The 72,089-nt window shown below is 38.5% G+C and overlaps 1 protein-coding gene and 1 long non-coding RNA gene across 4 annotated transcripts; one reads left to right on the forward strand and one right to left on the reverse strand.

The window, feature by feature from the left end:
* Window positions 1-22,127: 22,127 nt before the first annotated feature.
* Window positions 22,128-47,421, reverse strand: LOC148659294 (uncharacterized). Of its 2 annotated transcripts, XR_015940406.1 has the most exons (5): window positions 47,025-47,421; window positions 37,813-37,868; window positions 36,171-36,233; window positions 22,998-23,108; window positions 22,128-22,747 (listed from the first exon to the last, which is right to left on the reverse strand). It is a non-coding gene; the product is annotated as an uncharacterized LOC148659294 (long non-coding RNA). The 2 variants fall into 2 exon arrangements; XR_015940405.1 differs by lacking the exons at window positions 36,171-36,233; window positions 37,813-37,868 and having other exon boundaries at window positions 47,025-47,419.
* Window positions 47,422-49,904: 2,483 nt separating this feature from the next.
* On the forward strand, window positions 49,905-58,313 carry nr2f2 (nuclear receptor subfamily 2, group F, member 2). 2 transcript variants are annotated; one of them, XM_088641366.1, is made up of 3 exons: window positions 49,905-51,242; window positions 52,451-52,996; window positions 55,683-58,313. In XM_088641366.1, exons 1-3 carry the CDS (start codon window positions 50,774-50,776, stop codon window positions 55,955-55,957), a joined length of 1,290 nt encoding a protein of 429 aa, XP_088497492.1. In that variant the 5' UTR covers window positions 49,905-50,773; the 3' UTR covers window positions 55,958-58,313. The 2 variants fall into 2 exon arrangements, with proteins under 2 accessions (XP_088497492.1, XP_088497493.1); XM_088641367.1 differs by having other exon boundaries at window positions 49,907-51,242; window positions 52,469-52,996.
* Window positions 58,314-72,089: the final 13,776 nt, after the last annotated feature.

Raw genomic sequence — 72,089 nt, forward strand, 5'->3', positions numbered from 1 at the left:
CAACTTGCTCTGTATGAGACATAGACAGGGAGAGAAGCTTGGGGTCAGAGTGCAGGGTCAGCCATTTATGCAGTGCCCTTGGAACAGTTGGGGTTAATGGCCTTGCTCAGGGGCCCAACGGAGTAGGATTCCTCTGCAAGCCACAGGATACGAACCGGCAACCTTCCAGCCACAGGCACAGATCCTTAGCCACAGAGTCACTGCACCACCCTTCAGGTACACTATTAGGTACACTATGAAATTTACCATAAGGTAGTCCTGTTTCCCAACTAAAAACACTAAAACCTTGGCAATTGTTAAATGAGGTGAGCTGCTTTTCTCTTGACATTGCATTCACTGAGTGTCTTGTCTCATTAGTCCCTCACGCAGAGTTTACAGATGATACTAACCACTGATCCTATAATTCTGAAGCTTTGTAAGTTAGCCTAGAGTGGATTGTTTATGGATGCAGGTTTATTTTTTCCAGTGATTAGAAGAGACATTGAGACAAATATTCTTTTTGGCAGAATGGAAATGTACGTAGTACAATAATCATATGTACAATATTTAAAATCATTATTGTTAATAGCCATAAATCATTCTAAACTCACAGGGCAATTCAATTGGGATATTGCCAAGACGCAATAACTGCTAATCATTTAAAGGTAATCTGACAGTTGGAAAATAAATATTATAAATGAAAGAGGCCCAGTATAGACTAGTGGTGACACAAACTGTGGCATTTGCTTCCAAGAGGTTAAATCTGGAGGTGGTTTCATCCCATGGAATGTTTTACCCAGCCGTGTAAAATCCTGAATGTCTAGTGTAGAAATAGCAAAGCAAAAATGTAGATGATTCTTTTTGAAAAAATAATAAGCTAATTGGTTGTTGTGATGGACAAAACAGCTGAAAGATTGTGTTGTGACATGTTGGACAATAGTGTGTTATCAGCATTTGATGGAAGTTAAGTCAGAGACCACTGCTGTGTTTCAATGCTGGGAATGTGAGTTTTTTTAATATGAATCATGGTGAAAGCATCTCATGGCCTGCTTGGATTCCTGACCTCAATATCTTCAAGGCCTCAAAAATGAAAAGCAAGTGCAATTGTAGAAAAATTTGTAGGAGAATTTGGCACTCAGTGCATTGTAGCTCCATCAGGGCAGGCCTGGTGAGTACTGGGATGAGAGGTCTCGAAGTAGATCCAGAGTGCTGCTGTGGGTGGTGTTGCTGGGGCTGTAGGTATACTTTTTCGCTCTGGACCAGGATTTCCAAAGCTCTAATCCAGTACCTCTGTGATGACCCCCTAAGTACGCTGTACTATCGGAGGTGTTGTCCTTTGGGTGAGATGTCAAAGGGAGATCCAGACTACCTGGTCATTATATGTCCCATGGATCTGTTATTACGAGAAGGGCTGTTAAACCTGGTTTCTTGGCTAGGTTCCATTCTGACCTGCCACAATTTGGCATCCCCAGTGTCCCCCCTTAACTCTGTTGGTGAAGCAATTTCTTACTGATCTGCTGTGCAGTGTTGCTACTGGCCACAAATGTCTGTCACATGGATATCTCAGTTGCTAAAGTCTAGCATTGGCTCACACTGGGTTAATCACATTGAGAACAGTTCACTTTTGTTGTGCTGTCTGTTGTCCCAGTATGTTTGGAAATTCAGTTTACATATCTATCCCTCCTTTTACAGGGTGAGATTCATTTTTTACCTCTATTCAGCCCATGTGAGATGTACCAGCAGATATATTTTTGTTGATTCACTGTTGCCTTTTACAGGATGAATAAAAAACTTTTGTTTAACATCTGAGTATAATAAACAAATTTTTCCAAGCTGGAAAACCCCACAGTCTCAAAAGGAAAATGTTCATACTGCTCTGTGACTCAGAATTGTAAAAAAAACAAGTGATAAACTTTGGCAACAGGAATGGTGCAACTTATTTGTTTCTCAAATACTGCATTTTTTAATATAATTAATTCTATTTTTAATATAAAAATACATGTCTGCAAGAAAATGTTTCCTATAAATATAAGGTTATGTTATAACATGTTCTAGAGAGAAGTAAAGAACACAGACATGATAATCAACAAGTAGAGGTTCATTCCACACTGAAAAATAAAAAGTAAGGGTGAAATACACAATGTTTCAGCTTTGCAGACATCTTCAGGTGTGTGTGACATGTTTTCTAATCCTGGTGGCGTTTCCACTCTAATTAAGACAAGGAGATCTGGGAATATCACCACTTGTTTCCACCAGGGAATTTGTAATCCCTGTGGAAGAGCCTGCCTTTGGAATTGACATTGAAGCTGTCCAGGACACTGGTATCATACATCACAGCCCTGGTTATGTACACCATATATGTTTTCTTATTCTTTTTCCTAACATTGCAGGTACAGTATAGTATCAGTAAAATGTAACTGAAAGCATAATACCAATCTTTTACCAGGCGCATGCAAATCTGAACAGAAATATGCCTTCAGAATTACGTGTGGTTTTTAAGATGAACATCATATTCCAAAGATGAGAAGATGGAAGTCTGGTGTTGCTTTCCAAAACCAAGTGTGACCTTGTCATTAATTTTACCTGGGAACTATTTACAAATGTGTAGAATAATATTGAAATAAATCTGAGAGAAGGGAGAGACACTCCGTGTTAAAACTGCATATTTTCTCAGATGTGAAAAAAGGCTGTGAAAAAAACAGTACAGGCATTGTTTCCTCTTAATGTTCACCCAGATTTGCCAAATAGGTCCTACTGTTTGTATAAGAAAGTTAAACTAGTGATAACACTGAAAGCACAGAGACTTCATGTGGTATGTTTACTGAGTCAATTAGTGAATGATAACCTCCCATTGTGCAATCATCAATAAATCAATTGCATTAATGCTATCTTGGAATGTTCTTCCCTGTTTGCTTAAATTTTGTGTACAGTAGTAACCTGCTTGGGAAGGTCACCCTTGAGCCAGATGCTGATAAGTTTTTAATATGATCCTAGCAGGGGCTCTGCAAGTAAGCAACCCAAAAAATAAATCAGTAACAAAAAAGACGGAGATAATCTTGCAAAATGGCAGTGGCAATTCTGGCGTAAAACCTCCAAACCAATAATCAATTCGCCTTTCACTAGACGCTGTTAAGGGCAAGCTGTAGTGGCCAATGCCAGAAACATACATTTTAACATGACAGAGAATGCCGTTTTGCAAAACTGGATATATTCAAAAAGTAATTACTTTTAAAATATTTTTGTCAAGGTGAGCACAGAGACACACACAAAGAATAACAGTTTAAATGGGAATAAATGCATCTCAGGCTTTCTGAGCGACTTTTTACACAAAACTTGTTGTTATTATAAATCAATACTTTCTGGTTTAGGTTCATGCATACATTGAACGCTGTATAAAAATGCAATTCTATCAGAGGATTCAAGTTGTTTACTCAAAACTAAGTTGCCTTGGATAAGGGCATCTGCTCAACAAAACAAATAATAGTTGAATCAGTTGCAGAGCTTTTGAAATATGGCTCATTAAAAACCTAGGCTTGTTGGAGTTTACTTGTCAAACTTCAAAAAATCTCAAATTATTAGAAAATGTTACCATCATTAAAAGTGTACCAAGTATTATGGAACCAGTGAAGATTAACACAATGTTTTGGCTGTTTTTAGCTTTCTTTAGGTGACCTCTAACTCAGCATTGTGTTTCTCCTTTCTCTTTTTCCATGTGGAATTAACCTTTACTTGTTCAACTGCAGCCAGAGACCCCACTCCAGCAGTTATTATTACATTGTTACAAAACATATTACAAAGTTATTTCTAATAGTAATATACCAAGGTTGATATTATCCATTCTCCATTCATTACCTGAAAGCCACAAGGACACTGGGAGCTAACATTAGTATAGATAATAGTAACATTAAATAAATGAGCATGTAACCATGTATAAACAAGGTGTATTTTCACGTATGCATGTGAGGGGTGTTTTGAGAGGTCTTTGCGCATAGTGTGATTTGCATTTCCTATACCTTTGCTGTGAGATATACTGTATTAGAGGCTTTGTCCGAGTCTGGTATTTCATCTATTCACGTATCCTTGCACATATCATAGTGTCTCCTTCTCTCTGCCCGTTGATCGTTTGTGCCTCCTCTGAGTGTGTGCCTCCCACGAGGCCCGTCTCTCCCACATGGGCTGCAAAGACTCTGCTCTCTCTTTCTGCTTCCCAGCTGAAAGCACACAGCTACAGCTCATACTAGGACACCGCCCACCAGCCCCGGAGTATCTCCGTCTACTGGAGGGGGTCAAAGAGTTCACGCGAGGAGGAAAGGGCTTTGGTCTCTGAGGACACGGTGTCTGAACCATCAATCCCCTAACTCAAATACCTCCGGAGCATAAGAGTGTGCGTTGTAAACTGGTTCAATACCACTGGTTGTCCTCTGTCAACATGTGTTATTTTCAAGAGAATAGCGCGTGATCTCTGGAGTTACCTCCTACCTATCCTAACCCTCCCCTAGCAGACTATAGCCATTTGGCCAAGTAGAGTGGATGCCTTATAAATCAATCTTAGTATTTCTGCCCTGCCAGACTGTCAATAAAGGTTAAGAATAAAGCAAATTCTAAGAATCACTGCACTCTCAGCACACAAGTCGAAACATTGTCGAGTACAGATCCTAACAAGAATCAATCATCAGAAGAAGATAGATTAGATCTCTGCACCAGAAATAAAGACAGGGAACCATACTTGAAAATACCAAAATTCACTTACACTTTCCCCATTCTTATCTTCAGTGTTTTCTGCGCAAAGGGTCAGAAAGAGAGTGGGAGAGATGTACTGTAGAAATGTGAAATGTGTCCTGTAGTTGAGTACATAGAAAGAAACAAAATGATTATTGTTAGTTTGATTATCATCATTATGCCTCAAGATGGAAAACATACTTTTTTTGCATATGTGCAATATTCCACTCTTTCTTTCTGCGTCTAAAGCTGCACACAAGCTGGAACAAGCCAACTCATCTCAATGCTTCCAAAAAGCATAGCAATCCTTGCATTACTCTTACTGCCAGGTATGACTTATAAAAAGCCTGCAATCACTTCGAATTTTTAATTCATCTGAGCATTTTCTAAAATCCAAAGTCATTTTCTTTCCACCATTTAGCATGACACAATCAAATTTACAGCGGCTCAATTAAAAACAGTCACAGTCTCCTATGTGGTGTTGTCATGACCCCCAGAGTACAGTACAATAAATCAATGAGGATAATCAGTAAAGGTTTACCATTTTTTGCGCTTGTCATTTCAAATTCAGAAGGGCGATGGCATAAATTTATTCTGTGTAACGAATCAAGAATTACACATTCTACTTGCTTCTCTTCCGTTGTCCCCACCCTCCTTGTGTCTAACCCCCCTCTTCGCTGTTCCCCACCCCCAGCTTCAGCTTCTCATTTACTAGTCCATACGTCTGTATGGGTCTGCTGAAGAATTGCAGCCTGGTGTGAGGTCAGGTGTTATTTATCATGCACGTCTGTGCTAAATTTGACATTCTTAAGGTGCTCCACTGCCATTGTAATTGAGTCTCCTTGTCTTTTCTAGGACACCAGTACATCTAACTATGTCAGGGCACCACACAGCTATATATTACCAACCTCAGTGAGGAAGACAAGGGTGAGTTATCATTCTGCGTCAGCTTAAATGGAAAGAAGGAGATACATCTGGAAAGACAGGGCCTCTCTATAAACATAGAAGGGTGTTACAAAGGCGTCCGTCTGGCACCACAACAAAGGCCAAAGGAACTTCACACATTGTGTAAAACTGCAATTTGAAGAGCATCGTGTTAGTTTTGGATTAAGCAGTTTGTCACAAGGTAGAGCAAATACCTTTTTTTAATATTGCATGACAGAGCATTTCAGATGGGAAAGAGACAGGAATAATGGAAAGGTATACCTTACTTCTTTGAGCTGTGATAAGTTAGATGCATGTTTAAAAATGGATGGGCAGATCGTTTTCTTTTCAATCTAAAGTGTAAGAGACACAGTACATACACTATGCCATTTAAAGAAACAGCAGTTTCTTTCGGAGCTGTTTTACACACTGTCACGTGACATGGTTGAATTCTGCAATGAGACATGCACAGTTTTTGCTTGGCTGTACACAGGACCGATTAGGAGTTGATTAGATTTCCTTTCCCTTGGCTGTGTTGTGACTTAATCAGTGCAAATTTAAATTTTATAGGTCAAGATCACAGCTGGGTCACAGAAGATCAGCCCCACCCCTCGCACATGGTTGACATTTATAGACCAAAAGCCTGGTACGCATTTGCAGAGGTCATCAGAGAGTAAACACCTATTAATGGTTACCTGGATAACTAGCAGATAAACAGGTCATGGCAATGATTAACCCAAGCAGGCAGGGTTCAGGCAACTGTAGACCTGAACACAAAATGTGGAGGGAAGCATTTTTGTGCTGGTGCAAAAGGGGGCATGCATAATTGTTTTTGGACTGTGACCTCTGACTTGTGATGTGTGACGGTGGTAACACCAGAAGGTGCAGCACACCTCTCCAGCACATCTGAGATCCCAGAGCCATGTAGACACTCCAGTGGCGGAGAGGCAATAAAACAGGCCTGATGACAGGGATTAGAAAAGGCATGCAGGTACAGAGTGTGTCGAAAAATACCTGCCTGTTTGTCTTGGGTTCACAAGGTCATTTCCAGCCTAAGGAAAAAGGAGCCTGTGTGCAAACACAGGCTGTGGCTTAGCAGAGAGTTTACAATCCTGAATTTTACCCACAGGAGCTAGATAGAAAAGGAAGGATTAAAAAGAAATGAACAAGTATTCAAAAACTTTAAAAATATATGTGTCGGTACATGGACCTTTCCAGTTAGAAAACGTGCATGTGCTGCTCCTGCTTCAAGTTGACAATGCAATCTACAGCTAGCAGAAGGTTAATTAATTATCCTGTATATGTATGCATGCAGTTATGCACTTATATACGTAGCTTCATTTAGTGTATGTTACTCTGTTTTATTAATTAAGAGGTGTGTACCCAGGTTGCAATCGGGAAGCAGTAAAACCAGACAATTGAAAAATAATCTTCTAAAAACCCACACACATATTTTCATTTTCATGTTTATTAATTTGTTATTTTTTCTTTAAACCAATTTTCATGTCAGAAAATTCTGAAGTCTTGGGATTATCATGGTCAGTAAAGTGTTGTATTTTATCTTAGGTGAAAGGTAAACACTGCCCCTGCCCCTGATGTACAGTATAATTTCTGTAGGAGAGCTCAGGTTAACCTATACTGTATATGTCCTCTCCATACACCACACACATTTGTCTGTCCTTTGGTGGTCTCTGAGCAACATGGGGGAATCATAAGCATTAACAGAATCTGACATCTTTGCTCTCATGAAAACCTGCATTTGATTTTGCCAAAATATGAAGCCTTTTCTCACTCTTCACCCTTATGATACTGACACTTGAGTAATACTTCAGGGCTTTTGCAAGCTGATTTCATCATGAACCATTTCAACAGGTGATCATCCATAACCTCCTGCGTTTAATCCTGACATCTGCAGCATGCTAAAAGAAGCTTTGAGTGGTAACAGAAGCTCATGGTTCCTCTTCAGTGGAAGTTTCTGGAGGCTACAGGTAAGAAAGTCTGCCTCACACTATCATGTGAAAGCCTTTGAGGAACATTCTGAGTCCTGCCACATTGAACAAAACATTACAAGTAGGAGTGCTCTGCTTTCCCACCACGTTTCTGCACACACACAGAAAATATTAGGCCCTCTGCAGCAGGTCCATCTGCAAACCCCTGCTCAATCCACAAGGCCTAGGGACCCGGTACCACCATCTTTCTGTCTGCTCAAATCTGCACTTTCTATGGTGTGCCATCGGCACCAAGGCTGTTCTTAAATGGAATTTCCATTGAATCAATTGCAGAACAGGGGAGATCTGGCACTCTGTGCTCCAAAATCTACACTTGTGACAGACATCCAGCATCATTCACAATGCACGCCCCACAGTGGCTGTATGCAAAGTGTCCTTAATTGGATTAGTGATACATCTCTCACTGACAACACTGTAAGCTCTAGAGGACCCAGTGGGTTTCAGGGGTCACTTGTACAGGACACATTGAAGGGGTTGAGGCCACCTTAACAGCCCCCCCAGACTCTGGCAGTACACTGGGGTAATAGTCAACTAATACTCAGATTCACAGTGCCAGGACTATACAGTTCATTTTGCTCTCTGAAACCCTGTTTTCACTGATTGAGCAACTAGGATGCCCCAAAGGCTCATTTGAGAACTGGAACTGCAGGATCCTGAATGTAACCTCCATCACTTCCATACCGCATTTTGGTTATGAACAGATTTGTAGAACGCAGAATCTCAGTGCGATCTGGCACTATTAACTGTAGGTGGGGTATTATAACAAACAGTATCCTGAGGAGCTGCTCGGTTCTTCAACATATATTCAGTTAATAACTGAGCCTTCATTCAGTTATACTCTCCCTGGAGGTCTTACAGCCCAGCACCTCAGTATAAGTCTCACACGTCAGCCGAGATGCCTTCCAGTGCTACTCAGATACGACACATGGAGAGCACAAAAAATTGTTTTATATTGTAAATCAATGGCAGAATGACTAATAGGACATAATCCACAGAACAAAAAAGCAGCATTCATGAAAAGATACTTTCAAAGCATGCAATGTCATAGCTCAAAGACAACTGAAAGTGCTTGATGACAGAGTACTGTAACATGTAAATATGTAAACATGTTTTGCTTTGCCTATAAAGCAACATTTTGAAAGATGTTTCTTTTAAAGTGGGGTTAATTTTCAACAGAAGTACATAAAAGCTGATTTAACACTTACAAAATGTAAGTACTCTGAAATAATGTTAAAACACATTATCCTGTGGAAGTGGCATAACCAATATTCTCACACTGCTGACTTTGATTTGCTTATTTTAAAAGGGAATTTTTTTTTCTTTGTGGCACAAGTGCACTTCCAGTATGTGTTCAAGCTTTGTTTCTGTTCAGGACCTCGGCATTTAACCTTTGACACTCTACGCCCCCGTTCCATTCATTTCTGAGTTCTGGGTGTGAGCACAAAACATCTGGAAATTCCAGCAAAAGCCAACTGCAGTGTGAAGCTGGTGTTGCTTTATGACTTATGCAGCACGTACGAGGTGAGGTTTATTTCACTGAAAAGACTGTACATAGTTAAAAACCTATCTATGAATTTATCACGAGAAATATGCCCCTGTGGCCTTTCTTTTTAATACTAATTTTAATTTTAATACTACTAATAATATAAATAGGTGTGCTCTCCATATGGTATATACATTGCTCCACCCATACAGAAATCATACATCCTGAAGTCTTCTTGGGTTTTAATTTTTCACCAATTACAATGAATCCATTGCTTCTGATATCCAATTTGGGGCCCCAATAAAACTTAGTGATGCAATATAAATTTAACTTAAACATCATCATTCTTATTCATCTCACTTAAGCCTGTTTATCTTTGGCATTGAAGAGCAGGGATCAAACAGATGTAGGATATTGTTCAAATCAGGTTGTGGTATGTTCATTCCAAGGGTCAAAATAAACTTGAGTTACTCATGGTGGCATGAATTAAAGCTTTGCTGTTTTCCCCTTTCTCACAATGTTGAGTTTGGGATAAAATCTCATCCACAATGCAAAGGAAATGTTTTCCAGGTACTGGGAAATAAATCCTGCACAGCAGTGGTATAAATAATAGGTGGGAGACATGTATAGCTCTGTAGGATTCTTTTTTTTTTCCAGCAAAATGGTTACATTAAAAAAGAGAGAAGGAGGGTCATCTGGTTTCCATTAAGAAGATAAAATGGTTCACTTGAAACCTTTTACTAGCCTCTTTGTTACTGGGAGGTGTCCACACTACTCACTCCATCATCAGCCATTTGACACAACATTAAAGGCTTCAAAGAGCCGCACCAGGCCTCTTAATCAAAAACTAATTGTAATAGATATTGGGGGAGTGCTAACACTGTGACCGCTCAGGCTGGTATCAGCGGTCTAAAGCAGGAGACAACATTAAACACAGCACTGGATTGATAGATAGGGCTTATCCGAGCAACTGGGTAGAAGTGCTAAGTACTGCATGTGGCTGGAGAGGCACATGGGCTCTTTGTACAGCACTCCTATAGATAAGTTTACTGTATCCTGTCAAACCGTATTTGGTAGCAACAAGAGGAATTCCAAAGCAAAACATGAAAGTGCTCCCATCATGGAGCAGGGACCTTGCAGAGAAAAGAAACTAAAACAGTTGGAGTGACATAAACTCCACACTCATAGCTGTGGTTTGGTATCATCGCGGTGAGCTATGGATCTCGTATTCTTCAGGATGGATCACGTGTCATCCCTAAGAGAGGACTGCCCAGAGATTCGTCTTTTCAAAAAAATGCTCACACGTGTTTAGAGCAATTAAAAATTAAAGCAACAAACAGAAACCAGTTTCTGGTGTGACGCACTGCTTTTTGTTGTATTCAGAATCCTAAAAGCTGCGCCTTAGACTGGTAAGGAGACCTTGATTGTGGATGAGATTGTTTTCAAATGACTTTCCTTATATATTCCCTTGCAAAGCAGAAAGTAAATGCACAAAACAACAAAACAATACAATACAGCCAAAATGGTAGGTTAGTGGTAAGCGAGCAGCTTTGTTTTCAGTAAACATAAGGTATACTGTCAGAAGTCGTTGAAGACTTGACTGAATTACAGTAAGCTGACATTTTTCCTTCAATAATATTAAAGTGATATTTGAATAACTGTATTCTCCAGAGTTAAAAATAAAATGCAATAATCTTACACGTAATCTTTAAGGCAGTCACTTCCTGAAAGAGGTTAAGCAAGCTTTGGTGAAATTGATGGATCATTGACCAAAGAAGGTTCAACAACTAGGACTAGGACAATTAAGAGTCAAGTATGTACAATAATTAACTACATTCCTAGATCTCTATTGTTTGTCAGTAACTTCCAGATTTTAAATGGTCTGGTGTGTCCCCTCAGGGACTATGTCATTATGTACAAAAAAAAAAAGTATTGACTATGCTTGTCAGCTTCTAACCACTCTAGCCCTAATTCCAAATTAAAGCACAGGCCACAGCTACATCAATTATCTAAATTATTATTATTTTTATAGACAGACATGGTTATGTATACATTTGACCACAAATACTGTTGTGGTTATTAGTCAGTAATAAATGTTATGAATAGCTTAGAATAGTGTGCATTATGGCCAAGTTCATGTAAATTTATTGAGCACTGGGGGAAAGGCTGTCATGAGTGGGTGGTTTAGACTTCATAACAGCTTAAGAACCCCTAGTGCTCTCCTGTCACAATACAGCTATCACTTTCACACTGAAATCTTGTGCCCTATTAAATAATGATGAATTCTCTTTCTACAGGAATGCCTGACTGCCTGTTGCTCACCTGTTCACCCAGGATTGAGCTGGGCAGTCAGTTCTGTTGGACCACGGTGAACACTGCATGCTTATTCTGCTCTGTCTGGGTTCCAAACTCTGTGTCATGTGCAGGTTAATGCAGTGTGTATATACAGTAGTGCATGTATGTACACGCACAGGCTAATCAGGGTTAAGCTGCTGATGAATGGAGGTCAGTGGCGTTGGCCACAGCCAGCTATTGTGTGGTTCAGTGGGCAGCCACTCTGTAATGAGAGCAGCAAATTGAATCATTCACAGAAATGTGCTACTGAGACAATTAAAACCAATTACCCTGCAATCAGTACATGTGCAGAAGAAAACTGATTTTTACTGCAGATGCAATATACAGTATTTAGAATTAAGAGAAAATATCAAGTCTATATGTCAGCTTTTGATTTTTTTTGTTCTTTTGACTGTCATTCTTCTTTACTTTTAAACAGAATAATAACAGTAAATAAACCGTGAAGCACAAACCAGAGACAAAGGGAAAGGTAGGTGGCAGAGGAATGGAAACCGAGAACAGAAAACATTTCTTTACCCAAAGCATTGTGGTTTTCTGAAACAGGCTACCCAGTCACATTGTTGAAGATGATATCCTGGTTTCTTTAAAAAACAGATGATTGACATCCTTAGATCAGTTAACTACTAACTACCAGAAGACCTAGTATGGGCTGAATGGGTTCCTCTCATTTGTGGCTGTTCTCATATTTTTACATGTACTTTTCTTTTACCCCCAGCATTTACTGTCATTACCACTTAACCTCCCTGCCCTTCACATACTCTTGTGGTGGAAGAAAAAGCTATGGACTGATGTCTGGATGTCAGGTGGTCAGAGGAAATGCCCATGGGATGCCCGTTTTGATTTCTGGGAGCTAAAATGCCCCAGGAGTTTTGCACCATTACACTTTAATATCAGTACAGAAAAGAAGAAGTCAGAGCAGGAGGGATGTAACAGAACATGTTGATATTGGCAAAACACAAAGGCAGTGTCAGTACTACTAAGGTATTATTAGGTATGGGAGCTTCTGAACTAAGGACTTTGGGATCAAAGGATACTAAATCCCCTTTGCACTTTAGTCTAAGACTAAGTATGTCTACAGCTGCAAGAAGTGTTTTAACCTGGAAGCAGATAAGTGTGATAAAATGGTGTGGAAAAATCACTCTCCTCGTGCCAGTTTGGAGTCATGACGAGGACTGTTCAGTGTCCTTAGCCCAATATCCTACTCTTATAAATTAGAAGGCATTAAATATCACAGGATTTAATTAAACTAATTGATTCCTTTGCATTTTTATTAGTTATTGTCATTGGCAAAGTGAGACCCCTGACCACCAAGACAGATTAGAACTTTAAGGAGGTATTTCTTGTGCATATTAACCTTTCTGACACCTCCCTGCTTTGCATATCGGTATCCCTGTCTGCTCTGTGCAAGGCTGGGGCGGGCTGCCCTGTCAGAAATGATCCATAATGCAATTCCCATTTCCATGAGATGATTGAGTTAGGAATTAGGACTTGCAGATACACCTGTCTTCTTCATGATGTCTCTTAGCAGTTCCTATTCATTTGCAGTTAGTCAAGCAGCTCCCTTCTATGAATTTATGCCAAAGTGAAATGTAACTGTCTGGATAAAGACAATGTGACAGATATATGATGAGTTTAGTGTGGTGTGATGTTTTGAGGTGGTAAGTATATAAATTAAAGGACCAATTTGATAAGGTTACAGACTTAGAAAGGAATTATTACATAAGGTCCACTGATATTTTGGAAGAAGCTATATTCTGTGGCACTGGCAATCCCTGTGATAAATACCAAATTCTTTGTAAATGGCCCATGCACTTTACATGTAAGTAAATGCTACTTATTTCTTCCATTTCGAAAGAAAGAATGAGGAGTACTCTGGGACAGAGTGTCCAGCTCCTGACAGCATCTTGCATCACTGTCTTGAAGGAAGAATCCACAGCTTCATCCCTCACTCACTCTTTACCACCGCTGTTACAGGTGTGGGTGTTGATAACATAGGGACATTCTCTTGAGGTGCATTTCAGTTGTTAAATGTTTTATTGCTAGTAAAACCTGAAACACACTCTAGCAAACATCACAATGAAATTAATACTAAGATGCTTTCCCATTTTCTGCTTGAACCCTGTTTTAAGTACAATCCTATTGTCTTTCTGGCTCACTTCTGACCACCAGAAGTACCTTAACTTAATTAATAAAGAAACTTTATGACACAGACACCCCTGCATCATAACCCAAAAGAAAGTTCCTATTCTTACACTAAACCTTATTAATATGTTTCTTCAGCAGATTGGAAATTAAGAATCGTACTAATTTAAGCATGTGTTAAATGGCTTCATCTCATTTCTAACTATTCTAATGTATTCTTGCTAAGCATTTACCCCCATTTCTACTCTGTGTTCCTCTACGTTATAAATGTATTAAAACTCACCAGGTAAATGATATATTGTGCATCTCTTTCTTTGCATTGTAAATATATTTTCATAACCAAGTATAAAATGCTGCAGTCGTTTATGTACATTTTTCTGTCTTAAAAACATGGTAGAGAGCTGTGAAAAATGAAACTATTGTACATAAATGTCCTTTCTCCTGCCATTCTGCTTTAAAATAGTTTAAATTAAAAGGACCCCTCCTCCAATACCACCTTTCCATGCTAAACTCCTTCCTGGGCAACGAAAGGGGCTGTTCTCTGGGAATTAAGGCTAAATTATGGTTTCACTTAAAGAGAAAAGTGACCGTCCATCTTCATAACAGGGGTTTTCCATCAAAGAGCAATGAATCCATTCTACCCGACTGGCTCTGATTAAGGCTGGGCCATGGATATCCCCTCTGTGAAACTAACCTGTAAAATGTGCCTGGTGTCAGCCTCGCACCTGCAACTCTTAGCTTCTTCTTCTCAGTAATAAAAAACCCACATCTGGTTTGGGGAATTAGGGCTCCTCTGTCTGAGCCTTGCACAACATTCGTTTGAAAATGACCACATGCCACCTCACCAGCATTTGATTTGAATTACCAAAACCATTTTTTATTGGTAAAGTCATCTGGAAAAACCCAGAGGTCAGGGAGTTCAATAACTCTGGGCATTTGGCTTCTTTTTTCCCCCCTTTTCCTATTTCACTTTGAACTGGGTTGTGGGTTTTATGTTTTAGTGCTGCATTCTTGAAGAATGCTGCATTTCTGGGCATTTGGGGGCATCACCAGTTTCAAAAAACAGATTTTGGTGTGCTTCACTGTTTTCAGTTGTGTGCATTTCTTTTGGGGACATGCTGTAGCTCACTACAACTGTAGTTCACAGTTCAGCAAACTTTTTAAATTGAACATTATTCCCCAAGTGGCAAATGGAATTGAAAACCAGTTAGCACTGTAAAACTGTTGTTCAGCTTCACAAAAAAGTGACTTAATCCCTTTTAACTTTGGAACAACAGCCAATTCTGAAATATACTCCATGATGCACTTTCAAAACATCATGTCATCGAGGCCCCAGTTTGAACTTGCCAGTGTTGAACTGCAGACATCACATGCACATGTTTTTATGCAATGAATCAGAAGAGTGTTTCATAAGAAAAAAAATCAATTTATAGGCCACCAAGTAATATAAAGTAAGTGTGAAAATTGAAAATATTTAGGAATCTCAGTAGAAGGGCAAAAATAACAAAAGCTGGAGGTGAGATAATACGTTCTCAAGAAACTACAGGCCACACCAAGAAGGTGTAATTAAAATTTAATGGTTGTTGCCGAAGTTTCAAACACCAACAGGAAGAGAAACCTTTAGACACAGAGAATTGTGTTGAGAACGCAGAGTGTCTGTGTTTGTGGAAGTGGTTGTCCAACCAGGACAGTAATGGTTAGAAAGTAGGAAAAGCTGTTTGCAGTTGGTGTTCACATACCACACATTCCTCCACCCCGAAACAAAGTACACAAAACACAACTCAAGAGCAGCCAGGAATCCTGTCAAGCTTGTCCTTGCTGGAGCAAAACTGAAAAAGAATCGTACTACTAATGTTAAGTGTGACATAGTAACATCACAGTGTGAGGTTTTCAGCAACATGATCTAGCACAAGTGTATCGACATCTAGTCAATAATGCTTCATACAGAGCACCTGAATCTGTGTTTTAGCAGTAGGTTAAAAGATTGTTTAAAGTGTAATGGATTTTAAAGTTTTGGAGATTCATTTTTCACCTACAACATATTAATTCTGAGCAACCATTTGTAATAGATATGAAAAGCATTCTGACAAAATGTTGTCCACCAAGAGTCTATGACCTTATATGCAGCCTTTTGCTTTTTTAGTATGCGTGAGAAAGTTTTAAATTCATCCTTTGACAGTACTGACAAAAGATACTTGCAAACCGTATGTTTATTTTTTCTTCTTGCACAACTGTCTAGTCACGCCTTTCTCAGGTAGTGCTCAGAGGTGCAAAAGAAGATGTAATTCTAACGAGGCATATCTATCAAAATTAAGATAAAGAGACACCAGTAACTTCAGTCATGACAATGGCCATGGCAGTAATGGGCACAAAGGCTGGAGGAAGACCTGCAGATTAGTTGTACTTGGTTTTCCTTGCCCTGAAAGTTAGACAAGTACTGAGGAGAGAGCTAGACAGCCTGTCAATCAAAGTGTCTTCATTAGCTGATGTCATTATTGTGTTGCGGAGACGAGACCCAGGTCAGAGCTGCCTAATCTCTTTTTATAGGATCTGCTGTAGCCCAGACTGACCTAATGGATGTAACTGCTGGCACTCTGTCAGGGTCTTACATATCAGCCTGGGAATCCTCTCTCAGCACTGTTTAGACTTTCTACCTCCACCTGCCAGTGCTGAACAAATCTGCTCTTCTCACCTCGACAATAACCAGGCACCCTACCAACTCGTACTGTAATGAGCTATGGATCACCGTGCCTCTGGAAAGGCAGTCCATGTGAATTTAAGTTACAAAATTACAGTTACAAATGAGGGGAAGTCATTTTGCCCATCTAACCAGCTTTGTAGTTCATAGCTAATTGATCCAAGTGTCTCATCTTGCTGCTTCTTGAACAAAGCCGGGGTATTGGCTTCAACATCATGCCTGGGTAGAATGTTCCACACTCCCACACTTTGGGTGAAGACGCGCCTCCTGTTCTCAGCTTTAAAAGCACTTCCACCAGTACGGCTGCTGCTGCCCACTGTCTGTCTTCATGTGCCACTGTTTCAGGTAGCGTTTCCAGCTTGATCTATCCGGATGATGATCTGTCTCTGTGTACTGTATACATATCTGTACGTTGTACCTGTCTGCCTTTTTACTTGTTTAGTTATATTTATTAGTCCCAGGGTATCTCTTGTTGATTTACAGCTCCTAGTGTTTAGCAGGTGTCTGTTGTTGCTGGGTATCACTTTTCACTTTCTAGCAGAGCAAAAAAAAGAGCTCTAAATACCTATAATAGCTAACGGATAATAATGTGTCTTTATCTGTACACCCGTCACTTTATGTACCTCGCACAAAGCCTTCTGAAAAAAACAGGCCTATCTTTTATATTAATTTCTGATGGGTATAAATGTCAGCGTCCTTTGTAAGGATCACAGGCATCCCACATTGCCATTGATTGTTCAGTGTGGAGCTGTGGGAGTAGAATAAAAGCATTTGATTTCAGATAATGTAGAACTAGACAAATACCACTGAACTGGCAGCGCTTTTGTTTCCACCAGGGCAAGTCAGAGACCTGAATCTGAGACTGGCTGTGTCAGGGGGCGGTTCACAGAAGAACGAACAAGGTTCAGGTTTCATAAACTGTTAAACTACAATTTGTCACATTTTATGATGTCGGTGACAGCTGAAATCCATCCCTTGACCAATTAAATCCCACTGTAGCTTTCACGGGATAGCCTCAGCAGCACCTAATCTGTTGCCTCACGGAATAATTCAGCAAAACCCTTCGCAGCAGCAGTCATTCAAGTTGCAGGGCTTTGTATCGGCTGAAATGTAAGCAATTTATTCCATGTTACGTATCAGAGTATACTCATATCATGTATAATTCATGTATTTCCACCAGTTGTCCTTAATCTGAAATGTAATATAATTCAGGATTAACTTTATTGAAAAATTATGTATAGTGGTATAGAATTTGCCCTTCATTCCATCTATTTTCTAATCTGTTTATCCAGTACATGGTCATTGGGAGAGCACGAGGCAGGGTACGCCCTGGATGGGACACCAGTCCAGTGCAAGGCAGACTCACAGATACAAACAGGCACACTCACACATGCCAGGACCATTTTGTTACAGAAGCCAATAAACATACCAGCCTGTCTTTGGACTGAAGGAGGAAGCAGGATCATCCAGAGGAAACCCAGGGCAGAACATACTAACTCAATGCACATATCTTCCCAGGAACTGAATCCAGAGCCCCAGCGCTGTGAGGCAGCGATGCAAACCATTGCACCACTGCGCTGCCCTAGCCCTTTTACATTTCAACTTTTAATATTACATAAGCAAAGCAAATAATTTTCTATCTTGGTTCAGAAAACGCAATAGGCTAAGAAAATAAACTACAACTAAGTAATTCTTGTGATTTCACAGGCTTGGCATGGTGTTTTCACATCTCAGCAGAAATCTGAAAGACTCAACTCTGTAGTAGGCTCAACCCTGGGGCAGTTTGTACAGCGGGCATGCAGTTTGTATGACAAGAATTACTTTACCTTCTGCCTTTCGAGTTGTAACTTAAAGCTCAGCATTTGTGCATCGGTTATACATGATGCACTGGCCAGCTACACAAAAAAGCCTTCTTGACTTGTGTGTTTGTGCACCTAGTCCAATAACTTGTTCAGTAATTGGTATATTGATTGTTAATGTCATCATGTGTTAGTATAGAAGCCCATGGCTCAGTCATGTGGCAGAACAATCCAAGAGCTCATTGTTCATTCATCAGAGCCCTGATTGGGCCCGTGTCTTAAATAGCTGCAGGGCTGCAGATAAAGATCAGAAGATGATTGGGTGCACACATTCTTAACATGGCTGACCCGTGACATCTCGGGGGCAGGCAAGGAGCCTGTCATTATGCGCACAATGCATTTCTTTCTTCCCCTTATCTTCACAGATGACTTTGAGAGTTTTTTTATTAACTCGTTAATGACAAAAGTCATCATTAGAGGCATCAAGGAGGAAAAGGCTGGTGGGATGATGAGGGGGGATCATAGTTAACGCTAAGAGAGATGCAGCTGATTCCACCAATTCACCCTCATGCACACTTTGGTATCAAACAGAGAAGCAGAGGAAAAGGGTCAGTCTGCTCCACTGACTTGACTAGAAAAGGCTATCTTGAAGTTCAAGATTTTATATCAATATCACCGCAGTAGTGACCTTCGCAGACAAACTCACAAGACAAGAATGGGGCCATTTTCTACAATACAAAAGGCTCTGAAAACGTTTGGTCAACATTTAAAGAGTCCAAATCTAGAAATCTAGAGTAATGCTTTCAATGTTGTTATGGAACATTAGTCAACTTTGTAATGAAATTCCAAAATGTGGATTGGAGCAATTTGTTTCTCCATATTGATTATCTGCAGATGTTCCGGGTGTTTTTACATGTGTGTGTGTTTCCCTTCTTTAAGTAAGTTTTAAGTAAGTTAAATTATAAGTTAAATCTGTCATTATAAATTCCTTTAAAAAGTTCCAATTCCAAAAAGCTTTTGGTCACAGCTTATAAATATGAGATTTTAAGCTCATGATGGAGAAGTCCATCACGTCTGTCCAGTAGTCCATAACAAGGTGGGTTTAGGTACAGACATGATTAAACTCTTTGCTTCAAAGTGATGGCAAAGAAATATTACCTTACTGTACCCATCAGTTGATAATATCTTTCTAAAACGAGTCCTATACTTTGTGAGTTCTTAAAATGTTCGCGATACCACACCTTCCACTGATCTGTCAGGGCAACATTTTCTCTCTCTCTCTCCCTGTTGTTTGTTGTAATGTCTCTGCAATTACACTGTAAAAAACAAAGTCCTGTGAAAGATTGATAGCTTTGTTCTGTGGTTCAATTGTAAATTAGAAAGCAAGTCCCCCTGGGATAGACAGGCTCTATTTGTGATTAAGAAAAAAGCTCCATAATAGACTAATGGTGAAAATTTGCTCCCTCTTACTCACAGGCAATTAGCTTGATGAAATGGCCCCTATTTTTTGCATCCCGGATATGTAAACTGATATTATAATGAAGTGTCTGCTTGTTTATGCTATTATTTTCACCTCGATCTGCACAGGAAGTGGGATGACTGAGGATGGGGCTTTGTCCTGTGCTGTGCCATCCGCTTACACAGCCAACACCTTGTCTGAGTCGGAATACAGCACACAATGCAAAATGGAGCACTCTTGCAAGGCACAAAAAAGATGCATTGTGTTATGAAGGTGGAGCTGGATGCAAAGTGGATAAGTATGCCCAACCTGACAATATGATAAAGAATCTTATCTGTCTCGGATAAATAACGCTGGAAATGTGCCTTGAGTCCTGGCACTACTGTCACTTTTCAGTTCAATATTTCACCCACATTCATACAACATTTTATCAGCATTCATGTTACATTTTAAAAACAATAAAAATATAATAATGTCCCAGTGCTATTTTAATTGCACAATTCCTGCTTCAATGGTCTAATTGCTTTTTGAAAAAATTAATGAATTACCAATTATTTTATTTCAAGACAAATTGACTCTACCGATACAATCCTCGTACCACCACGAGGGATAAGGACAGTGAACTCCTTTCATCGTCTGGGCAACCTACTTCAGATTGACTCTACAGGTCTCATAGTGGATGCCTGCAGCAGCGTTAGCATCAGTTGTGGAAAAGATGCAGCTCTCAATACCAACAGTGTACACATTGTGACCATATAGGCACCTGGCAAGTCAGAGGGACTGCTGCTGCACAACACTACGAGGATACCCAGGATGCCCAGGCCACATCACGCCCACACTTCTTGATCAGTGGTGATGATCAGCCTGTTCTGCACCACCTATTGAGTGGCAATAATAGGCCATAGCTTCACCATCTTTCACCCTGATCAGTAGTGCCCCAGTACGGTGACCAATGTGCTGTAGGGGAATAACACAATAAACCAAGCTCCTGAAAGCTTGCTCATTAGAGCTCCTAAGGCACTGGGATGTATCTGTGGTTAAGGAGTTAAAAGAGCAGTAGTCTTAACCTAGTGTCTTGACTAAACTCCACCCTGGGCTTGCTTATTCTGGTCTACCTACAGTAATGCTCTCCCTCCATTCAATTGATGAAGCAGTTTCTCACTTCTCCACCGGATCTGCTATGTAGTGAGGTTATTGGGCCATAATGACGGCCGCACCTCCCACATGTTGGTTCTTCACTTCTGTGGTGAATAAAGTGATTCCCCTCTTATATAATCATTTTAAGATCCCGCAGAAGGAAAACACTACAGAAATTCACAAAAGTCATCTTGTTGTTATTGGGGAATCCCAGCAGCAGTCAGCTCAGAATATATCCTGGATTTCAGCCGGCACTTGTACCTCAGTGCACAATCTGCATTCTAAAGAAACACTTTTCCAGCAGGAGATAGCCGTTAGCCCCTTACACAGCTAGAATTTAAAAGCTGTTCATACAGAATGTCTGCATGATCTCCATCTCTCACTAAGTCAGTACTTCTCGATTTCTCTCAGTTTGGGAAAACATATTTCAGTGCTCTTCAAGGTGTACTTGAGGGATCAGCAGCTACACATGCGTAGAATCAAGTCAGGACACATCAAAGCTGGGTTTTATGTTTAAAGTCAAAGGAACAGGTTGACATCTTCTAACACCTTTTAGTAAATCCAGCAGTGATTATGTTTTGATTCTTTAGAAGCTCTCCATAAACATATAAAAAAAATTGAAACTGTCTTGAGTGACAGTTTGAAATGAAGTCAGTTTAATGATAAAGAATTTAAGAGATATGTTTCCTTTCCCCATCTTTTCTTGAATACTGAATGAGCTGAACCTGTATTTTATTTAGAAAATGGATGGATGTGTTGTCCTTGCTTATGAATTTTATGATGAGACCAAGAGAGGCCAGCAGGACTTTGTTTTACAGAAAGGACCACTGAACCAGAAGACAATGGCAAATTAAAAGTAAAACAAAGCATTTGCTAACTAATGGCTATATTCTTGGGGATGTCAGAACAGATAGGCCTTCAAGAGGACAGAAAACGTCCTGTATGTGGAAGCAATTACAACGAAGCCTGTGACTCATAATGCAGGCATTCTGTATGTTTTTCATTTACAGTTCAATGTCTATAGTTGCATACCGTAAATATGCAGGCAGCATTCTTCTACAAACTCATACACTTTGCATCACTTTACAGCTTTACATGTGAGTGTGCACTTTTTATGCTTGAATACATTTTTTTGTTTTCCTACAGATTTTATAGATTCTTGTAATTAATACCATGTCTTACTATTTTTGTAAAGTAAAACCAAGGCCCAATTTGAAAAAAAAGTGAAAGGAGAAAGTCTTATCTTTCTGTTATAATAGCTTCAACAGCAAGTAACTCCGTTATGGGGCAATGAGATCAAACTCAATTCTGAAACTCACTCTCTCAGACAGTATTACCCTTGTAATACTGTGATGTAAAGGGTAAGAACAGGTGTACTACATTCACAACAATGCTGACAAAAATAAAAATTAGGGAAATTAGATTTATACAGTAACTGAGTTTATTATAACAGGACAGAAAGGAATATAGGCATTTCGGCTGCAGAAGAATCAACATCATACATGCCAGCAGCCATATCACTCTGCAACTCACAACTGGCAACCCACTGAAGCCAAGCAGGTGTGAGCCTGGTCAGTACCTGGATGGGAGACCTCCTGGGAAAAACTAAGGTTGCCGCTGGAAGAGGTGTTAGTGGGGACAGCAGGGGGCGCTCACCCTATGGTCCACATGGGTCCTAATGCCCCAGTATAGTGACGGGAATAATATGCTGCAAACAGGCACCCTCCTTCAGATGAGATGTAAAACCGAGGTCCTGACTTTCTGTGGTCATTAAAAATCCCAGGGCGTTTCTTGAAAAGAGTAGGGGTGTAACCCCGGTATCCTGGTCAAATTTCTCATTGGCCCTTACCAATCAGGGCCTCCTAATAATCCCCATCTCTGAACTGGCTTCATCACTCTGTTCTCCTCCCCACTGATAGCTGGTGTGTGGTGAGCGTTCTGGTGCACTATGGCTGCCGTCGCATCATCCAGGTGGGGCTGCACATCGGCGTTGGTGGAGGGGATTATCTGTAAAGCTCTTTGAGTGGAGTGTCCAGAAAAGTGCTATACAAGTGTAAGCAATTATTATTATTATTATTATTATTATTACCATCTAATAAATATGTTTAATAGATTGTATACATTAATTAATATGGATTAGCTCTATTATTTCTCAACATGAGCAAGCAGAACTGACTTAACAGGCTTCTAATTTCTCTTTTTTGCATATATCTGTATATGTTTTTGCTGTGTTACTTAAGAACCACACACATTTTCTAATGCATTAGACAAAGAAAAAACAAAGGTCTACTACCTGCAAATTCTTCAGAGTTCTGAGACCCTAGGTTATCAGCTGTTGTTCTGACAGTCTTTATGGTCATGTCTAAAGGATTAATTCACTGTATTGTCTGTAACCAGCCGTACACTGGAGAAACAAAAAGAAAATTAGGTGACAACTTTGTGCAACATTTCCAAAGAATTTGAATACCACAGCATTTTGCAGTTGCCTGACACTTCAATAAATCAGTGTTATAGAGCAAATGACAAAACTTTACAAAATAAAATGAGAACTGATATTCAAACTGGCGACTTTGGAACCTTTGGGGAAAAACTATTCTTTCCTGCCATCATCCCAACACCATGCACAGATATTGTGAACAATGACAAGTTTAGTGCGATGTGGCTTTGTTTCTTTCTAAACAGCTAAAGATTGACCTCATCCTTCAGGAAACATCCTGGAACAAATTACTGTTTAATAACTTAAATCTTATTTGTACATTACAGTATGAGTTGTCTTAAAACATTACAGCCCCCAGTACTGCTGTAACATGATGAGAGATAAGACCTCATTAATACGCATACACAAAATTCATAGGCCCTACATGCTCCTAACTACCCTAACATGGAGGGTGTTCCATGTTAGATAGATACAGCTGCAGCCATGTCTTAAATTAATGAATCTGCACTGTCTTCTTAACTTGCACTTACTTAAAAAGTGTTAAAAAGTATCATTAGCAAATATAGTTGAACTAACAGAACATATTACACCCAACATATCTATGAATAACCTTGATTCAGATACTGAGATGCAAAACATTTTTCTGTAGTCGTGCCGGGGTAGTTAGTGTCAAGTTAGTCACATTGAGACTTCACCCAACTTTGTTGAAAAAGCTGAAAGCCACCTGCTGTAATCTAGAGCATGTTTTAACTCAATAAACACATTTGAGCTAGAACTAGATTAGCATCTTAGAAACAGAAAAAATCCATTGTTTCTTCTAAAGTATTTCTCAGTGGCATCAAGTGATTGACTGGGTGTGATTTACACTATGAAGGGAAAAGAGTATGGGAATTAAAACAGGGCAATGTCTGAAATGCCGAGGCCAAGGTGTGCAAACATCCCAAAGGCTTCTCTTCTTTCAGGAGCAATTCCCTTGTCTCCCTTGGAGCTGTCCAGGTCCCTCCCACCTCTGTCACTTTGCCTGTTATAGTGTTTCATTCATAAAAGAAAACTCCTGCTGCGATTATAGAAGTTTGCATGGTTGAGAACATCCTGCAGATTTGCTGTAAAGATAAAAGTTTCAAGTGCATTCTTCTGGGGATTAGTTTTCATACTTTCATAAGAAAGAAGCACTGAAACAAAGGTGTGCAATCTGTTTAACTCTGAAAGGCTCTTCCATTGCTCCTCACACCAATGCTATAAGAAAGATCTTAATTGAGGATTAAGGATTAGTTGCAAATGGACTAATGTTAAACATTGATGTAATGACCTTTGCTGATCAAGTTCAGTCGAGGCCAAGGAAAAGTGTCTAAAGGGATCAATGCCTTAGAGAGGGTGTTAAAGCCTGCATCTGAGGGTGTTCTTTTGTCACTGTAGGAAATCCACCTCTCAAGCAAATGTTTCACACATAAACTGAGCATATTGCCAGGACAAAATATTACAAAGAGCCCTCTCTGTGTGTCATTTTCCATGTTATCCCATCGTCATTTATAATATCTGTTAATGCTAAGGGTTTAAATAAGTAAAAGTAATAGTTTACCATTTGACATAGCAGTTCAAAGTCTATATAGTTAAGTGCTCTGGGATGTCGGCAAAATGCCTTCAAAAAGCCTAATATGTTATTGGTTATTGCTAACACCCTACAAAGACAACAAGGACCAAATCTGTTCATAAAGACTGTGCTATTTGTTTGTTGTTCACCTTGGTTTTGTACCCAGCTGTATTTAAAGCTCTGGAACATCATGTTAAAGTACCAAAAACAATTTTAAAAATCGAAAAAATATCCATTATAAAGATTTTCTTAGTATTCAGACGTTGGGCCCAAGGAAAGTGTAGTTAAAAACAATTAAACTGCTGCACACACAATGAAAGGAGAGGTGGAGTAACCTAAATATGTGCTAATACCATGGTAGCACCTCAAATGCACTGAAAACAGCATAATAAAGGTTCACAACAAACCAAACAATTGCGAGGATCCACTTACACTCAGACCAATTAATTCGTATACTGCCAATCACCTGTTTTGGCTCAGGCAAGCCTACCCTATGAACTCTTCTCAGAATCTTTACCAAGATCAAACTTTGTCTCTTTCTCTCCTAGAAGGTCACACAAATAAAATCCCCAAATTCTTTTGTTTTGTAGCCAAAGCAGCCAAAGAAAAAAATCACACATTCTAGATCCCCAGCCAAGGTCATCACATTAGTTTTATTAGCAATTAAATGAATTATGTGGAAAAAAAAACACATATTTTCCAAAAATAGAAACTATTTATTTTTCTACCAAAATCAAGTCTCTTACGTCCAAGCAACAGAGTTAGCATACTTTGGCAGTTCTTGAAATGAACAAAACAACAGCATAAACAGACAAACGAAACCAGCCCACAATAAAATCTGACTAACGAGGCAGGCGTTCTTGTAAAAATCCAAACACATTTTCCTTCAAAAAGTGGCCTGCGCAGTTTCAAGATAACAGATGGCTGCTTGGAGCATTTTACCAAACTAGTCCCAACAGTGTTCTTCCTAATTGTGCTCCTCTGACATCATGTGGGAAAAAAAGAAAAACTCAAACTTACAGATCCACCCACCCTTTTGTCATTCTGAGGCATGAGAGTGGTGGCAGAACTGTTGATTCAAAGTATTAATAAGCATCTAACTTAATATCACAGCACAATTCAGAAACATAACTTGCATTTTTGCCTCGTTATCATACCTTAGGCAGGAAGACGAAACCAATATCCTGCTGATTCCAAAAGAAAGCACACACTCTTACAATTCTCAAAGCCATGTTGAAGTAATTAACCCCCTCCCTTCACCTCTTTTTTGACACTATTACTGATTTACTTGTTCTGAGAGGAAGGTAACAGAGATCTTTTTGTTTACTGTCAAACAGATGGTAAAGCACACAAATGCACTTATGCTATGACTATTATTTGGGACCTTGTCCAAGAAATGTAAAGACAAAATCATTCTTTATTTGAAGTTCAAAATGAAGCTGAATCATTTGAAATGAAAAAAAAACTATCATCAGTACCAGATATTGTTTAGATCATACAGTATAGATGCAATGTTTACTGTTGTCATTACTTGAAGTGTACAAGGCTGACCTGTGCTCCTGGCAGGTGTACAATCAGAGCTCCTAAACACAGACCGCAGATATCATTAATTCTCTTAGTAGGATAAGGCTGGATTAAGCTGCTTTGGAATAATTGAAGGATCTGCCCCTGAAACATAAGAAACATTAGCTTGTGTCTGAACCACATCAAATCTTTTCTTACTTGGTGCTTCAGAAGTGCTGCCCACATCAAGTATTTGTATGCCAGCAAGAGGAGTTTTCTGATGGGAATATGTAAAGAATTACAATGTTTACATAAAGAATTTTTGCAAAGAATGTAGAAGCTGATGCTGTGCCTTGTAAATGCAAGTACACAAACTGCATCTATGTACTGTAGCTTTTGGTGTTTTACCAGTACAACGATACAGGTCTCAAAACATTAGACAGGTCTCAAAGAATGAGAGAAGAGCATTCAACACACTTTGTAGTTTGTAGATGACTGATCTGAGGGTCTCATCCAGCCTTTTCCCAAAAAAAGAACGATTTTTAGCTTCAGCAACATGGCTGGGTAGCCTGTTCCCAGGCTACCCTCACTGCCAAATGTGTAAAGAAACGTTACTGTTCTCAGATTTAAAAGCAGTCTCACCAGGTTTCACTCATGACCTCTAGTTCGTCTTTCGCTTCTGATACTAAAGAAGTCCAGTGGGTTAACAGGGCCTGTGCCTTTGAGGATTTTAAATACTTGAATCAATCGTAGTCTTCTCCGTTTCTAAACTTCTTCCAAACAGAATGTGCACCCTTACCACATCAATCTCACAAGAAAAAGAAAGTTTTATCATTTCTAACTTTGGGGCCTGCTTTATTTGTAGAATATTCCCCCTAGGACTTGAGGCTTGTACAGTAGCAAATATTGATTAAGCATGAAGGCCCTTGAGTTTTGTTCTTTGACTTTTTGTTTTCCACAAATAGGTCACCCCTTAAAAGCTATTCTTTTCTTTTCTCCCATAAGGATGTTCCTGTTAATGAGATAATTCATCTGAGTGTACCCTTAATAGCTATGCTAAAACGCTGCCAATTTTTTTCTTTTTGTTACAAACGGGTAACTACTTAAAAATTCTAAAATTATCCTGTGCTTTTAATTGCATCCAATGCACAAGTTCATCATACTGTGTCTTTGGTTTGTCAGCCTCTTTTTAGTTGACTTGGCCAACATCAGTATGATTTAAAAACAACAAATGAGGCATCATCCTGGATACTTCCTGGTCAAAGGAATATTTTAATTTAGTTTTATGCTGTAATAGATAACACACTGTTGGCTTTTGTTTTGATTGCTGTGGGATAAAATATAACTTTGCAGGAAACAAATTTGTGCGTAGCTTACCTTACGTTTTCATTTCGGGACAGGGTAACCGAACTTTGCTAAATGTGAAATTAACAACATCACAGTGATAAGGGCAACACTTCAAAGGAGGAAAACAAGACTGTGACAGATGGGAGGACTGGTTAAGAGGAGGTAGGATGTTTTAAAGTTTGCCAGTGCCAGTCCTTGAGTGGGTCTGCTTTGAGAAAGATCATATAAACATTACACTCTGTCTGGGTAATTGATCCCAAATGCTGTTTGACAACGGTTTTCATTGCCGACACTTCACATGCTTACTGAACATAGCTGAGTTTTTTGGCAGCACTGTGAATGCCACAACAACTCAGCACTCATTAAATCTCGTGTAGTGTGAGGTTTTCTCCTCCTCAGATAGCCTGCTATAGAAATTAGAAAAAGGCACCAGCTGAGTGAATTGTTGTCATAGACTGTTCTAAGAATCTCTTCCTGGTTTGAAAAACTTTGGGTTAGGGACTGTAGTTTGAAAAAGGAGCAGATATACCAGTATATAACCACAGAATGCCCCATTTTCCCAGAGAAAACACCAGCCTTTTGAATGCCTCAGAGTAGCAGAAACTGTTGTGTTTTTAGATGCTTTATTTTATGTTGTAAATACATACTTTATTTTCCTGTGTCAAGGCTGATCAATGGAACACAGCTCAATATTCTGTCCCATGCACATTACAACCTAAAGGATTTTCCCACTAACTGGGGCAGAAAAGGGATGCTAAGGAGAGTTTTGGTGTATAGAGAAGGAGGCACGGTTAGGTGAGTTATCTGGACTTAAAAATAAAAACATGGTGAAAAACTGAATGTGTGAACTGCAGCAATTAACTGCCGTATACATAAACAATTGCAGACTCAAATTGATCTATTGTTGCATACATTATATGCAATTTGCATGTTGACAGTAATAAGTTGACTACATGAATCAAATTCTGACACTTAGGTCAAATTTGAAACCCTTATAATTATGCAGCTCCAGAGTCAGCAAGTGCTTGAGCCTCTTGAAGGAGAGAGCAAGCAGCCCCTCTTCTCTCAATGTCGTGACCTTGCAGCTCTCACTGGTGTGCCATAGTGATACAACGGGCATGAGGACGGCAGCCTGATCTGAAGTCCAGCGCTGGTAGAAAAACAAATCTAGGCAGAAAAATGCAACAGTGATATTTGGGGTTCGCCAGCAAATATGTGCACTATGGTAAGAAAGATGTATTTCAGAACAACAATGCCTTTTAAAGCTTGGAACTCTTACCTTGCTTTTCCAGAATAAATAGCCATCTCCTCCTTCGAAAGGCACAGAGAAGCTGGCTCACACTCTGCCGTGACATAGTTTCCTAAGTCTGCTTAAAGTGCAGTAATTATACAACACATACTGTAGGATGGGTATTGCCTGCTCCATTTCATTAATACCCTACTTCTGGCATTTAAATTTGGGACAAAAACAGCACAATCAATCATATTTATATACATACAGCATCTCCAAAGATAAGGCTTAACTGCAATGCAAATGAGCTGTGGTGATCAGTGCTCAACGTCATTAATACATTGTTACTACTTTCATTCAGGGGTGAGCGCATTAACCGCAAGGGTGAGTGAAGAGACCTTTAACACTAGTAAACAGTTTACAGATCCAGCCATTCTAGTCTAGCTGTAAAACTTCTAACAACTTTAATATAGATGCAATACCGGCGCTTCAGAGTTCCAGCAAAAAAAAAAATACCACAGGTTTAAAAATAATAAATAAAGTTGAATAAGCTTGTATAATGAATGTCTTTGGAATTTTATTTTTTCTTCAACGTTAAAGATCCTTACCCAGTGTTTCCTCACACCACCTACTTGAAGGTTTTTAACACCTCACCTGGTCCTTGAAATTAAGCTTCGGAGAAAAAACAGGGGGAGCCTGCATAGTTTCACACTTAAACGTCTAGAGCACTGAGCTGACATCATGTTCTCAGATAAAACACTAACAACCTCCACTGATGGAAAGGAACATTTTATTCACTCAGACTCCGCTCTGAAAATGATCACAGGAACATATGGATAACCTTTCAATATTGTGTTTTTTTTTTTCAAATATTCCACTTGCCAGGATACAGTCTTTTCTTAGAATAGAGATTCATAGGGCAGGAGATTCATAGGGCAGGTTAGCGTGATGACTGATCAAACAACCCAAAACCTGCCTCACCGGGCAACACAGAACTTTTTACTTTTGACACCAGGCACCGCACAGACAGTGGGGCTGAAGTGCCAAGCAGCACTGTTTCCTTATGGTCTGCTAACTAGCTGTTTTCAAAAACCTGGACAGGTAAGCATAATAAGCTTGAAATTTCCAAGTGTTGGCCACAAGCCACTGTTGGCTATTTCTCCCAGTAGTCCTCATTAGAAAAAAGCTGCTTCCAATTAGGTCCAATCCACACGCCGAATCAATCTTCCTCCGCAGGCCCCTGCTCTTTGATTAGTTCTGAAAATATTTATATTTCCTAATAACTCGAATCTTGTCCAGCGGCCCATGATTAAACCCAGACAGAGGCGGCAAATGGAATGAGAGAAGGAAAGAGTGGAAAATAATATCTTTTTTTTTTTCACTGTGGCTCGCTATTAGAGAGAAATGGAAACCTGGCAATTTGAAGCTGTAAAGCTGTCAGCTTGAGTTCTGTAATAAATAAAGATTTAGGGCTTCATGTGAACCAAACTGAACTTTTTTGTGTTAAATTCATTTTTAACACCATTGATCCATATTTTTACAAAAAAAAATACAGCAAGTCTCTTAAAAAATAACAATTGCTTATTGTTCACCACCAGTGCATATTCCCTTGGTGTTAAATCACTTCCAGAAAAAAAATCCAAAATTGCATTATAAATCCAAATAATCATGTTAGTAATTTAAAAAACAGAATTTTGAAAACATACATTTACTTATTTAATATACATGTATAGAAGCTGTAAACAACATACTCAATGTTCAACATTTACAAGTATCATATACTGTATTTAAAAGAGTTCATACAAATCTTATACAAAACAAGTACAAATAATATATGTTGTCTTGGAATAATTTTAGCAAATCCATTACCTGCTTTACAGGGTAACAAACTGTGCTTGCCATTAGATTCAAGAAAACAAAAAAGTACAAACAACACAGTAAAAATAACCTCCGTTCACCATAAATGTTGTGATTGATCACCAGCTAAGGAATAGAGGAGAATCTTACATTCAGACCTTAGACATCCATTCCAGTTAAATGGCAATTTTGTCAATGAAAAGACTAAATTTATAACTAATCAGAGCTGTCCGTAATCATTAATACAAAAGAAGAAAACATTGGGTGAGATGTGAATATTAAACACTGAAACACTGAAAATTCTGTGTTCTACCTGTCCTGTATTTTTCTGAGTTTTAAAATGTTAGTCTAAGCAGGAAATCTAATAATGACGATAATGAAATTTGCGCAGGAAATTTCCATAGAGCAGTACTACAAGGTACTACATAAAACAGAGTAAATTGAAAGGGGAAAGAAATTAAACACATTTTTCGAGGGTATGTTTCAATTAAGAATGAGCAATCTAAAAGCTCTAATCTCATGTAAATCAAAATGTGTTATTTGTTTTCCTTTCTCACCAGGATATTTATTGCCCTCTATATACCACCAAAAAGATTTTGTAAGTTTGTAATGGGGATTTGTGATGGTCCACCTTTCTGTCTGTGTCTTTTAGACCTATTTACTACATTTACCTTGCTACACCTATGTATCTGGGACTGTCCCTGTACGATATTTATAAGTGAACTCCAGAATTGGGTGTCACTGGTTCACCACAGATGATGTGTGACACGGCACCTCCTGGTGCATTAATCTCTGACATCAGGATAATGGGAAAGGAATGTTATAGCTCCTTTCACCGGGGTTTTTGTTAACACACAGTCTCTGCTTCCCAAATAGTTTGGAAGCAAGAATAAACAAAATGTAAAAACTACAAAAGGATTTTTTCCTCCTCCCCATATAAATTAATATTAAGGAAGATGCACACATATATCTTCCCATAAAGTGCGATTTTCCAAAATTTAGTTTTGTTTGATTAAGTGTCTAATGGCCGTGATCGTCTGATAACTAAGCATTTGCCTGTAATTTATCTTGTGTCTGAGGATAAATTTACAGCAAAGCAGTGCTTTCCCAACACTGACAAGTCCTATTAATCTTCTTCAGACACATTTCAATAGGTGGCTACATCTGCACCATGTGACGCCTAATGTCTCCACTGGAGGCATTCAGGAAAGCTGAGACAGTGGATCTATGTCTTGTGTGCTACATCAGGGCACTGCACAATAGTACATGTATTTTTTAAGTAAAGGGGTGTCTTTCAATTGCTTGTCGAAAACTGACACTGGCGTTAGCTCAAGGTAAATAACAATTAAAAATGGGTTTAAAGTTACCTACTTGTCTAGTAATAATATATAGGCATGCAGTCTATGTTTGTATGTTTATTTTCATACATACCGCTACTATACAATCAATAATACATAAATGAGCTCGGGATCTAATCAATATATTTTCTATTGTGATCAGTTTTTGGAACTTTTTAAAAGAAATACATTATAGTTAATTATTTAAATTCAAAATAGAAATAGGCAAGTGTACAGTATACATTCTGGAAAGATGTGAATTTTCCAAAACAGTACAGAATAATTATTAAATACATTTATTTTATATCAGCTGCACTATTTTAGAGCTAGAGTTGTTATGAATACAATTTCTAGTTTGAGACATTGTGAATGTGTTTTCTTTTGAAATGTAAATTGTGAAAATGCCGACTAATTCAAAGTTGTTTTTTATTTTTTTGATCACAATTATTAGAGAAGAGCTCTTTTAATTGCAATTACACATTTATTCAGCTTTATTTCATGTTGTGAAAGCAAATCAAACTCTTATTTTTTTCTGTTTATTTCAGATGCCTAAAAAAATCGTCTTGGTAGAAGGTAAAGTTTAGAAGAGTTTGGAATTCCAATCTTGTTAAGATCAATTTTCTTACATTGTTTTCAGTTATCTTTACATTTCTCCCTTCATGTTTTCTATTATAAGCGGAGGCTTTCTAGCACTAGAAGACGGCGTAGACCTCAAGATGCAATGTAACGTTGCCTCGGTCCCATTTCTTGGTGGCCTGCAGGCAGTGCTGCTTTAAATTCTCCACATCATCATCCTCCCCAGCCAGAGTTCATCCAGAATGATCAGTCCAAAAGCATGCTTAAAAAAAGTCTCTAGCTTTTGCCAAATAATGCAGAAATCAATCTTTTCTTTTTATACAGATTTTTTAAGAATGACTGCTTTCTAGTAATTTTTAGTTTTCATTCTCTCTTTGTGCTGACATCTTAACACTTTATTCTTCATTTAGCTCCTGTATGGTCAAAGCACGTGAATTTTCGGCTGTTACCTAAATTGTTCAATAACATGTACAAAATAATGAAAGAAGAATCAATGTCTATATGTATATAATAATTTGTATATATATATAATTTGTCTAAATACATAGTATACACAAATAAGCCTTTGCTGTGCAACATTCAATATGAATGATTTTATGAAACAATGCTATTTGTAAAAGTATTTTATTTAATTTTCCTACTTTTCAAGACTGTATTTTGTTTATTGTTTTTTTCCTTCTTATTTTCTATCAATCTTTAAAAAAATACTTAAGCTTATTTGAAAATAAAAGGAAACAATTTGTGATTGTTCCCAGCTAGTCTTCAATTTATAGCTTATGATTTAAAAATATGTAGTTTTTTAAAATTCCATTGAATGGTCAGTTTGTCAGAAAAGAAGTCCCCATACTAACAGTTGAACTTGATTTCGTTATATCCTCTTTGTTGTCCCCGAGTGTGCAGAACCTTGTAGCTTATTCCACAGGAGGCAGAACAGAAAAAAACAAAGTAAAACATGTACTTACATTTGAACAAAAACATGAAATGAAAAGAAAATATTCGAAGAAAACAACTTCACACAGACCATGATGTATGTATCTCAGGGGATTTCCTTATTTGTTTCTTAATTGTTTCTGGCCAGAAAAAAAACTACATTTCCTCAATGGTTTTCAGATGTTAACTGAAAGTATTTTATGAAAAGCAGCAGTGTTACTCGTGCATAAACAAAAGGTTGAACAAATCTAACATTCCGCAGAAAGATGCATTTTGCCTTGTTTTACCTTTCTTTCCTATCAGAAGAAATGTATCCCTCCTGCTTGAACTAATAAAGAAGCCTTCGGGTTATAGAAAGAAGTTTAATAGTGCATTAATAAGACAATCATGGCCTTACTCATGAATAACAGTCCAATCATTGATTTATACATACTGTACATATTCTAACAAAATGCAAATGCAATATCTATGAATATTTTAGAAAGTTAAAAAGTAGCAGCTAGAAAACCTTTTAATTCTGCTTGAGTAATAATGAGCAAATATATATTCAACTGTTGCAGACAGAAGTGTGACATGTCTCTGCTGACATTTTTGCTGTGCAAAGAAAGTAAAAAGGGGGCAAAGAAAGAAAAAATATTACGCCTGGTGAAAAACTATGTAGGTGGAGCAGGGTGGTTTAAAAACAGGTGGACCCCACAACATTTTCTTATGAGTTCAGACACTGAGAAATGAGAACATCTCTTTGTAATACAAGTGATGTTTCAGGTGTTTGTTGTGGCTGTCGTGTAAGTGCTCATCGCTGTGGTGTGTGGGTTCAAAATCACACGTGAAATGATTCTAAACAAAATGAAGTGTAATGCCTAGTATTTAAGTCATTGTCACACCTCTTTTTGTGCAAATCTGGTCTCCCAATCCTTTTTTTATTAAAGTCTCATTTTGTAGATAGAGTGGGCGTGTATCCTGTCAGCGGTGGGTCACTTTGCTCTTTTCAGCAAGAAATAAAGGGGTGAGGCTCAACACCTAAAAAAATCATTAATTGCTGATTTTATGATATGACACTTGAAACACAATTTAAAATGCCACCAGTGTAACTGATTGAAGAAATATCCGTGCACTGCAGAAACACAGCTGAAACATTGGGCTGTTACCTGAAAAAAAAAAAATGAACCTGCAGCTCACATTAAAAGCAGACCCCCTTGCACTCAGGAGTCACTTTGTTGTGGGTGGCAGGTTGAAAACTCTGAGTACGAGTTATACAAGACAAATTAAGTCCTTCTGTGTCAGGAGCTCTCTGCTGTGGATAACATTCGTGACAAAACATTATTGAACACACACTAGATCAACTTTCATTTTAATGTTACTTACTTGACCCATCACTCTTAAAAAAAAAAGATAAAACAAAACTTGATGGAATAACTCTAGTGCAACATTACACCCAACCTGTCTCTTTCTATTATCATCCTTTTAAAGTGTATATAACATTTTTTAAAGAAATGTAGACGGTAGAGATAGAAGAAAGGAGTCTGGCATTCAGCCTAAAGAGAAATCATTGAAACAAATTAATCCTTCGCCGTTTAAATTGACACTGTAATCCATCATCGGTGAATCGAACTCTGTAAGCTATCTTGAATCTGCTGCTTTCTTAGATTGGCCCTCAGGGCAAGCAGACACCAAGGGGAAAAGAGTAACCAACACCTTTGAATTTACAACAGAAAAACAGACGTACTATCCTCATTCTCGGATATGGTTTTGGCTCCTTGTTGTTCTCAACATCACAAAAATATCAGAAACTAGAAGCTTTTATTTGTACATTTAACACCTTTCTTTTACATTTCTGTGTACACCGGCATTTGTGAATTATGACCTTCATCATAAGAAAATACAATTTGCACATACAAGAAAATACGTCCCTTTTGCTCGTGTCAGTAGGGTTTTATAAATCGGGAGGTTTGTCGTTTTCAGTTACACAGATTAAGTAGCATTTGTGTGGTTTGGTAAGTATTTTCAAAGAGTAAGCAAACATAAATCATAACATTAATCAAAAACTATCAAATTAGTGAACTCCTTCCCAAAAATTGACCTTTGTTAACTGTTAAGGGTAAATGATATACAGTTGATCTCGGTTTTACAAAAAGGTGGATTATCAAATATGCAGAAGGTAACAAAGATTTGTTAAAAGCTGTCATTAATCTCATAACTGCATGAGATTTATTTCAGTCACTGTACAGGTATTTTATTGAGCAGACTCCAATGTGCTTGGGACCACTTTGGCTCTTTAATATTATATTATTCTGTCATACGCTATTTTATCCAAATAAAAGCATACACAGAGGTTTGTTTTTTCTTCTTTGGTATACTGCCTGGGAGAGGTTATTCTTGTCCTGTTTTCACGTGACATGTTGCTAAATATTTTATTCTTTTTGTTGTGGAAAGGTTCAGACGTACGGTAAGAGAGACTGCAGATATGACAACACGGCCCCTTCTCCCACCCCCACTGGAATAAAATTAATGTGCCTCAGCCATGCCCAGGGGGGACCACCTTCTAATGGGGATGATAGATGAGCCTCCATCTTTTGCTTTAGGTCTATGCAGAATGCTCATACAGTATGCAGCTGTGTTTCTCTTTATATCACTTTTTACCTCCGCCGATATCATACCTATTCATAACGCACCCTGTCGAGACGCCATCTCTGTGCCATATCTGGAGTGCCATTCAGCCCCTGCAGTCAAAATGAAATGGGTGAGCAACCAACTCTAATGTTTGTTTGCTTTTTGTGACATTAGAATGGTGCCCCTTAGAAAAGCTCTGCTTTGGTGTCTCAACACTGCAACCCAGTGCTGAGAGAGTGGCACCTTTTGAGTCTCTCATCCCACCAGTCTGAGTCTGGCACGCGGTTTTCAGGTGTGCAGTACTGGTACACTGCAGGGGAGAGTGAAAAAGGCACATGCATGGCACTGCGCCTTCACGATCAAGCTTAAAGCCACGTGATTTTTTTTTCTAAAAACCTGCCAATTGTTTCTTACATATTGTCTTTCTCTTTCCTTCATTTCTTCATGGAGTGACTGCAGCTTTGTTAGTTTCGCAGCACAAACATTTTTTAAAACCAAAACCTCACACTTACATCAGACTGAAGGAAAGAAATATAGGTGCTTTCTGGGGGCATAGATTATATAAATCATGGGAAGGATTAAAACTACTGATGATATTTCCTCTTTAAAGCTTTACCTGTAAAACACCTTGCTAAATCAGTCATAAGTCATTTTCTTCGTGCTCCTTTGTGCACATGATAGTACGGACAATTGCAGTGTAATATTCATTTCAGGACTGTTAGAAAAAGTGTTGTTTTTCTTCCACTGAAATCAGTCCCCATGCTGCCAACAAACCACATCTACTTCTGATCATTATTAACCTTGGCTGGAATTGAACCGGTGACACAGAGGTGAAAGGCTTCATGTCCTGGTGTCAATTCTCGGAATCACTCAGCTGTGTAAACTTGCACAATGAAGCCATTAAAGGCCACAGGTCTGCAAAACCTCCTTCAGCAGGTGCGACTGTGGCTCTACCTGTGCTTTACAGAACGTCCTATTAGGTTCTGCTCACCTGTTTATCCTTTCCAAGTTATTATTAGTGTCCATGCTTGATGTAAAGGAAAGGAAAACTTAATAGCAATAACAGCTCATCTGTTCACCTCTCAAGCCTAAGTGCTGTTCTGTCTGGTTTCACTGCTTTTTTTCTTTTCTTTGTCATTTTCGAAGACTGAGAACGGTCTTTTAAAAACCTTGCTTCCGAAGGAACCTGTATTTGGCAGGGTCGCTGTCATACAACTTGGTATTATTTCTAAATCTGGAAGCAAAAGTTCTGCCACTGCAGCAAGGTCTAATATTCAAGGCATTGCTTTGCACAAAAACCATGAATGAGACTTAATAAAAAACAAGCAAGAATGGTACTTGAGAAAATATGATTTTAGTGTGAAGCAATGCCTTAAATGGGCTGCAGTCTACAAGTACTATGAAATGGCAATGTAAACACACTTGTACTTTTCGTTTTCACCCAGACAGAACTTATTTAATAGAAGCAAATACAAGATTGCATCTCATTAAACACTGAAATTGAAATGAATATCCAAATATCAACAGTTTACTCGTAGAGGTAAACATCACATAAAGCTCCAGTACACTGTACTAGTCATGTTTAACATAATGTTTTTCTAGATAACTTCTGAGTATAAATATGTGAAGAGGAGTTCATTGAAATTAAACTTGTGGAAACCCTAGTGCAAGGCACACTATCTTATTTACCTTTAATTGTATCTGAAGGTCCAATTCAGCTTTCATTCTGTCCCCAGGCAAATCTGCTGAAGGCGGTGACAGAAACATTAATACTTTATTTGGATTACAAATGTAATGAAATAATACAGATTTCCATCACATTCAGTGGACCTTAACCACGTTTCACTACAGTGATATCCAGTTAACGTATTCTGTGCTATGTTGGTTGACAGACTATTCTGTAATTTCTACCATTCACTAGCTCAGAATTAATTCAGTGTTTCAGACAGGCGCAGAATAACATGACCAAATTCCTGGCATCAGTGTAAGGTTTGCAGCTTTTAATTTTCTTTAATTATGATATTAGTTTTATTGCATCTTTCTTATTAAGATTTCACTGTTCTTCTAGTTTCCCTGCCTGTGTCTCATTTATTATACCACTCGCTAATACTCTGTCTCTTCTAAATGAAGGACTAAGAACAATTCATAGTTTTACACAATAGATGCATTTCAACAGCATTTTGGTAAGGAGCATTCCAGCTGTGCTTAAACAGCTGTGCTTCAGAGCAATTACAGATAGACAGACAGACAATATTTGACTGCTGCACTTATATAGGAGCATTATTCTCCATGTTCATTAGGATAGTTTTATTTAAAGCAAGTGGAAACAATGCAGTAGACAAGCTTTTTCACTGGGTTTTCAATGACTAGCCTCAGCTGCAGTATAAGGGACTTCAGCAACTCGAAGATAATGAGAATAACATACAATCCAGTTTTAAAGCAATCAATTGAAGTGAATGCTAATGTAACAACCATCAGAAAAAAATAAAAGTTTAGTGGCTATGCAGTGCAAAAAAACACATTCATACATATAGTATAAGTTTACATACATATGTATATACTGGGGATACAAGGCTAAACTCTAAGCATTATCAGAATTTTAAAAACTCTGCATTTTTAGTTCTAAATTACATAGTTAAACTTTATCGTTGACAATAAAACTGGATAAGCAAGGACTACACATTACTGTCTCAGCATGTGGATAAAAACATTTTGAAAGATTAAACTAGAAAGAAGAATTTCAGATCTACAAGAGGAAAAATAAATATTTCCCCCCAAAAGAGATAAATAAGTAAATTCTAAATTAAAAAAGAGGGAGGGGCTGGGGGTTTGGGGTTAAAGATATATTATTGTTACACTGACAATTGAGGAAACCTCAAACTTCAAACTTCATGACTCACTAGATGCACCCTAAATGCAAACACATGTTTTCAACATGCAAACTTCACCACGCTGTGCTTTGCCCAAACGAAATTTCTAACCAGAGCTGCATTGTGATCTGAAGAGCTGCGCAGTCTTAAACAATCCTGAGGCAATGGTGTTGTTTTAAGGCTGAAAGTAATGTCGAACAAATTACAACATACTTGGGCATGAAGCCAGTGTGCTGTGTACAATAAAACCATAATCCTATTGAATTTGCCAGTAACTGATGTGAGGGACTTTAGTAGAGGCTGTAGAATTCTGTAAAAAAAATGTTTATTAAGTTCAGAAACTTAATGCAGTATTAAAAAAATAAAATTGCTAGCTCTCCCCCATTATTTTCACAAACACCTAAGGACTCTTTGAAAACAGGTCCTTCTACTCAGCCCACTGTAATTGATAACACCAAACAGTTTCATTGCAAACTGCATGCAAAAAAAAAGAAAAAAACTGTTTTCATTATTTTATTGGTAATGTCAGCTTTATTTACAAACATTCAACACTATGTACTCCTTTCAAGAGACATTACAGACATTATTTTTTAGTTTTAACCTTTCTAAGGCAAAAGAAATTTACAAAGTGATATCTAAACAAGTGAGAACAATTTAAACTAATTACTGTGTTAACAAATTCTTAACAACGAGAAAGATGTTTATACAAACAGAAATGCATTTAGCAGGTTGTGTTACAAGTTTATTTTATGATTGATGGTATTTTCATATAATTAAATACACATATAAAAAGATAAAACACTTTTCTAATAAGAGAAGTTTCACAAGATTGAATATAACATAATTGTTTTTCACTTTATACATTGTATTTTTTCACATTAAAACTGGAAAGACTCAAAACAAAAAAAATCAAGGATTTTTTAAATTACTGTCCAAAAATGTACTATACAAAGCTTTCTTCTCTTATGAATTAAAAAATGCAATTCGTTTTCGATTTACTTTAGGTTGAAAGTTCAATGCTAATTTCTAGTGCAGCCTTGGATAAAACTGTTGAATATTCTTCAACAAAACATTATAAAGACAGAAGCAAAACAATATTTATTTAGTCTCTTTGTATGTTTTCATTTTCACAAGAAGAACTATGAATATATACAAAGCTAAAGTGGTTTAAAGCTCCAAGTGTCTATCAACAGACTAAAATGTACTATTAGCATGCTTCTGCCGCAGATAATAAACCACCTATTTATACATTTGTGGTCTGATGCCATTCATACAGGAAAGGGTGAGGATTCACATCAGCATCATGCATTGTTGTAGTTACAGCTTAAAACCTATCAATTTTAAATGAAAATAAGAAAAAATGAAATTTCTTAATGAGTAGGCAACATACACCAGCACCTTAGTCACCCTTACCTTAGTGATTACTGCAAATGCTTCAAATCCAAAGGAATGAAACACAAAAGAAAAAAAAGAATAATATTCTGTTCAGGGTGCAACCTAACTACATCAGGGAGCTAAGGACTGGAGAATAATTTGACCATGGGTTAAGAAAGGAGGTTATGTTGCAGCTGACTGCTGCAAAGTCAGACAAGAAAAGGACAGAAAGAAAAGTCAAGTCCCAACCTCTGAAATGAATTCACACATATCAAGCATATGGGAACTGTGCACTGCTTTAGTGTCACCTAGAAAATCCTAACAATGGAAAGGCTTTTGGTAACACTTCCATACTGCACTGCTTTAAAATAAAGTGTTCAGTGTCGTGTACCTATTGGTAAGTGTCTCATACGGAAAGATGTTCACTGTTTTGCGTGGGTTCTAGTTAAGGTCCCTACATACCTTTAAACTGAATGACACATGTATTGTAAATGTATCCCTGATGGATGTGCTTGGATGAGATCTGGAAACCGAACAGAATTCAGTTCTTGCCTTCCCCAGAATTTCCATACCCATACAGGAAAAACAAAACGTTTTGGGGGGGGGGGGAAAGCTTATTACGCACGCCTTTAATAATAATAATAATAATAATAATAATAATAATAATAATAATAATAATAATAATAATAATAATATTTCCACTTTGAAAGAGTGTCCAGTTATTAAGTCATTCTTAGTTTAAAGAATATCACAAATACTCTCATTATGTTTAAAACAAATCCTGCTTGTTTGAAGAATAGCGGTGGATGTCAAGCTTTCAAAGAGAAACCGACTTCTTTCCGTGCGCGCGCGCCCGCGCCCGCGCCGCGCTTAGTGAAACACGGGACAAGTCGCCAATAGGTAAGGATTATCAAGTCAAGTACGATGAACTTTCGAAAACCTAGAGTCTTTAAGAAAAAAAGTACTCAGTACAAGACGGGTTGCTTTTCTCAAGTCCGTAGTTATACACCGTCTCCTTGGGTCTAACCAAATCCTACCTCTCTTTCTCTCTACTTACACTCCAGTATCGAAAGCGTCACTTCTGTTAGGTCAGAAAATTCAGTGAATAAGTATCGCTCGTGAACCATACACGAAAATGACAAATGTGTTGATAGTATTTTAACTATTCTACTATTGCAGGTTTTTTTTGGTCTGGCAATATAAACGACATTTTTTAGGCCTGCGTGCACATATGATTTGCAGTGCCAAACCTTTCTCTGTGCATACTGTGGTTTACCGATCTGTTCTACAGAAAGCACAAATATGTACCGGATCAAAATGATTTGGTTTGTAAGGGCGGTATTCTCAAATATTGAGGCTAAACATGGCTGTCAATTAGCCTACACATAGGCGCGTACATGTGCATATAAACGTTATCTCTTCCCATGTTCTTCAGGTTTGTAACAATATGAGGAAACAATGTGTATCGCTTTCCTATTAGCAGTTAAGGATCCAAGTTATTTTAAAAAAGTTTAAGACATTATTTTCTTACACTCAGTTAATCTAACCATTGAAAGCATGCCACATCACATTTTAAAATAATTTGAAAAAGTAAGAAGTAATTTAATTTTGTTGACATCCGCTCAATCTGTGTTTTTGTAAGGCCGCAATCCGTGTGGGTCAAGGACCTACCGCACTGTACAATGTACAAAATAGTTCAAGATACACCTCGAGTTTTGTGAAGAAGAACTGGCTAACTGAAATTAACAATGAACGACTCAAAATCCGCTTTTTAAGATTTAGAGTAAGAATTACACAATCATAGATAATGGGTTTATAGTACATATAACAATTGTTTCTGTAAATTCCTTGGCCGAACACTGTGTTTGAATGTTTACGATTCTGTGCTTCTTAAAATCCCCATTCGCTTAGCTGTTAGGTAGTCTTTCATATGTTTTTTGTTAATGAGGATAGTTTATTTCCATATCGAAGACTATGTAGCCATTGTGTTCTTGTGTGTTTTAGACTGAAAATTACTGTAAATATAAAATATATAACATTCTTTTTTAGCCCAAAGACGGCCTTTTTGCGTCGTTTGTTGAGGGTATTTGTGGATGTTGCTAGTATGAATTGAGCAAGTGCTGCGTTAAGTTTTGATCTAAACGCAGCCTCTTTTTTAATGCACCTTGATTATGGAGTAACTGGAAAAATGTTAATGGTAATGTAGCCTATATTATGTCCTCAGTGGAATGCGGCTGAAATCCATAATAGTTTATGTGTATTGCATTAACCTTTCGTGCATAATTAGATATTTGATATATGTATATTGTCTGTCGTGAGTTTCTTCCTTTAAGGTGTAAAGTTCTTTTTATCCAGCTGACAATGACGAATGGGAAACTGTTAAAAAATCCTAATAATTAAGGGAGGAAAAGCAGTTCTTTACCAAAGCGGCACAGAGACATTTATCTGATGCGGAAACTTCATTTAGCTGTGGTAAGACTTAAGCAGTGTTCCTGAGGAAACTTGTGTTTTGCTGTTTCGAGTGTGATTAGCACAAAAATTATCATCATCACTGTCATCGTCCAGGAAATAGAAAATTTAAACATAAATTTGGAAATATGCAATAGTGAGCAATGTTGAAAAAAGAACTTCATTGTGCATGTAAATTTAAAGACTCTTCTTCTGTTTTTCTTAACCCATTTTCTCACACACAGCCCTAAAAAGCACCTCCTGGAAAGAAGTGCTTGACAGACAGACGAATTGATAGATCGATCAATTAAGTGAGACCAATTGGTTTGGGTTTGCAGAGCACATAGTGAGCGAAATTCTTTCCTCGTTGACTTATTTTTTCTCGTCTTCTGACTCAATCAGCCTCTTAAAGTTGATTAGCCCGGTTAACCTTTGCTCTGCTCTGGGTCTGGAGGGGTTAATCAGGCCAGGATCTCAGTGACCCACGGGTCAGGATCCCACTGTCTCCGCTCCATTGGCAAGGGCGGCGATAAGATTACAGTCAACTTTTCTACGACACAGAGAGCCTCTCACCTGCACATATCCGCTTAATCGATACAGGGTTTAAACTCAAGGGAGTCTCGGCGTCCTTAATGAGGTTCTGCCTTATACCTAGGATAAGGTAATAGCACTGCTCTTCATTAGGCAGCGGACTACTTCGAGGTTAGCAAAAGACATACAGAGGAAAAACATTAAGAATGAAAAGTCTGGATTACAGAAGAGTACTTCTCTTCGTGTATATGTTTATATATGTTTATATGCTGTCAATTTCCCCCGCTACTGTATACCTTCACTGTATGCATTTGCGGTTACACCTTGCGCTTGACGTGTCGTAACTTCTCAAAACTTCACTGCTTTTTCCCTTGGCTATCATGTCATCCAAGCTTTAAAAATAAGAGCTGTCATTCTTTGAACCTAAAATGTGTCCGCTTTTCATCACCCTGAGCTCACTTTAACGGAGTCTTTGCTCTCTGCTCCCGAATGTATATTTTTCTTCGCTTGTTGTTCCTACAGCCCATACCTGTGTCTCCCGATGAAACTAACTTCTTGTTCAAGAAATTCGCGGTCAGCAATCGGCGGAGCCCGCACTCACAGCACCTCGCGCGCTCAACAACGGGGTCTCTCTTAATCGCCGGCTATCGATTCACCTAACTCCTCTCAGCCACCTCAGGACACATCTTAGAGCACCGCGGCTCAGAGTGTGCTCTTTGCTTTACAAACAATAATAAAGTGATTTACCCCTTTCTCTCTGCGCTCCAAACAGGGAAAAATCGTTAAAGTTCCTGCTATTTGTGTGTGATCAGTAAATATTTAGCGCGGTGACATCTCCGGCTCGGGTCCTAATCGATGGGGATCCCAATAGGTGGTTGCCTATTGTGTGTGGAAGCTTGCTGGGATCTATTTAAAGGTACTCTTTATGTGGAAAGGAAAAGCCTTTCATCGTGTTGTGTACCCAGCAGAAAAAAAAAAGTTATTTTTCACTCCAAACCCAATTGTCTACTCATCCATCATCTTTGTTATTTTACCAATTAGTAGATTAATTATTTTGAAACTGTTTGATGCCTTTGTTTAAGGAATCTCAAAAGGCAAACATTGCAAGGATCTTCTATTTAATTTCTTACCACTATTCTAAGACTTATTAGTAAGTACAATTATCTCCTATGATTTTAATGTTTATTCCTAACTCTATCTGCATTTCCAGTTCTGAAGCCTTCAATCTGCATACCTTCGGCCGTGTCTTGAGAATAAAGAAACCAGACGTGATTTAAAATGTTTGTAAAAAAAGTTCATTTTTAGACATTTAGGTTCAATGTTATGACAGCATTTTGACCTATTCCAAACGGAGTGGGTCCATCACCAATCAATACTAATCAATACTGTATTTAATCTTAATCCTACCTGTAACCTCACTAGTTACACTAGTTGTGAAACTCATCTAGACATGAAAATGTGCCTGTAGACTACGGTAAGAATTTTCGTTTTAGTTCCAAAGCTTCATTTGAAGTATTTAGCATCAACCGAGGCAGAAAATGTTGCACACGTTTTTTGGTTGAGAGAGCACCTATGTATCCATTGAAAGGCGGTGATCCGAAAAGACAAGGGGGGACAAATAAAAATCGATTTTAAGCGACCCCCTCTGTCCTTTTCTCACAATTCAGAGACCAGTTCTTCCGAGACAAAGGTCGATTTGGGATTTTTTTCCTTGAAAAGCACACACATACTTCGTATGAATCCCTAAACAATCTGAAATTCATCCAAACCCTGTTTAAAGCCCCGGTGGTAAATGTTTTGAGATCATCTACAAAGTGCACGGAGAACGAAAAGTAAAGAAATAATCATAGTGGAAACTTGAAAAGATTACGTTCACTGTCTTGATAGGGTTAGAATAGGCGACATCTGTGACCCTAAAGTTCAAATCAAACTGTCAGAAGAAAGAAATTACATTCTGAAAAAAAGATCAGCAGCTGTAATAATGACGGTATTTTAGGACGGGTGGTTTTGGGGTATTAGTAAATGGGTACTATGTCTCAACATGAATAATTTGTCGGTTTAACACATGCACGCATCATATCTATAATAACTACAGACTGTATCAATATGTTTCTGCTGCGGAATCCGTGCATCGGGCTTGTATTGTACATTTAGCAATAAAACTAATTAAACTATTAAGCCTGTACTGTAAAATTAACTTATATCCAAAGCATTTAAATGGAAGCAAAGACAAGCTTATTCGATCACCGGTTAATTTTAATTCCGTGAGATTTTCCAATACATCAAAGCTTAAAGACTCGCGTTGTCAGATCAGTCGCGAATTCCATTGTTTGCTTTGACAAATATTTATATACAGATGCTTATTAAAATACTTTAACTCCGTATTTTTTAATCCATACCGCTGTTTTTTAAATGTTGTGCCTAAAGGCAATGAAAGTGTTCTCGGTGTCACGGAGCCAGAGTTTGCTTTGCCTAAAACGAGCAAACGGAAGCGTACAAATCACTTCAATGGCTGCGATGAATGACTTTTTTCCTCGCTAATGCGGGGGTTTATAAATTCATAAAACTAAGTTTATACGACGGCGACAGAAAGACAGGTGTCTATATCTGCATTCCCTCCCTCTCACCCAGCCCACACAATGCAGTAGGGTGTACTAGCGCGTCTGCCTTCTGTGGAACAGAAAAGACAGGCAGAAGCACCCTAAAGGCGTCAGGAAAATTCCCCAAAGGCGTGAATTAACCTTCAGATTTTGTTTTTCTTAAGAAAATCCTCTGAAAGTTTTCCCGTCTTTTTTTTAAATGTTGCGAGTGAAGATCTGGCCAAAGAAAAGTGAAAGTTAAAACACAAATCGAAATCACTCCCTATTCGGTTGTTAATATTAATGTACTTTTTGCTTCTCCTTCAAAGGTTGCAGCCTACTTTTTATCAGTTTGCATAATCGCTTAAATAAACATTAAGAAGTGTTTTTGTGTGTATTCAATAGAGAAAAAAAACCGTCAGGTGGGAAGACAACGTTGACTCTACTGCCAAAACAGAAGACTTCTTGGTCTTTCTTTCCTGGGTAATATTAAAGGCGAAGATGCAACACGCAGAAGATGAGCACAGAAAACTTGCCTTTGGTACGTTTGTCGAAAAATGCTTTTGTTTTTTTTTATAAGGATGAGCAGACTGTTTTAATGTGAGACATGCACAGGTGAGGTGTGTCACTTCGTACTAACCTACATCAAACGGGTTTAGCCTGTAAATACATTGGCGTATAAGCACGGTTCGGGTACTGCAAAACAACTAAAGCAACGAAGGCTGTTTCGATTAGGGTCTTCCTGCTAAAAGATCAATGTACCTGCTGCTAATGAACCTTTCATTCCGCTGTACGCAAAAGTCTTGATATCCTTAGGGTACGCTAAGCCATTTTTGAGCGTGTTTTCTTCGCCGCGAACAGTCTGCTAAGATGTAGCAATGCGAGAAGAAAGTAAAAGATTTTATAAACACTATGCGAAAGCTAAAATGTTTAGCTTTATGGCTAGACAGTTCTAAGATATTAATTTGATTTACAACATTGTATATCCCTCGCTAAAAGTCGTTTTATTTACGACCCGTCTGATTGCACGGGAATGAAAACAGCCAGGACCAGTATCCTTCCATTTATCAAACAAATGGCGCAAAATGTGCATACTCACCATCGGAATGGTATGGTCAAGATCCAGCATGTGACGATATAATTTACAGAAAGCGCGTATTCTGTTTGGCAGCCGGTTTTCAAAAAGGGAACGGTGATATGATTCGAGAGAAAAAAAAGTGTTTTGAGGGGGGGAAATATCAATAATAGTTTGATATAAAAGCCAAAAACTCAAATCAGCTCCGGTATGTATCCAAAACCCAGAAAAAAACGGAGGAAAAGGAAAAACAAAACAAAGCAGAGACCCAAATGCGTTGTTCAGCTACATCCAAGCCAATTAGCAGAAAATCCTAAAGCATTAATCAGATTAAAATGGGCACAAGTTTCTTTGGTGTTGGTGAGAGACGCAAGATCGGAGCGTTTTCCCTTTAAGAGGACTCCTCTGTATTAAACCTAGAATTGAGGCAGAGATGATCCATACGCTAGGGGGCACCCAGATACTGTGATAGATCCCGTCTTTGGCATTTTTTTTTCTTTCTGGCCAGCATATGCTCTGATTTAGCACTGTAAATTTTTCAGTGGACCCAACTCTGACAGCCCCTGGTGATTTTCAAAGTACCACAAGCCAGCGGTTAAAAATTGCACCGACTTGGAAGTTCAGAAGCGCACAGGGAGCCACTTTTTCTCTTCACGGTGGCTCAGTGTCTTCGAATGAAAACAGAACTCAGGCGATTGTTAAAATGAGGAGAATAGCAATTCTAAACATGAATTTACCGCTCCGTGCCCATATGATCCATTTAAAGCGTTTTTTTCCCACACACGGCAAACAGCCTTTTTACATGTTCTCCTACATATGTGTCCAGTATATGTAAATAACTGTATGTTGGCAACATGTAGAATTCTATTCTCTACATATGGCATCATATTTTGGTTTAATTATTATTTTGGGGCATATTTTTCATAGTCGCCCGTCTTCTCCTCTGCGTTTTTCTGCTGATGGATCTTAAAGGTCTGATCTATTTTTTTTTAAATAGTGTATACCGAAACATTTAATATATCTTCGTCAATCCTTTACCAAGTTCCATATAAACATTTAACCCAAGCTTTTAATTAGACGGTCCAGTAGATACTTTGTTAATTAGGTAATAGCCCACTTCAAATGACTATATGTCACCAACATATGTCTCTATGTGTAGATAGCAATATATTTCATACACACAAATGTATAAATATAAATGTAATGTCTATGTGCGTTAATTATTCCTATGCCAAAGTACAAGAGATGTCGCTTTCTTGCAAAGAGGAAGTTTGCTTATATATATAAATACATTTTTCTGCTGACTGTGCCTAAGTAATATTTCAGTTCAACGTGTTTATACTTACATTTGCATATATGTGTATGTTGCTGTGCTTTACTTTTAGAATCCCAACCAAGGGATCTTTTATTTTTCTTTTGAGAATGAATTGATCCACATTGTTAGGAAAGACTGGAATATGTTTGTGGAAAACGCAAACTGAACCAGGAATCTTCGGGAAATGTATTTTTTACATTTATAATGTTTTACGTTTATCATTTATAATGCTTTTTCTCCTGTCTTAACCTTGTCTATGCAATTATGAACTCTGAAGTTTACCTTCTTTAAAAAATCATTGATGACAAATTACTTAGATTTTATTTTAAAAAAGGGACTAAGGTGACTTGTAAGGTATTGTCCCTCTTTATAAGATCACTTCTTCTTTAAATTTAATTACAAAGACCTAACGCTATCGAAGTCTCAGGACTACATTTTCCGTCAGTTTTATTCTCTGAAACAGAAACCGACAAAGCCTACAGAAGCATAGCCAAATTGAGGCGAAAACTTCTGTTTTCTTTAAAAATCGATAAACAATACTATGTAAGCGTTGTGTATATGAAAAAGTTTTAGAAATAAAATCATGCAAAGAGTATTTTCCCTGGTCAGCGCATTTTTGCTGAGTAACCTAATGTATCACCTATCTAGGTTGTGAGAAGAGTTGGATGTCTCATTTTATATATGAAAACCATCTCAAATACATAGGCTGTAGCCTAGACTGGATATCTATAAACTAAATGCAGTTTTAATCTCTGGGTTGACTATGCATAGATAAATTCATGAATTTAGTTAATTTGCTGCGCCAGATATTTATTACACCAGAGATGAATTCTATCACAAACACGATGCAACACTGCCCCAAAAAAGGGCGCATCAACCATTTTGGTCAAAATGTAAAAAATACTATTTGGAACTTATTGATGCTCCGAGTAATCCCTCTAAAGAAGCCATCTAAATAGATGGACGCTAACTTTTATTGTTGGCTGAGGGGAGACTTTGTTTTAACCCGGCAAGACGTGGCAAATGTCACTCTGGTCGCGTAAGACAAGCGAAGGCTTATTTTTAAGCTATGTGAGCGGCAAATAACATCTTCAGGAATATTTTCGCGACCGAACTACATGTATCAGTGTGATTATTCACATTGTTCAACATCAGTGTCCGTGTCCATGTGCAATGTATTGTACATTCTGCAACATATATATTTGGGGGGTACATTTGTCAATGCGTGTATGTATTTTTTTTTTTGCTTCAATCTCCGACACAGATGGTCAATTTCTAATTAAACCGTTTCACCGGGTTTTATTCCCTTATAATAAAGGTAGATTTAAGAGCTAGCGAGGAAGAGCGTGGTCACAGCGCCTCGCCGTCAGGCTATGTGTCTCTCTTTAGGACCGAGCGGCCCCCCTCCCCACCTCCCCCCCCCCCCCCTCCTTTGGCAAAGCACCAAGTAGCACAAGTGCCGACTGGCCAATGGGGTGGAGGGGGCGGTCCAGGAGTTCTGACCAGTCAAACACAGTCGCTTTCCTTATAAGGCAGCTCGTCGCCATGGTAACGTGTGCTAAGTTGCAGCAGTCGTGTCAAAGTTCACTATATAGAGAGCTCAGTGAGCTGATCAGAGAGAAAGCACTCTGCCAGCCCAGCTCCTACAAATCGCATTCACTTCCTAACCTCCCCCTTTTTAACATATTTGATCACTTTGATTCCCTGTTCTTTTTTATTATTATTTTTACGCGCATGAAGGAGGTTCTATAGGTTGTGATCTTTTTTTTTTCATTATTATTACTATTGCCTGCCGGAGAGTTGACTTCATATTTGTCTCAAGCACTAGACTCCAACTGCCGCTGCTGCTACCTCTGTAAGAAGGAAAAGAAGAAGCAGTGATATTTATACATATTGTCTTTTTTTATGAGGTGGTGGTTTTCTCCAGGACATCTACTTGGGATCGCTAGCTGCTGGTATCGTGAAGAGTTGAGTTTTTCTTTTTTTTTTTGGTGCGTGTGTGTGTTCCTTACTCTTTAACCTCTCCGTCCATTTCCTTTATTCTCGGTCGCCTTTTTGCGTTCCCTTTTTTTTTCTTTTAATTTTTTCTTTTTTTTTTCTTGATGGTTTTTTCCTGAATGGCTGACTGCAGGCAGCGCTGGACTTGGCCTCTAAACGCACAGCTGCTCTCCAGCTCGTCCACACATCAGGTTTAAACAGCAACAACAACAACGGCAACAACAACGACAGCAACAAAAAGAGAAAACTGATCAATTTAAAACAAAATACAACCGAGCATTTGAAGCTATTTTCCTCAAGTTTCGTCGGACTACCGAACTGAACCCGCGTCCCGAAGATATCCCTGTGCTGCTGCTCTGACTTTCACTCGCTCCCAAGCTCGCTTCCCCGAAAGAAAAATCAAAGCACCGCGACACCAAAAACGGGGACAAAAAAAGTTTCTTAACGTTGTCTGATAGATATGGCAATGGTAGTGTGGAGAGGCTCCCAGGACGATGTGGCCGAATCTCAGGGCACCCTGTCTTCACAAGCCCCTCAAGGACCGCTTTCCCTCCCCACCCCTCAGCCGGGCCAGCTCAACCTCGCCGCCCCGCAAGTTGCCCCACCGACCCCTCAGACCCCCGTGCAAGGCGGGCCTCCCAGCACCACGGCGCAGTCCACGCCGACGAACCAGACCAGCCAGAACCAAACGGGGGAGAAGCAGCAGCCACAGCACATTGAGTGCGTGGTTTGCGGGGACAAGTCGAGTGGCAAGCACTATGGTCAGTTCACATGCGAGGGCTGCAAAAGCTTCTTCAAACGGAGCGTACGGAGAAACCTCAGTTATACGTGCCGTGCCAACAGGAACTGTCCCATTGACCAGCACCACCGCAATCAGTGTCAGTACTGCCGCCTCAAAAAATGCCTCAAAGTTGGCATGAGACGGGAAGGTATTGGGATTTTTGTTTTTACTTCTGTCGATGTCTTTGTGTTTGAGAAAGAAAAAAAATGTGATTTATTATTTTCTTTTTTTGTAAACCCCTCCTCTCTGTACTCTCCCGAGTCTTCTTCGTGAGGCTCCCGGAGAGGAACAAGCGAGCTGCCGCCTTCATTACTTCTGCATGCTTTCCAGACGAAGCGTATAGCTGTCCCTTTCCCCTCCGTGTCTCGGTGCAGTCCGGTTTTATTTTCTTATTAAGGTCGTTGTTTTATCAAGGCTTGGCGTGTTCGGAATTTATTGAGCCGCCAGCTTTTTAAGAAGAAACCCAAGAGATATGTATCTGTGGATTTCTGTAACACCAAGTGTGAGGGATATGCTGAGATATTATGGCGAAGCTAGGAGAAGAGCTTGTTTTGTTGTTTTTTTTAATCATCCATTCGTTATGATTCGGAAATCGCGTCCTTCCCGTTTGTGCTTTCATTTTAATTTGTTTTGGAAAATCCTGGTCCACCATGTGCGTAAAAGAGGGTAAGAAATGCTAAATAATAATGGCAGTGCCGTGTTTTTAAAAATAGTCCTGCCGAGCGCTAGTTTTCTGGAGTGCAGAACTGCGCCGGTGGTTTTAAGTAGGTTAGGGGTTAGGGCTGAGCTTTCCATCGGTCAGACTGCAGTTCACACACACATATACATATATGTTATTGAATGTACGATCAAAAAAATCATTTTTTAAAAAATAACGGAACTGAGAGCACATAAAAAGGCGAGGAGGACAATAAATTTTAAAACAACTCCAACACGAGTCGCTTTCGTTTGATACTACAGGTCAAGCCCGAACTGCACATGCAACACCAAATAGCGCAGCACCACCGCGTTGTTTTTAATTTTTCTTTCTTCAGCAAAACGCTCACACAGCAGGCTCATCTGTGTAATTCGCGCGAATTGACGTGTAATGCACTAGAAATTGGCAAATATTCTGAAACGGCGAGAAACAAGTCTAGCCCGCGTTTAACGACATGGCCTTGTCTTGCTGAAGTTTTCAACTTGCTGTCAAATCGGTTGTTATAAGTAACTAAAGTAACTGATGCCGTTGTCTGTGAAGATATTTAAACACAGTATATTTTGTTTGGGTGTGTGTGTGTGTGTTTTAACTGAAACAGCTACATGCGAGGGTGGTGAAAACGTATTGCATGTGTAGAATTCAGGCATCAATATCTGCAGTTTCTCTTTTTACTGCAGCGGTTCAAAGGGGACGGATGCCGCCCACACAGCCACACCACGGTCAGTTCGCCTTGACAAATGGGGACCCTCTGCACTGCCATTCCTACTTATCCGGATATATCTCTCTTCTTCTGAGAGCGGAGCCCTACCCGACCTCCCGGTATGGCAGTCAGTGCATGCAGCCCAACAACATCATGGGCATCGAAAACATTTGTGAACTGGCTGCCAGGATGCTGTTCAGCGCCGTGGAGTGGGCTAGGAATATCCCTTTCTTTCCAGACCTCCAGATAACGGACCAGGTGGCCCTGCTGAGGTTAACCTGGAGCGAGTTATTTGTGCTTAACGCTGCCCAGTGCTCAATGCCTCTCCATGTGGCTCCACTGCTGGCGGCGGCTGGCCTGCACGCCTCGCCAATGTCTGCGGACAGAGTTGTCGCCTTCATGGACCACATTCGGATCTTCCAAGAACAAGTGGAGAAACTCAAAGCGTTGCATGTTGACTCTGCTGAATACAGTTGCTTAAAGGCCATTGTGCTTTTCACTTCAGGTAAGCAATGATACGTTTTATCAGGATCGTACTTTTAGGTGCTTATATATATTTAAATATTGGATTACGGGGAAAAACGATTTGATTTTGTAAAGAAAATATTCAGGTTTAAAAAAATGATACAGTGAAACAGTTCATTGGAATTAAGGGGCTGTAATATCAATACGATAATTAGACACACGTATTAGCGTTTTATTTGTAGTTATGTGCCTTTGGAATGATAAAAAAACGTTTAAAATTAAAACGAAACTAAACAGCAATCCAAACACAAAGACAATTATTAACAATAATAATTTTATTATTTACATGATTAAACAGTAGTGTGAAAAAGATAACTCTGCCCCATGGCTCAGGAGAAAATGACACACATTCCAAAATAACACTTGTATGTTGTTCTGACATGCACACTGGATAACTGAGGGCTCAAAACTGCCTCTTATTAATTGTCAATCCAGTACTTGAAAGTTTAGAGAAAGTTATTAAAATCACCCTTCTGTAATCTATATAAGGAGCACATTCCTACCAATATCTCTGAGTTTATATCCAATCAAATTGTAAGAATAATACTTTTACATTCTATATATGTGTGTTTGTGATATTATTGTGAAAAGTAAAGTAATAACACATATTAATTTTATTAAAATACAGTTTTAAACATCACAATCACACGCTTCAGTAAGATGGCAAAAAGAGTGACAGGCGTATCTTGCACGTTCTTTTTATTAATTTAGTGTTTTTTTTTATCTTCAATACATATAGAACATCTGTATGTGTTGTTGAATGTAGCTGGGTTCAGAAACGGATAGAAGTGTGTCACGTGTTTAAGACAAATCTGGGAACATCAAGTGAAGACATGGGCCTAATGTTCTATTTCCACATATTAAACTCCTGGCTTGTTAAATGACATTTTTTCAAGCTGGAGTGTGCCAGTTATGGTGTGTCTTAAATTACACAAAAACATGTCTCCCCGAAGTTAAGATTAATAAAGTAATTACTCATCAGAGACCCAAGGCTTGATATCAGGAAACAGAAATTTTCAGTTTATGTGGGAAAAAGCCTCACAATCCTTTACTTGTTATGTTAGGGTGATCTGGGGATCCAAGACATTCTCTGGATCTGTTCCAGAGCCGGGTCATGACCGAACTTCCCCCTTGCATGATTACTTCACACATTAAAAGGGGGAAAAAATGAAATATATTTAAATCTCGAATAATGTATCTTCTGCGCCTCTCTGTGTGTTGCTCTCTGTGTGTATGCATGCACAGAAGTAATATTGAACACATTCGTGCATGTGCGCCGTTAATTTGTTTAGTAATGCGAAAAGAGCATTTTGTGTCTAGTCGGGCTCTGTGGAAGGGCTCCTCGCTATCTGGAGCAGGACTCAGCTAGTCTTCTTGCTGCGGAGAAATCAGAGCTTTTGTCTTTTACCATTCGGGGTAAACATCCAAACCAGGATCTCGGGATTCTTCAGCAGCCTCCCAAAGCCAGAGGCCTGCTTCACGGAGAGCAAAGCGCTTCTGTACTGCAACGCTGGCTTTTAAACACAGCGCAATGTAAAATGCAAACATATAAATAGCTCGTGCTCGCGTTTGCTCCATGTCTGCGACGGCCATATTTATTTGTTATTACAGCTATTCGTATGAATCTGTGAGAATATTTCAGACCGTCTAAGCTGTCAAATGGGGGGCTACCATTAGTCCTTAAGCGAAATGAAAAATGCAGAACAAAGGTCAGGTCACAACCCCTGATGTTGTTTATAGCTGAAGCAAAGCTCCCTGCATTACAATGTCTAGGATCTCAAATAGTTACTTTTCTCCGAGGTCTTTAAAAAAAATAAAAATAAAATCACTACCGCAGAAGATAGAGGTGAATATGTTCGTGGTTGGTTTTGAATGGCCCGAACTGCAAAGTAGCTTTAGAAAAAGGCTCTTGTCAGTTTTATTTATTTGTAAAACACCGAGTAAAATAAAGAAAGGGGACAGGAGAATAGAAAAGCACGATAACATTTTGATTATGTGAACTTGAGAACAGTTTTCGGTTAGCTTCAAATACGTGATAGTTAATGCCTCAGACTTCAGGGAGGTTAGACAGAAGTGAGCTAACAATTAAGTGAATTACATGCACGGATCTATCACCTGAAAGCTTCTCCCCTCCTAAAGTTAAGATGAATATACATGTACAGACAAAATATATTGGGCTAAAATAATAAAACATGTATAGCCAAGAGTTTATTGCTGAAACTGCAGGTTTACTTTTAGCCTTTCATTGCTATTTAATTTATTCTAAATTGACCCATCCAAAAAGTTTTAGAGTGGTCTTAAATTAAGACAGCAAGCATCCAATCGGACAAAAATATCTGTAAAGATATTTTCACACTGTGATTTTTTTTCCGAATAAATAACCTAAAGGGAACCGTCGTAGGTAAAGATGGTTCCGGCCATCTGTTAGGCCCATATTCTCCTTCGCAACTGAAAAAAAAAAGATTACTCTGTATGATACAATTACATAACATTGCATACATGATCCGTAAAACACGGTGTTTATTTTTAGCTTGCGCAAAGGAGAAGGAAAATAATGACTTGTCACTTTTAATTGCAGGATTGAAGGGCCTGTGTACTTTCTTGTGTACGAATTAGTATTTTAAATTGAATCAATTTCTTTTTTTTTTGCTTCCCCCCGCTTCTAGATGCTTGTGGTCTCTCAGATGTGGCCCATGTGGAAAGTTTGCAGGAAAAGTCCCAGTGTGCTTTGGAAGAATACGTTAGGAGCCAGTACCCTAACCAACCAACTCGGTTCGGGAAGCTTTTACTGCGCCTGCCTTCTCTTCGCACAGTTTCATCTTCAGTCATAGAGCAATTATTTTTCGTCCGTTTGGTAGGTAAAACGCCAATTGAGACCCTCATCAGGGATATGTTGCTATCTGGAAGCAGTTTTAACTGGCCCTACATGTCCATTCAATAAACCTAGACGGGCGAAAGAAGGAAAGGGCAAACTTGAGACTCCAATAGGTAGCGCTTCTTCTGCTGAAAGGGGCATCGTCTGTTACACGAGTTTACTTTAAGGAAGAGGCGTTTAAGAGAATAAAGGACTGTGAATATAAAAAGGACGTTCAGCGAACTTTCGAATGCATTTTAAGAACTCCTGTGTCGTTCTGAACAACTTGCTACTTATCATTCTTTGTAAAAAAAAAGGATTTTTTTTTCTTTTTGGTAAACTTTTGAGGAAAAAAAGAAACTATATAAAAGTGCATTTAAAAGGAGAATTTGGAGAAAATTAGGAGAAAAGGAAAAAAAAGTAAGTTTTCTTTTCCAAATTATTATAAATTGTCCTGTGTCCATGTATCTATAGCTGTTTTTGTATTTTTTTTTTCTTCTGGTTCCAAACCGGCTTATTACGTGGTTCTGTAGTATACAGTTTTTGATATAACCATGGCTTCTTATCAAACAGAGAAACTACTATCATATAAAATGTTCTGCAAGAATTAAAACTAAATTCATGTCAACGTAGAGGGGGAACACTAATTTTATACAATTCAGAATGATGGAAGCGCACTTACTGTAAGGGTGACCCAGACGTTTTCGGGGGCTGGTGTGACGTTGGGCTTTCAGTTTTAACCCTGTTTAGTGACCAGAAAACTTCATTCGACTAACCTGTAGGACAGTATGAAAAGTTGGGGATTCCTCGTTAATATTGCGGGAAAGTCTTGTGTCCAAGACACGTTACAATTCTAAGTGACAAACAAGCTATTAAATTAGTTATACTGCTCTGCGTTTCCCATGTCGTGTATCTTAAAGGAACTTTTGCATGTCTCCTTGTAAGGCGTTTGTGGTATATATTCTTTATATAGCCCCCTTTGAAAAATGTTTCCATTGGATTAGATATTATGTTGGCACTTGAGGTTAATGTGGAAAAATCCTAGGATTTAAACAATATGTTTATAAGCCCAGAGATTTTTTTTTAAATCATGAGGTGTATCCTGTAGAAATTTTTAAATATTTGAAATGTTGGAGTTGAGTCAAATTCCAAGAACATAAAATGAAAGTATATGGGAATTCAAATATTAATTGCTGGGTGGAACATGTTAGGGTTTACATGTGTATTTGAATCAGTCCCTCGTTCAATTGGTATGCCCTTAGGTTTCTTATCTGCCTTGCCATAGTGATATACGAAAATATTTAGAATTTCACAAATAATAGCGGAGCGGGGGTGCCGTTTAAATATTAGTTTAAAAGGAAAAGCTTAAGCAGTATTATAGAAATACCTGAAATTGTTCAAATTGTGTTATCTTTACAAATGCCCTTATATGTCAAACATTAAGTGCCTGTAAAGAGGAAAAGATTAATCTCTTACGAAATGAGAATTAAGTGTTGGAATCCTTCGGAACACAAGTTCGGAACGTCAATTGTCTATTTTACACACAAAAGACACAAGCAGTTAGCAGCAGTATTGTTGTAAATATAGGTCAGTTCTTTTCAATGAGATTTCCTTTATACAAAGTATATGTGATTAAGAAAACAAATCTGTGGTTGCCATTTTTTTTTGTAATTCAAAATGTCTTCAAATTGAGTGACAGACTTAGCTAGTAGCACTGAAGGTTCTGTTTTTAATGTATATAAATATTACGGAAAAATAATTTGATTTTTTTATATATATATTTAGACTGTGAACGCATGGCCACAGGTCGCTAACCTATTTTACATTTGGTATATATAAATGTAAATGTTTTTGATTGTATAGATATAATCTGTGCATTCAGTACAATAGCCCTTGTATTTAAAAAAATAAAAAAATAAAAAAAAACAAAAAAGGTTAAATAATAAGACTTAACAGGGTGAGCTGGTTTGGAAGAGGGTAGTTATTTTGTTTTTGTGTTTTGCTCCTTTTTCGGTCTGTGGCAGATGCCGTGTATGTTTGAAAGCTTGCAATTTTGTCCTTGTGTGAGGTTTTTCAACGCCACACGCGACACCATGTTGTGGATAAAAAGGGATCATCTTTGTATAGCTGGTTGAACAGTGATCTTTGGCTGTTCAAATGCCACATATGGACCAGAGAATGATACATGATTGTAATTATGAACAGTTTAAACAACTGACCCACGTTTTTATATATAAATATATATAAAAATATATTACTGCAGGGTATTGATAACGTATAGATACTTTTTTTATTATTAATTGCAAGTGATATACGTGAGTGTGTGTGGAAGTTTATAGTTGAAAACAATTCTTGTTTGTTTGTGTTAGCTTATTGTAAACAAGCATTCTGTTGTAAATTTGTTCTTGGTATTAAATTATAATTTATGAATTTGAAATCAAAAGGCGTTCCCTGTTTTATTGTTTCCCTCGATTTGAAAATATAACATCAGCGGGTCTGAATGCAGAGAAAGAACTAAGAAAGATGAAACGGGAAGGAACGGAGGCGAGGGGGTGCTAAGTTTGGGTGGTGTGAGGGCTGGGTTCAGATTAATATTGGCGTTTTATATTTTTCCCATATAATACCCAAGCAAGTAACCGTTCACATTAGATAAGACCTCTGGACTATGTTCATCTTCTCATAACAGAGCTGGCAAACTGTAGATTTTAAATTAGTTTTTTTATCTATTTTAATTAAAGCTTTAATTTCTTAACTTGGTTACACCAAAAACAGGAAAATGCATTTTTTTATAAAGACGGTCATTCAAAGTTTTTTTTTAAGTATATGGGGTTTTCCAGGGTGCAAAACATTATACGACTGTATTTAATAACCGCTAATGACTGTATTTATGTGTGTGCAACAGTTCGTGTTACAGGGCATGTGTGTCTTCCTGTTAACATTCACTATGAAGTCAAAAGACTGTCAAGCCCCTCTACAACGTAACCCTGGGCTTGTGGATGTGTACATTTTTACAAACTAATTCGCTGGCAGCAGGTATAATGGTTATTGCTTCTGGTCCGTATCAACAACCGTCATAAAACCACCACAGATATATTGGGTTTGACACAGTCTTGTTTCAAAACGGCTGACAAGATGTTACTCTCCTCTTTCTTCCATTGAAAACTCGGCTGCAATAGAGTGTCTAAAAGCGATAAAAAAACGAAGGCGACCGTTGTTTTTTAGGCTTTGCCTCCTCCTGTTATCTTCCTTCTACTAAATCTGTGTGCTAAATTGTATTTTCGCGTTGTTTGTAATGGGAGATCGAGCGTGTGAAAGTATGCCTTTAAGCTCGCATTCGACTTGGTGTCCTATTAGTTGAGTCAATATGGCGTCTTGCGATGCTATGCACGCTGCGGCTCTCTGTAGCAAAGCGGTGTTTAGTAAGAGAAACCACATTGCAAAAGGGACTCCCCTCCATCTGTGCACAGAGCCCCCAATAAAACTATTAGCAGCAACAGCGAGCAGATCATACGTTATTTTGTGATGAAACATGCCGGAGTCTTTGGGGAAACATTTCTTGCAAGCATCCCCCACAAGTCTGTGTGACCAGTTTTTTTTCTGTATTCGAAACCTATCATAGAAACAATCTTTCATTTGCATCTTATGTGCTAATTCACCCTTTCAGTAAATCATGTATTGCGACTCTCTAAACGCACCGTATATGCGTCGAAGCACAAAGAATCGTTTTATGTTCCCTGTCCATGGGTGTAATTTGCATGTAAAGCTTGAACTTACACAAACTCTCGGTGATCTTATCGCCTGTTAAATGTATAAAGTTAGTGATTTTTTACGTACCCTACAGTCCTTAAACTAATGGATATTGTAGTATTGTTCAATGGTTTAAGGATCCATAATAAATATAAATACGTCTCTAATATCCCGTAAAAATAAAGCTAATGGCGACCAATGTACAATAAGGGTATTACGTTTCTTAATACCATTTATTTATACAACGTCTTATAATTTAGAACGAGTTTATAAATTATTATTATTATTATTATTATTATTATTATTATTATTATTATTATTATTATTATCACCATCGCCTGAACGTAAGCGGGTTTTATTCAATCTGTACCAGAGCAGTAAGCGAACACAAATTCTTCTAACGCTTGTCGGACGCAGAGCTGAGTTCACCCCACTGTCACGATTTATTTATTTAAGTAAATCCCGCTTCACATGATTTTCACCCATTTTCTCAGATTTCAAAGGCTCCCCACTATGCTTCTGCCTAATTAATGGTGAAAGTCAACTAAATCTAATTACGCAGTAATTTTAAAGCAGTTAGTGTTGGGCGTTGGTGTAACTAGACTCCGGGTTATGAAGACGGAAAAAGATGTATGTTTTTCATTACTTAATCATTTTATATATCTAACTTTATGTCTACAAACTTTTCACAGATTCGCAGGATGTCCTAAACGGTGTTACCCGTGCTGTTAATTTGATGCTTATTTTTAATTTCAAGGTGATCATGATTTTTGCTTAGGAGCACATTGTTAACGATACATAGAAGTCACAACTTTCTGAACTAGTGAATACTGGACAGCTTGATTACAACTGTATTTTACAATATTATTTTACCGATGGTAGGGATGCGTGCAATGATGTTCAAAGATTATTAAAATTATTATTATTATTATTGACGTTTATATAGTCTCACCGTTCTCGAGACAATGTTGTAGATGTAGATATTTGCTCATATTGTGTTGTTTGGAGCAGCACTTGCCGTGCTACAGCGCAGTCGGAAGTATTGAACATACACTCACACTTACATTTGACGTTTGCTGAAGCATTCGATGTTATATGTTTTTTTTATTTGTGTGCGTTAAAACATCTCATAAGACATTTAGAAATATATATATCTATCTGAATTTGGCAAGCAGGACGCCTGAGCGCGGAGTGTGAGCAGAGTAAGTTTGCGGTCATTTAGATCATGGCTGCACTACGTTGATTTTAGTTGACAGAGCGTGTGTTGAGGCTGAACTCTATAATTTGCACTTCTGTTCTTTTCATTAGCGTTGGACAACGAACTAATGAGCTCTCCCCCAGTACAATGTCACTTTTATTTATTTTCTTCTGGAAAACTTTAGGATATATGCTTGGGCAATGTGGAACGACTTCCGAGATTTCTAATAGCATACTCATTGATTGCATGCGAGCATTTACTTAAGCCTCTTAATTTACCTTTTTGGAAACCGTGCTGCATTGTTTACCTGCGATTTCGGCTAATAACAAAGACAATAATAGTCTAGAGCCCTTTTCCAGGTTCAAACACATACCGGAAGCGAGTCGGAATGAAAGTGTTTATACTGTTATGGAAAATAGGCCAAGACTAGCAGTGTTTATTCAGGGGTACTTAGCGTATACTTTGTTCTTAGCGAAGGACGGTCCAAATTAAAACAGTCTGTGACATCCAAGATATCTGAAAGTAAGCAAGGTGTTCACGCGGCGTTGTGCTAAACAATACAGCATTTATCTGGGAGAGTGTTCTGCTTCAGATCTAATTTAGAATGATACAGAGAGCTACCTCTTCGTTTTATAACTCTATTTGAGTAATACGAGTGTTTAATGCGCGTAAGCGTAAATTGGGTTTTATTAATCAAAATATTATTTTACGAAAGCATGATGCCATTTAAGCAGCACACCGTACCAACCAAACTGTACCACCTTCCAGGAAAACTGGAAGTTATTTTCAATACGTGTTAATAAATATGAATACAATACCTCCCTATCTGCAGATGTTCAATGGATTAAAACCGAAGCCTTTTGAATTCAGATAAAATCAATACAATATTTTAGCATCATTTCCACTTATAAAAATGATGAGAATAACAGCAACAACTTTTACCCTCCTCTTTTATCATTAAGAATGCTCGCTTACTCTCAGTAACAAGATCCCATTACTCGACTTTAAGGACGCTCTTGGGCTTCAGCATTTTACACAGATTCATCTGGTCCCAGGAGATTTTTCTTTCCAGGAGACAGAAACTAGAGAAAAAAAACACGCACATAAAAATATGCTTATGTGGCCTAGAACGCCGTACAATTGATGGAGTATAGAGAAACAAGGATGAAATGATCAAATATATGGAATCTATTAGTTTAGCAACTTGAAAACAAAAGGGGATTGTGCTTATTCAGACACGCCAGCTCGCTGCTTTTCCTTCCGAGCCCTCGATATTAACACAGTTCCGTTAGCCTTGTTTATAATGTTCTATTATTCTCTTTACCGTACCTCCCCCCAGCTCTCCCCAAATTGGTGCTAACTTGTGCCTTTTATGTTCAATCTCTAATTTGAGGTAATCAGGCGCCGCATGTCTCTCTCTAAATGCATTTAATAAATGTCTATTAAACTGCTAGAAATGCAAGATAAATTCAGTGAGTCTGCAGCCTCCCCGAATCCAAATGGTAATGACGGATATTGCAACAGGGCCTTTGCCTTGAGCACAGCTACAGCGGAGTCTGTTAAATAAGTGTTTCCAATTATATCCATTGCGTTCTGTTTACACTCCATCCTTCACTAATAAATGGAAATGCGCTTTCGTTTTCTTGTGCTTATGTATATGTTATTATATTAATACATTATTACATTATGCACGTTTGTGTGTTTATAACTCGCGTACACACCTTATTTATCCCCCTCTTCACACGCCAGAGACTTCCACTTTTCTACCCGGCAAAACTAGAACTATTCAGCAGTGACTTAAAGGGAAGAGGGCTCTGTGTGTGCTCACTAGCGACCCCTAGAGAGAGAGGGTTGGAGAGCTTTAGCGAGATCCCACTGCAGCCGCCAGAAGGACAAGTGAGATCACTTGCCACTGTGTCTTGAAGCCGAGTCTCTTTCCTTGAAGGAGGAGCGGTGTCCTTTGTCTCCAAACGTGTTTGGTAAGCCTGAAAACCGCCACTCCACCCTTCTCCCAGTCACCGGCTAAACAGATAACGGAGACCCTGAAATCTTCACTTGTCCTCTGCTGTTTAAGAGCTGTCCAGCACCGCGGAAGAGTTTCAGAGTCACGACGTCCTATCACCTTTAGCAACAGAGCCCCAAAAAGAAAACCCGCGTAGTTATATCCACATTTCCTTTTCAGTGGGACACGGTCGTTCAGGGTCAACATCGCGCATTTTACATTTGCTGACATTGCAACTCACCAGTTACAACTACGCTAGCACTAGCTCCGGCAAAATACGTTGTGAGACAAGACTTCCACCTTTTGGCGCTTTTCAAGTCTACACATTTTGTACATTTGCACACGTTATTTATGTCTTCTTTTACTGGGACAGAAATTACAAACGTGAGTATTTATACTGTGAGAACGTTTCTAATTGAAAGCATCTTAGCTGTCCCTTCCGCACACACACACACATATAGGTAAAAATGTATGTATATATGTGACACTCTCTCGGACCATCCAGCGTCCTTATAGGTAATTAATTAACATTTTGGAATTTCTTTGTGCAATATATTCAGTCTGAGAGTTTTCATTGAGATGTATCTGTACTTTGACTGACTGTCAGTTATCTTTGTTCTTTTAAATAAAGTGCTTTTAAATGGACTTAGTGCTCCCAGCGTGCGTTCCTCTCTCTAAATGTTAGAAAATTGTGCCATCTACCCGCTATTCAAAGAACTGTCACATCCAGGACCTCCCAAGACCTCCAGCCAACTTTAATACAAAGAAAGAGACTGAGGGGGTTGGGGAAACCGGTTCTCTGAAACTCCTAGTTTCCAAACGAAATCGCCTTTAAACGTATATTTCAAATTCATATAGAACCTAGGGGATGAGTTCGTTTTATATTGGACAACAATAAGATCACTGCAAGATCAGAACTAAAAACATACGGCATTAAAATGAAAGATATATATATATATTTAAATAAGTCTTAGGTGCAAAAAAAGCTAAGTGTAAAATAGGGCAAGTAACGAGTGAGCATTCGCGCGTTGCTGGCCTTGCAGGGAATCCTACGGGCCGGCTCTGAGGTGCGTGTGGATTTGAAACATCTTCGCCTTTATCAGCTGAACTTGCTGTTCCTGTAGCTTGAGCAGAAGAAAGCGTTCTGCCCAAAAACTTAAATAGTGTGTGCACACGGTCGCGAAGACATTGGTATGCATTTTGCGTGTGTGTGTTTTATTAAATGAAAGAATCTCGTAATAAGTGAATGAATTAAATATTTAACCGAGGGAATTTAATTAAAAATTGGGTCTATTGCGAACCAGTCATAGAAATCCCACGTTTGCATATAGACATACCTTCTACAGCCTTACAATAACGCTTACAGATGAGACTCGGATATTTAATAACTGATGCTGTTTTCTGTCAGTTGGGAGGAGAACTTCGGCAGACAGTGATATGAATGTGAGCAACATTTTCTGGACGTTTTCTATTTTTTAAATAGTTTTGAAAAAAGGGCTACCGGTGTTTCTTTTTATTTATTTTTATTTTTAAATTTTTGTAAAAAAATATTTCCTTCTTATTACACTTGAAAATATAACAAATACTGATCATTGTTAGGTCTGTCTCTACAAGCCCAATTATTCCATTCTTTTTTAAAATCAAAATGCAATCATTTTAAATGTAACATCCGAACATCAAAACCGCTTTACCAATTCATATCGCTTCAATTAAAACACATTTCACGTACACAGCTTTAAAAGTGACAGAAACAATATAAAAACTTTGAGTCACAGCATCTGTTTGAAATAAGCTAATATTTCCAACGCAACCACACACATTACACATACATTTAAGTTTGCGTAGTGACTATATTTATTTAAGCACACTATATATGAATGTAATACTTTCATTTTTTAATTACAGCATAATTGTCTCTGCAACAAATGTCAAATTCAAACACTAAACACGGGAAGCTCGTAGTTCAGTTGAAAATCGCAACAGGTTTTATTGCTCTGTTAAGAGGTGTGTTTAACTACAAAATGAGATTTTCGTCTACACTTACAGCAGGACATGCGTTTCCGTTTTTATAGCGACGTAGAGGATCAAATGACGCTCCCCGAACTTTTACAGAGAGGTGCTCCTAATCTGAGTTTGAGAAACGTTACTTTTTAATTAATTCTTACAACAAAGACGATTATTTCATAATAAACCAAGGCGGCCCTTGCTTATTTGTTTTCTCAAATAAGTGCTAACAGCGTTATCTAATCTTTTCCGGTCTTTACCCTTTTTTTACCAAGAATACTTTTGACAATAATAAAAAAAAGCTTTAACGAAAGGAGGAAGAATAACGGCTGAAGAATGTTTAAACCTGACGAGTTTCTATTATATATTTCTTGCACAACTTACTGTGTTCGGTTTAGAACACCTTCCCCTATTCCGACCTCAAGCCAAGCGAAATAAATAAGAAGTTTTGCCATTTCGGTTACACGGTGGCAACACTGTATGAGAATGTACAACAGTCTCAGGCATTGCTGGTTGTGGGTTTGTGCTGTATACAGTACTGCAGTTGTTGGAGTTTACGGGCCGATTATCTCATAGACCTACAGCAGAAGTAAGCCATCCTTTCAGACTCCGGGTCAGGCATTGATCCCCTGCAATGTTACAAACGGACGGGTTAATTTTGCCTCATTAGCATTCCCTTTGCGCAGGCTCCTCACACTGACACGCAGACATCTGTCCAGCCCCTTTTCTCCCTGTACCACAAATCTTTCTGCTGCCTGCTCTCTGCCGTCTAAGTCGCCTTTTTTTCTTCTTCCATGCCCCTCTCTCTCCCTCTTTCTCTCTGTAGATTTGTCTCTGAATTATTATATTTTTCGGGCCCGTACAGGACGGCTGTCCCATTCCCTCCCCTGCAGCGCAGCTCACACAAACACACAATAATTCTGTCTACTTTACTAATACTTGACCACTTCACAAATAATGTAGTTTCTCCGGCTCTGCTGGTTTTCTCTGGCGTTCTGTTGATTGTTTTTTTTTTACATAATCCTTTTATTTAATCATATTCCCGTAAATGTGTTTTATGAAACTTTTCTTTTTGTTTCCGTCTCCTTCTGCATGAAGACCCCTTTCTCTTTCCCTGGTAGCCCCGCATTCTCCGTCCTCATGCAAAAAGAGAGGGGCCCCGATCGACACCAAAATGGCAAAGTTCACCTCGAAAAAACTGCACAGACTTACAAAGGGGCACAAGGCTTTGTAATTGTAGAAAGGAACGAAAAAAGAAAAGAAAATTGCAGTTGAGGCAGGAGTGGGAGAGTGTTTGTGTGTATGTATATCTGAGTGTATTTTTAAAGGTTTTCTTTGAACTGCCTTTGTGCTGACCAGGCTCAAGCAGTTGTCAATGCTAGTCACGGTTTGAGCAACTTTGAGTTAACCTCTTATATCGAATGAATCTTTTCATTTAGAGTCCAATAAATCTCTATCGCTAGTTACCTTTTGTAGAAGCAAGCCTGGGCTCACCGTACATGCAACACTGCACCCGAACTACAACGGTGAGTAAGCGAAATGTGTATGTATATTACCAACCTAAACGAGGGGTTGTCGAAATAAAAGTTGAAGAAAACTGCACTGGAGTTGAAGAAAACTGCACTGGAGTTCAGCATTCCACCCACAGTAAGCGCCTTCTTTGCTTTTTTAATGGTTCTTGAAGGTTACAAAGAAGAGGTTGACTTACATAGGTTTCAAATACTCTGTAACCGGATTACTATATTATGATGGATAGTTCTAACTAGTTAACCAGTGCAACGAGAGCGGAGCCAATAAGCAGTGAGTACGATGTGATGGTGAAAGTGAGACTGATGATGATGCGAACGGGAATTTAAACTATACAAATACAGACGATAAAGTAAACAAAAGACACTCCGCCACAGAGAGGTGTGCTTGTGACTACATGAAAGAGTTCCACGCAAAAGAAAAAAAAACAGTGTAGTTGTATATATGTGTATATATAACATACTGATAGCCTAAAGGAAAGAAGAGAATCACACATACAACACCACACTTTCTTCTATTGGGTCTTCACGCTGTGTTTAAACGGGGGGAGAAGTCGCCTCGTTTGTCTTCTACCGTTCCACTTTAAGTGTTATTAATTAACTGCATGTCCAGGCCGGATTATTAACTAACGGAAAAAAGTTATATAATACCATCTTCACTCCCGTATTTCTCATTTGTCAGAGAAGATTGATTGGATTAGTTCTTCTCTTCCTTGAAACCCCTTCATCAGCACGCAACACTCACCCTCACTGCTACAACAAAATAACTCAACAACTCAAGGAGCATATTGAAACGGGACTATTTTAACAACCGTACTTCGCCCATCTCGAGCATTGCTGTTGTATCATTGTTCTTTCTCTCAGTTTATAAAACATCATATTGTATTGTATTACGTTGTGTGTAATTTTAACAGCAGTGTGTCTATCGGTGTTTTGGTCGTGACATGTCATGTCTGTGTGTCCAGTTGTACGCCCAGCCTTAAGGTTTGATTAGGTTGTATCACCCTTACAGAGTCTGGAAGGAAACGTTTTGCGGCAGGCCAAGCATATAAACGTGATAAGTAAAATAAGAATCAGTTAAATAGGTGATGATGTCCAGATATGTTTATGCTCATCGGGCGGTTAGTTTTCAACACACGCCTTTTCAGAATATTAATACGTAAAAAAATAATGCTATGCCTATTACCAAACCGGTGCTGCAATTAAAGACCATTACCTGATATGTAGTAAAGTTAAGGATTTGGGGGTTTAAGTCAGAAACATGTTTTGTATGTCATCTACGACGGTGTAAGCAAGACAATGTAACCAAGGTTTCCGCACTAAGTGAACCTATAGACAAGCAGGAAAACAAAACGTTACCATGTCCCGTTTCATTTCTGTAATTGTATTGTCGTAATTGATGCAGAAAACATATAGTGAGCACCCCGTCATATTTGTCAGTATGTTTGTTCGTGAATGAAGTTATTTAGTCAGAATTCCACGAGGTCATTGCAAAAAAAAAGTACTTTTTTATTGTAATTATTGAATTAGGTAGAGTAATGAACGCTACTAAAATGCCTATTATCTATGTTCCTGTCATTCATGTGATAGGACGAATGCAAAACACACACACAGAATACATCCACTTCCATGCCCACTAAAATAAGGGAAACGTATTTTTTGGCCTTGATATTTTTTTTCAGCATTTCTTTTGAAACAAAATTCTATAAATTATTTCTGAAATGAAGTGGCAGCCTCCCCGAGGACCTCATATCTACCGAATTGAATCCCCGGAGTATTCTACTCCTTCCTTAAGTATATGCGCCCTTTGTCTGAGATTATTGGGAGCAAGGTTTTTCTTCCCCCATAAACACAAACGTACCAACAGTTCAGGGTCACTAGCAATTTCTAGCATCTTTATGACAAAGCAACAGGGCTCTCTGCCCACAGAAACGGTCCAACTTAAAATACCGTTTCCTCTTTATTTCTTCAAAATGACAGTTTTATTGTGAATCCAAATAGGCGTTGTTAGAACTGAAATCGCGTTAAGGATGAACCCCGGCAAATGTTCAACCTGTTACTTTTTGTTTTTTTATTTGGTAAGCCTATTTTATTTTACAAAACACGCAACATCAAAAGGAGAACAATATTCGCCCCAGCTATTACTATTACTGTTAATACTGCAACATAAGATATTTCTGCGCAGCTAATATTATGTGATGTGAGATACAGTGTGAAAAGCCGTCCCTTTATGATCTCCACCAGAATGGTACTCGCTGTGTGTTTAAGCTAAATCACGCAGTTCAGAATAAATACAGAATACGTACTGCGCCGAAAGCAAACTGTATTTTTAAAATATTTTTGTATTAATCCTTATGTACCCAAACGTGTTTTATTGGCGAAATGTAATTTCTAATGACCGCAGAAAACGAAGGAATTTATCGCTAACCTCTTCTTCATCGAGTCTTTTGAGTGTTGAGGCTGCCCGGGCAGCAGGGATCCACACTTGTCTGACTCAAGGACAGCGCCAAGCACTTCCCTCAAAACAAACAGTCTACGGCTCTGATCAAGCAGGCCGGCTATCCGTCATGGAACTGTGTGGTTATTACTACTATTGTTTTATTCCTATTAAAGCGTTATATTTTCACCTGTGCCTTTTGATGAAATATTCATCACAGCAGCGCGCATGCACGCATTAGTACGCATACAAATGTGTATTAATAGGGAGGATTTCAGCTGCTGAAACGAATCTGATGATCGCGTTATACCTTTCTCGCATGGACAGACTCATTTACTCTTTAGATTGACCCCGTATCCGCCCTAGGTCTGCTTTAGTGGCTGATACGCCGCCGTACCCACACCTCTAAGAGCTTTGTCCCTGACGTCTGATCGGGCTGTTATTCCCTCGTCTTCCTCATAAATTCAACCGATTAAAGCCCCTCCTAGCGCTACCAGAATTAACCAGGCTTCGGGTAGGAGAACCTTCGCCTGCGGCCACGTGACTCGAAGCAAGTGTACTTCCAGCTATCTCGGAAATAAACTACATTATGCACCGCACAATCGAGTGTATTGCAGAATGGCATTTTCAGTGGCGGTGCAATAAATTTGGACATAAGTGCGCATGATTTGCGGCAGGAATGGAAAGCAGATCATGTAAAATGCAACATAAACGAGTAAACAGACCTTAAATGAAACACGCTGCGCAGAAGACTGAGGACCCTATTAAACTGCATCAGTAACACGAAGGTGTTTGCTTTACAGACACAACCATACTGCACACCATGTGCGCCTCCAGTTACCCACTTTCAATAGGTAACATACGCATTGATGCTAAGGGATTTACTAACGTCTGACAAATAAATAAGTCTTACAAAATGTTTTGGAATTTAAGAAACCGTTTAACCCCCAAAATGAAACATTCAGTCAGAATATTCCGAACTTTTCATGCCTTTTTATTCTGGGATACCAAAGTGATTACAATGCACGGACAAGCAGTTTTATGTAAATTCCAGGGGCAAATTAAATGACCACACCTAACCAGTGGAGTTAGCAGATTTATGCTTTATTGTTTTTTTTTATTAAATGTTAAACATTTAAACATTTTAATAGAGGCATTCCTTAAAGCAGTTCATTATTGCCATAATAATAATAATCATAATAATAAGAAAAATAATGTCACCAAGAAAATAAATACTCAGCTGTCGTTCAAACATTGTAACTGTGTCTTCCTGGTGAAAAGCACGATGAATGAAGCACGGGACAGCTTAGCGTTTCATCAAAGTCGTTTGGACATTTTGTAAGAAAAAAAAACATAATTAGGCTCTGCTGCTGTTTTTGCCTTTTCAGGTAAGATACCCGACTCCCATAAGATCTCCTAGCAGCTGTATTTAATGCACTGGTTAGTAACTTGATGCACAGAAACACTGACATCCATTCCGCGGTTGCTGCTCCTATATAACTCACAAATGTCTTGTTAATTGTAGAAAATTCTATCTGGGTGTCTTACGATTCTTTAGTTATATTTTAAGACATCAGAAACTGTGAATGAAAATAAAAATTCGAATGTAGACAAAAGACAAAACAATGAGCTAATTTATAGATAATCAGTTAATTGGAGTTTGCACCTCGGTTCTACACCAAGAATTTCAGTTTACTTAGAGAGTACAGGATGCCCACCGAATGGGATTACAGAATGTTTTTATAGATGGCTTGAATATTTTTATTTTGGACCATCATTGTCAGCATTATACCCACAGCAATATTACAGACACAAGGATAAAGAGATAATAATCCAGGACCCACCAGATGTAATTTTGTACTTATACGTTTAAACCCATGCTGTTACCCGACCCGTTGTAAAAGTTTAAATGTACGTTTTTCTAAACATCGTGCATATATAGTATTAATCATAGATTACTCTGTGATTAATTTCTTCAATTCGGTATATATCTACTCTAATATTTTCATCCGTTGGTTTCCAGAAAACATTATAAATCAAAACGTGCAACATGAAGACAGGGGTGGCTTGCTACTTTCTCTGGCGAACCTGAACGGATAGATGGGCCCTTCGATGACAAACAGTTCCAGGCCAGCCTTGAAACAGCAGCCAGTTACAGTGTGATATCAAGGCGAAGGTGTGTTTCAGCCCGAGCCCCAGCCCCAGAGCAAACACACACACACTCACTCCACAAGAAACAAATAATACGGATGCAAGCTCTTCCGAGCTGCGCTCCGACCGCTTCTCTGATGAAAATATAAATAAAGAACGTGAATGCTTGAATGGAGCGAATACGCCCATATCCAGCACTATAATAGATCAGAGTGGCGATCTCTGTTTTCCTCCGAGCCTGGGCGCTCCGGAGGGAGAGCACGGAGCACCTGAGAACGCGGCGTGTCGCGCGGTCTCCTCTGATGCTACAAAGGGCTGCAGAGTTACCCTGGCCGTCGCTTTAATGACGGCGGAGGCTGTAGAGGAGAACGCTCGCTTCTTTTTATCCAGCAATCATTAGCAGCCCCCTCTAGCTACATGTTTTGCGCCGGAGTAACATTATGACATGGTTGTAATACAAACTCAAGTCGCTCGCTTTGCATCTTGTGGTAGGAAATGTAACAGCAATAAAAATCACATTTAGACTCCAGGCGCTGTATAAACTGGGGAGCACACGCGTTCTAAGAAATATTTATTTTAATATAATGCTAATATATGCTGTTTCACACGTTACAGCACGCCTGGTATTGCTAAAATGTACATTTTCCTTGACATCTATAACACACACTTAAACTTCGAATTTCATTTAATGTTATGTTCGTGTTTTGGATACTTTTTGAAAGTTTGATTTAAGCTGCCTTATCAATGTATCCGCTCTTCAGTTTTTTCGTCTTACATCACCAAAATGACTAATCATTTCATGAATATAATTACAAGGGAAAAAAAATAAAAAAGATTCCATGGTAACCTTCAAACCAATTATTTTTAGATGCTCTAAATGAGCAGTTGACAGATTTACTAATTAAATATTATACATTCTAGTTTACAATATTAAATGATGAAATACAACAACTGGTTTAATTTGAATTAAAAATATAGATTTTATTTAATACGTGTGAAAATTGGGGCTTATGTAATAAGTTAAAGTACGTCATGCTAGTCAAAATTAAATATATATACTAAATATCACAAAGGTATACATACAAGTAATATATACACATATATTATTTTAAACTTGGGGTATGGACATTCTATACTATTCCAAAAGTCTACAT

Source organism: Lepisosteus platostomus, chromosome 7 (assembly GCF_059453375.1).
Source record: "Lepisosteus platostomus isolate fLepPlt1 chromosome 7, fLepPlt1.hap1, whole genome shotgun sequence".
NCBI classification, from domain to species: Eukaryota; Metazoa; Chordata; class Actinopteri; order Semionotiformes; family Lepisosteidae; genus Lepisosteus; species Lepisosteus platostomus.

Excerpts from the sequence above, each read along its gene's own strand:
- nr2f2 (XM_088641366.1), top strand. The coding sequence starts at position 50,774 with ATGGCAATGGTAGTGTGGAGAGGCTCCCAGGACGATGTGGCCGAATCT. Across the intron at positions 51,243-52,450 it reads AGTTGGCATGAGACGGGAAG|TTTCTCTTTTTACTGCAGCG; the intron begins GTATTGGGATTT and ends CAATATCTGCAG. Across the intron at positions 52,997-55,682 it reads CATTGTGCTTTTCACTTCAG|ATGCTTGTGGTCTCTCAGAT; the intron begins GTAAGCAATGAT and ends CCCCGCTTCTAG.